This window comes from Neovison vison, chromosome X (genome assembly GCF_020171115.1).
Source record: "Neovison vison isolate M4711 chromosome X, ASM_NN_V1, whole genome shotgun sequence".
NCBI lineage: Eukaryota > Metazoa > Chordata > Mammalia > Carnivora > Mustelidae > Neogale > Neogale vison.
Genome location: NC_058105.1, coordinates 63,568,566 through 63,640,654, shown reverse-complemented (window position 1 = coordinate 63,640,654; position 72,089 = coordinate 63,568,566). Strand labels below are relative to the sequence as shown.

Below are 72,089 nucleotides of genomic sequence, written 5' to 3'. Positions count from 1 at the left end.
GTGCTCCATGAAATACGTGCCCTCCTTAATACGCACCACCACCAGGCTCAAAAACTGTTCATATCATGGTTCTATTAAGAATTTGGTAAAAGAGGGTGCTTGGGTGGCTCAGATGTTTTGGTGTCTGTCTTTGGCTCAGGTCATGATCCCTGGGTCCTGGGATCGAGTCCCACATCAGGCTCCCTGCTCAGTGGGGAGCCTGCTTTCCCACCTGCCTCTCTCTTTCTCTCTTTGTCTCTCATGAATAAATTTTTAAAAACCTTAAAAAAAAGAATTTGGTGAAAGAAATGTTGTGGTTCTACTTCCCAAGGAATTATAAAAAAAAATCTGAGAACAAATGATAAAGTGTTACTAATTCTTGCTTTTCTTTTGTCAAAGACTCTATTTTTTTTCAGTCTCATGGCATTTTTGTTTTTGTGACAACTATTTCCTTTCTAAATTAATTCATCTAATCTTCCTTATTGTCTTCATAATTCAGCTGCTTTTATTTGTCTGCCAAACCTGCTTTCACCACTATCTTCTCTGTTTTTTTCTCCTAATATTATTAGAAGAAGGTAAATCATAAGTCAAGAAATCAATAAATCCAATTTAGAAAACCAAAGTTCAGAAAAAAGACATCTTTTTCAATATACATAATTTTGTTTAGTTTCTTAAATTCCACATATGTGTGAAATAATATGGTATTTGTCTTTCTCTGGTTGACTTATTTTATTTAGCATAATATCCTCTAGTTTCATGCATATGGTTGCAAAGGATTATGGACAGTTTTTCTTTTGTTGATGTTGTTATTGTGTTCAGTTAGCCAACATATAGTGCAATCATAGTTTTTGATAGAAACTAAACAGATGAATATAAGGGAAAGGAATGAAAAATAAAATAAAATGAAAACAGAGAGAAAAACCATAAGTGACTCCTAACTATAGGAAACAAACTGAGCGTTGCTGGAAGGGAAGTAGGTAGGGGGATGGGGTAACAGGGTGACAAGTGTTAAGGATGGCAAGTGATATAATGAGCACTGGGTTTCAAATGCAACTCATGAATTGCTAAATTCTACCACCAAAACTAGTAAGACACTTTATGTTAATTAAATTGCATTTAAAAAAAAATCAGAATCACCCATAATCCTATTACATGGAGAAACCATCATCAATAGTTTAGCATGTTACTTTCCTTTTAAATATATGTATAATTTTTGAGCAGAGACAAGATGGTGGGGAAGTAGGAAGAGGCACCATTTCAACCTGTACCCTAAAGTGAGCTGATTAACTACCAAAGAACTCTGATCACCGATGAAATCAGCCTGAGATCAGAATTATACATGTCTGGATCTCTACAGGGGCAGAAGATGCCAGTGGGCAGGTAAAGCAGAGTGGGAACATCGGACTGATATCAGAAGATAAACAAAAGGGGGAGGGAGCCACCAGAGGCGACCGATTGGAAAGTAATACCTCTAACACGAAAGTGCCCTGCATCTGGGGACCAGCATTAACTTGGAGACTGGTTGAAAGCACTCAAAAAGAGCAAAGGATTGTAGGGGTAAATTGTGGGAATCGGGGGCTGCTAGGGACAGGGGCTTAAGTTCCCGGAACCAGGACAGCCTTCCCTGGCGCTGAGCCAGAGAGAGTGCGGCAGAGAAATCAGGTCTTGGTCCATGAGGGGCCAGCGCCCCCAAGAACACATGGGGTCCGGCTCCTGTGAGGGGCTGGGAGCCTCGCCAGATGCCAGAATGCCGAGCCATGCTAACAGAGCCTGAGACACATGTGCCACTCACCCTCCCCGAGGGAGGTGTGCGAAGGCCTAGCCCAGTGCTCTTAGACCCGCACCATTCTATCAGAACCTGAGATGCGCGCTCGCCCCAATCCCTCCCCTGAGAGAGGTGCACGAAGGCCCAGCCTGGTGCTCTCGGACCCATGCCCTGCTATCAGAGGCTGAGACGCATGCGACCCACAGCCTCCCCTGAGAGAGGTGCATGCAAGCCTGGCACTCTTAGACCCAGAAAGACCAGGCACACCCAGCCCCAGCCAGCGTGAAAATCTCAGTGTGCAATCGCTGCTTGGAACCTCTCTGGCAGTCTGGAGCTGCCCAGACAGCCACCGCTGCCATGGTTTAGGGTACAAGCAGAAGATCCTTCATCCCCAGGGACCGCAACTTGGAACCTGCTCTGCCAGCAGCCAATTATATGTGCTCTGCAGCACCCACAGAGGACCAGACTGAGGCCTCTCTCTGAGAGGGAGGTCAGGGTGCAGTTTGCTTTCCTCTAAACCTACAAAAACCATCAAAAGCAGTCAAGGTGAGAGAAAAAAAAGTGAACAAACATAAAAACCTCCAGAGAACAAAAGCCTGAAAAAACCAGTTTCCTCAGAGCCCACCCCCTTGAGGCGGGTGGGAGACTTAACTCAGGGAACTTCATTGACTGAAAACCCAGGTGACAGGCCCCTGCCCCAGAAATCCAACCAGGAAAAAAAAAAAAAAAGACTACAAGAGAACAACCACCACTACTTCATTGGACAACATTTATTTTTATTTCATTCCCACTATTCTGGTTCATTTTTTTAATATAGATAATTTTTTAACCTATAGATAAGTTTAATATAGATAATTTTTTAACTGTGATGGTAATCACAGTGAGATGTCCAGTACATCAAATTCCATAATAACCTTCTAACATGAACTTTTTTTTTAAAAGATTTATTTGACATAGAGAGAGAGAGATCACAGGTAGGCAGAGAGGCAGGCACAGAGAGAGGGGGAAGCAGGCTCCCCGCTGAGCAGAGAGCCCGACATGGGGCTTGATCCCAGGACCCTGAGATCATGACCTGAGCCGAAGGCAGAGGCTTAACCCACTTAGCCACCCAGGTGCCCCTAACATGAACTTTTTGATATATGAAAAACACATCTGTATTTTTCTTTTGCATTTCTAATTTTTAAATTTCTTTTTTTTTAAATTTTAGTTTAGTCTAGTTTATTCCTTTTTTAAAATTTTCTAATATTCATATAGAGTTAAACTTCAAGGTAATCCCCTTTCCCCAATCAATGCTACCCCTATAGGTAAGCCAATTTTTAATACCCCTTTATCTTAGGAAAGGTGAGTCCTTTAACAAAGATATAAAGATACATACAGGAAAAATCAAAACAACTTTCCTCGCCTACACTGAGAATTTATAACCACTCTCCCATCTTTTTCTTCTGCCAGTGTTTCTGTGTTTTTGTGTTTGCCCTGATAGTATATAAAGTTACACATGGGGTTCTTCTTGATGAGGTTCTTCCTTTATTTGCTTATATATATATACTTTTTTTTCTCTTCTCATATAATTTTATCAGTCTTTTTGTTTGTCTGTTTTTGTTTGTATACTTTGTAAATCTTACCTTGGGGCCCATTTGGGCTGAACTTTCTCTTTTATCTTCCCTTTCTATCCTGTCTCTCTCTCTCTCACTCTCTCTCTCTTTTCTTTTTTCTCTCCTTAGGGTGGGGAATCCTGATTACTCAGAAGCATTCCAGTGTGCACCTTGACTGCACCATGGTAAATACATCCAGCTACATCCGTTCAGTCACCTCTCACCAAAATGACTAGGAGGAGGAATGCACAACAGAAGAAAAATACAGAGGATGTGCCTTCTACAACAGAGCTAATGGCTACCGATGTGGACAATATGTCAGAAAGGGAATTCAGGCTAAAAATTATGCAGGCAATAGCTAGGTTGGAGAAAGCCATGAATGACCAAATGGAATTGATTAGGGGAGAAATGAAAGCCACCATGGATGATGTTCACAATGTTAGGGCAGAACTAAAAGCCACCAGGGATGATATTCAAAATGCTTTCAATGAGTTCCAATCTAACCTAAATTCTCTCAAAGCTAGGGTAACTGAGACAGAAGATAGAATTAATGATCTGGAGGACAAACATAGAGAGAAAGGATCAGGAGGAAGCCTGGAACAAATAGCTTAGAAGCCACGAAAGCAGAATCAGGGAAATAAATGATGCCATAAAATGATCCAATATCGGAATTATTGGAAAGCCTGGAGGGGAGGAGAAGAAAGAAGTCTATAAGATTTAGTGGGATAAGTTCTTCATGAAAATTTTCCCAATCTCGTGAATGGAACCAGCGTTCATGTACTAGAGGCCAAACGGTCTCCACCAAAGATTATAGATTCCAAAAAAACACGAAGGCACCTGATACTCAACATGAGGAATCATAATTGTAGATACAATCTCTTGAAAGCCTCTAGGACAAAGAGGCTCCTTACTTACAGAGGAAAGCTCATCAGAATAATGTCAGACCTGTCCATAGAGACCTGGCAAGCCAGAAAGGGCTGGCAAGATATATTCAGGACACTAAATGAGAAGAACATGCAGCCAAGAATACTTTATCCAGCAAGACTGACATTCAAAATGGATGGAGAGATAAAGTGATTCCAAGACCGGCAAGGCTTAAAAGACTATGCAACCACCAAGCCGACACTGCAGGAAATATTAAGGGGGGTTCTATAAAAGAGGAAAAATCCTAAGAATAGCATTGAACAGAAATATAGAGACAATCTACAGAGAGAAAGACTTCAAAGGTAACTCGATGTCAATAAAAACGTATCTATCAATAATCTCTCTCAATGTGAATGGCCTAAATGTGCCCATAAAATGACACAGGGTTGCAGATTGGATAAAATGACAGGACCGATCCATATGTTGTCTACAAAAGACCCATTTTGAACCCAAGATACACCCAGACTGAAAGTGAAGGGATGGAGAAGCATCTTCTATGCCAATGGGCCTCAAAAGAAGGCTGGGGTAGCGATTCTCACATCAGATAAATTAGATTTTAAACTAAAGACTGTAGTCAGAGATACAGAAGGACACTACAACATTCTTAAAGGGACTATCCATCAAGATGATCTAACAATTGTAAATATCTATGCCCCCAATATGGGAGCAGCCAGTTACATAAGAAAACTGTTAATCAAGGTAAAGAGTCATACTGATATGAATACATTAGTAATAGCAGATCTGAACATGCCTCTCTCAGAAATAGACAGATCATCGAAGCAGAGAATTAATAAAGAAACAAGAGCATTGAATGACACATTAGACCAGATGGACCTCATAGATATATACAGAACATTCCACCCTAAAATAACAGAATACTCATTCTTCTCAAGTGCACATAGAACCTTCTCCAGATTAGACCAAATACTGGGTCACAAATCAGGACTCAACCTATAATAGAAGACTGAGATTATTCCCTGCATATTCTCAGATCACAGTGCTTTGAAACTGAAGCTCAATCACAAGGAAAATTTCGGAAGGAACTCACACACCTGGAAGCTAAAGACCACCTTGCTTAAGAATGCTTGGATCAACCAGGAGATCAAAGAAGAACTGAAACAATTCATGGGAACCAATGAGAATGAAGACACTTATGTCCAATACCTATGGGATACAGCAAAGGCAGTCCTAAGGGGGAAATACATAGCCATCCAAGCCTCCCTCAAAAAAAAATTGAACCAATAGCATGGAGGACAAGGGGCGTTAGAGAGTAGTAGGGAATTTGGGTAAATTGGAAGGGGAGGTGAACCATGAGAGACTATGGACTCTGAAAAACAGTCTGAGGGGTTTGAAGTGGCGGGGGGGTGGGAGGTTGGGGTACCAGGTGGTGGGTATTATAGAGGGCACAGCTTGCATGGAGCACTGGGTGTGGTGAAAAAAATAATGAATACTGTTTTTCTGAAAATAAATAAATTGGGAAAAAAAATTGAAAAATCCAGAATACACCAGTTGTTGCTACACCTTAAAGAACTGGAAAATGAACAAGAAATCAAACCAACTCTACACATAAGAAGGAGAATAATCAAGATTAGAGCAGAGATCAATGAGGTAGAAACCAGAGATACAGTAGAAAGTATCAATGAAACTAGAAGCTGGTTTTTTGAAAGAATCAATGAGATCGATAAACCATTGGCCACACTAATCCAAAAGAAAAGAGAAAAAGCCCAAATTCATAAAATTATGAATGAAAAGGGAGAGATCACAACGAACACCAAGGAAGTAGAAACAATCATCAGAAGTTATTATCAACAGTTATATGCCAATAAGCTAAGTAGCCTAGATGAAATGGATGCATTCCTGGAAAACGATAAACTCCCAAAATTGAACCAGGAAGAAATTGACAACCTGAATAGACCAATATCTAGTAATGAGATTGAAGCAGTGATCAAAAACCTACCAAAAACAGGAGCCCAGGACATGATGGATTCCCTAGGGAATTCTACCAAACTTTCAAAGAAGTAACAGCTATTCTCCTGAAGCTATTTCAAAAAATTAAAGCAGAAGGAAAACTTCCAGACTCTTTTCATGAAGCCAGCATTACTCTAATCACAAACCAGGCAAAGACCCTACCAAAAAGGAGAATTTCAGATCAATATCACTGAAGAAAATGGATGCTAAGATTTTCAACAAGATCCTAGCAAACCGGATCCAACAGCACATTAAAAAGATTATCCACCATGACCAGGTGGGATTCATCCCTGGGTTATAAGGATGGTTCAACATTCACAAATCAATCAATGTGATATAAGAAATCAATAAGAGAAGACAGAAGAACCACATGGTGCTCTCAATCATTGCAGAAAAAGCATTTGACAAAATCCAGCATCCGTTCCTGATTAAAACGCTTCAAAGTATAGGGATAGAGGGAACATTCCTGAACTTCATCAAATCTAACTATGAAAGACCCACAGCAAATATCATCCTCAATTGGAAAAAGCTTGCAGCCTTCCCGTTGAGATCAGGAACACGACAAGGATGCCCACTCTCACCACTCTTGTTCAACATAATATTAGAAGTCCTAGCAACAGCAATCAGACAACAAAGAGAAATAAAACGTATCCACATTGGCAAGGAAGAAGTCAAACTCTCTCTCTTCACAGTTGACATTATTCTTCATATGGAAAACCCAAAAGACTTCACCCCCAAACTGCTAGAACTCATACAGCAATTTAGAAACATGGCAGGATACAAAGTGAATTTATAGAAATCAGTGGCTTTCTTATACACTAACAATGAAAATACAGAAAGGGAAATTAGAGAATCGATTCCATTTACTATAGCACCGAGAACCATAAGATAACCTGGGAATAAACCTAATCAGAGAGGTAAAGGAACTATACTCAAGGAACTACAGAACACTCATGAAAGAATTCCTGCAAAAAGATGGAAGACAATTCCATGCTCTTGTATCAGAAGAATAAACATTGTTGAAATGTTTATACTGCTTAGAGCAATCTATACTTTTAATGCCATTCTGATAAAAATTCCTCTGGTATTTTTCAAAGAGCTGGAGCAAATAATCAAAAAATTTGTATGGAATCACAAGAGACCCCAAATCACTAAGGAAATGATGAAAAACAAAAATAAATCTGGCGGCATCACGTTACTTGATTTCAAGCTTTACTTCAAAGCTGTGATCACCAAGACAGCATGGTACTGGCATAAAAACAGACACATAGACCAGTGGAACAGAGTAGAGAGCCCAGATATGGACCCTCAACTCTATGGGCAAATACTCTTCATCTAAACAGGAAAAAATATACAGTGGACAAAAGGCAGTCCCTTCAATAAATGGTGCTGGGAAAACTGGACAGCTATATGTAGAAGAATGAAACTCAACCATTCTCTTACACCGTACACAAAGATAAACTCAAAATGGATAAAAGACCTTAATGTGAGATAGGAATGAATCAGAATCCTAGAGGAGAACATAGGCAGTAACCTCTTCAATATCAGTCACAGCAACTTCTTTCAAGAAATGTCTCCAAAGGCAAAGGAAATAAAAGCGAAAATGAACTTTTGGGACTTCATCAAAATCCAAAGCTTCTGCACAGCAAAGGAAACAGTCAACAAAGCAAAGAGGCAACCCATGGAATGGGAGAAAATATTTGCAAATGACAGTACAGACAAAAGGTTGATATGCAGGATCTATAAGGAACTCCTCAAACTCAACACACACAAAACAGAGAATTATATCAAAAAATGGGCAGAAGATATGAACAGACGCTTCTCGAATGAAGACATACAAATGGCTATCAGACACATGAAAAAATGTTCATCATCACTAGCCATTAGGGAGATTCAAATTAAAACCACATTGAGATACCACCTTACACCAGTTAGAATGGCCAAAATTAGCAAGACAGGGAACAACATGTGTTGGAGAGGATGTGGAGAAAGGAGAACCCTCTTACACTGTTGGTGGGAGTGCAAGTTGGTGCAGCCAATTTGGAGAACAGTGTGGAGATTCCTTAAGAAATTAAAAACAGGGCTTCCCTATGACCCTGCAATTGCACTGCTGAGTATTTACCCCATAGATATAGATGTAGTAAAGAGAAGAGCCATCTGGACCCCAATGTTCATAGCAGCAATGGGCCTGGTCGCCAAACGGTGGAAAGAAACAAGATGCCCTTCAAAAGATTAATCAATAAAGGAGATGTAGTCCATATACACTATGGAGTATTATGCCTCCATCAGAAAGGATGAATACCCAACTTTGTAGCAACTTGCACAGTACTGGAAGAGATTATGCTGAGTGAAATAAGTCAAGCAGAGAGAGTCAATTATTATAGGGTTTCACTTATTTGTGGAAAATAATAAATAGCATGGAGGAAAAGGGGAGATCAAGAGGAGAAGGGAGTTGAGGGAAATTGGAAGGGGAGGTGAACCATGAGAGACTATGAACTCTGAAAAACAATCTGAAGGTTTTGAAGGGGCTGGGCGGTGGCAGGTTGGGGGTACCAGGTGGTAGGTATTAGAAAGGACATGAATTGCATGGAGCACACGGTGTTGTGCAGAAACAATGAATACTGTTACACTGAAAATAAATATAAATAAATAAATAAATGTAGAATTTTTAAATATACATAATTTTGTATTTAAAAAATTCCTTTCTTATACCAGCCTTGTTATCATAGCCTCTTTCATTACATTATAATAGCTTTTTAAATGTCATGAATGAAGTACTTGGTAGCTCAGTCAGTGGAACATTAGTTTCTTTGTTTCAGCTCGGGTCATGGTCTCAGGATTGCGAGAAGGGGCTCTTCTTTAGGTTTTGTGCACTTGGAAGGTCTGCTTTAGATTATTTCCCTCTCCCTCTGCCCCTCCCCCTATCTCTCTCTCAAATAAATAAATAAACCTAAAAAAAACGAATGAAAGAATTGTTAGTGAATAGAGGAAAAAATGATCTGATTTTAAAATGGAGAAAACAGTTCAATCTGTGATACATTACGTTCATTGTTACATGAGATATATATTTTATAGTAAATTAGACAGAATGGAAAACAGAAAAGAGGTGATATAACCTTCAACTTCTTTATCAGAAAACAAATATAAAATTTGGATATCCTGATTCAGACAATTTTTCATATCTCTTACAGATGGTAGAATGTGTTCAAATTTTCTTGTCAAGTTGAAAGGTAAGTTAGCAATTAGATTTGGTATACTTAGCTTCCAAATAATGTATTCATGGGAAATATTTCTCCTTCATATAATGTACTCTTTTATCCTTTCCTCTATTTGGTCTTGAAAGGCCAACATCCTCTGTGAAACCTTCCCAGATTTTTCTACTCCTCAGTGGACTTTCCTTCCTCTAAACTCCAGTATTGCCTTTAGTCTGCACTATTAACTTGGTCTTTAGCATATCCTGCTGTATATTGTCAGGTGAATTTTCTGACTTAAATATCCTGACCTCTCACATTGATTACAAGTGTCTAGTAGCTAAGGATTGTGTTTTTTTAAAATATTTCCTTTAGTCTCTGCCCCACTTCACACAGGAAAACAAAAACAAAAACAAAAAATTGTTGTGTTTTGTAAATCTACTGTACATTTAAGTTAATATTATCACATTATTTTTAGAAAAGTTGACACAGGATTTTGAGAGAATTTTAAGTGATATCCCTAAGACTGTAAGTATGCAACTACCAGACTAGTGTTCTTTTCACAATAATATGGTGCCTCTAAAACATTTAGCAATGCTCTATACTTTGATACTTCCAAAACACAAGTATATGCATTCTACTATCAAAATCCTAGGGATATTTCAACACCAGACAATTCCAGGTTCTATACCACAGATGCTGCTCTAATTCTGTCTTGCAGTCTTCTATATGCCAGAAACTATAGTGGGTTCTGGAGATATAAAAACAAATATGTCAAAAACCTGTTCTCAAAAAAATATCAAAGTACAATGGGGGAAACAGAATTATAAACAAAATGAATTAGAATACAGTTATATATAACAAAATAAGAGTATATAGAAGAACTTTGAGACCCCACAAAAAATGTTCTTCTCTGATGGCACAGAATGATGTGCTATTCAAAAAGAGTACAAAATAAGAATTAGTCAGATAGGTAATAAGAATTACCTTATATGAAAGGACATAGAGGTTTATAAATCATCACATATTCAGTGCACTTCCAAGTAATTCAATATGTTTAAGACATAGGATGTGTAATGGGCATACTGGAAAGTAAGAACAATGATGTAAACAAAGATGAGATATTGAAGAATCTTGCACGTTTTACCAAGAAGTGCATTATGTATTCTGTAGGTGACAGAGAATCATAACAAGGAAGAAAGATGATCACACAAGAACGCTCTGACAACAGTGTGGAGAAAAAATTGGAATATGATACTGGAGAACTGTATATTAATCAAGAGGTGATTGTAATAATTGGGAGCTTTAATTTGAGCAGTAGCAAGTAGTGGAAATGAACATAAAATTAATTAAATACATATGTAAGGTGTTGAAGTGACAGAACCTAATAAATAACAAGATATTGAAAAATCTTGAACTTCTTTTGAATATTTATAGAAAGAAGAAATTAGGCTCAATATAATGATATTATTAAGTAATTTTAATTGTAAGTTGATTTTTTAAAATTTATTTATTTTCAGAAAAACAGTATTCATTATTTTTCACCACACCCAGTGCTCCATGCAATCCGTGCTCTCTATAATACCCACCACCTGGTACCCCAACCTCCCACCCCCCCCGCCACTTCAAACCCCTCATATTGTTTTTCAGAGTCCATAGTCTGTCATGGTTCACCTCCCCTTCCAATTTTTCTTTAGATTTATAAACAGTATTTACTATAGATCTTAGAATAGGGTAAGAAACAGAAGACTACTGAGTTTATAGTCATAAAACATTGTTTAGAGTCCTGACATTTCTTGCTAACTATATAAAAATAGACAGATCATGAAATAGCTTATATCTTAAAATTCCTCCTATATAAAATTGTATCATCTTATTTTGCTACTTCAATGAGTGGCTTTGGTAAATAAAATTTATATATTATTATTATAATCTTTTTATTGCTAAGAGTTTAATATATAAAAATAACAAGGGCCACTGCTTTAGGGAAAAATTAGAGCATTTAATGTTGTTATGAAATTCCAGAATTGTGAGCTGTCCCCAAGGGATGATCTATAATACAATATGGCTCTCCTCATTGCATTATTATATGATCCCTCACTCCGAGAATCCAGTTAACTTCCAAATCTTTATCCACTTATAAATCTTGAGAATGTTTCAATATATAAAAAGTTTACCATGCTGAATGAGTTAATTCCTTATGGTTTTATATGACTTTTTTCTGTCCAACTATTTCAGTATTTCATAGACATATAAGACCTTATATGGTACAATATTGAAAGTTCATTTACTCTCTTCTTATTTCTAAATTTAAGACACAGTTTGGGTCAACATTTCCTCATCAGACAATGCTGTCCTTACTTCAGCATACTTCCAGAGTTCAGTCAAATATAGAATCAAAAGTCTAAGACAGCATTTTTTTTAAACAATCCCCAGGTGATCTCTTCGAAGTTTTATATGAGCTAAGTATCTCCATCTATCCTTTCCAGTGCCTTTTAATCATCAATGACCAATATCTGTTCTTAGTTTAAATATAAGCATTCAGTAGCTTAAACTTTGCTAACCTACAAAAATACTTACTTTTTAAAATCACAATATGCTATAGAAATGCAAACTAAAACATGTTCTTCTGAGATAATATTACAGATCCCTCAGGCCTTAAATATGCTTAAGCATTAAAAAAAGTGTCAATAATCAGTTTGTGACTCTTCAGAGTCCAATACTTAGGCTGAGTCATAAGTAAATTATTCTGAGATTAAAAACAATCACCTTGTTTTCATTACATAGCTATTGTGTTAAGTGAATGTAAGAACAACAACAAACTCCTTAAATTCCTAGAAGAAAACAGAAAAAAATCTCCTTGATGTTGATCTTGGCAAGAATTTGTTTTGGATACGACATCAAAAGCAGAAACAAACAAACAAACAAAAAGCAAAAAACTAAGTGGCACTACATTAATTGAAAAAGCTTTTCACAGCCACAATCAGCCAAATGAAACAGCAACCTACAAAATAGGAGAAAATATTTGCAAAACATATTATCTGCTAAGGGGTTAATATACAAAATATATAAGGAAATCATACAACCAAACAGCAAAAATTGCAATTAAAAAATAAATCCAAGGCATACAAATGGCCAACAGGTAAATGAAAAGATGCCCAACATCACTAACCATCTAGGAAATTCAAATCAAACCACAATGCGATACCACCTTACACCTATTAGAATAGCTACTATAAACATATGATCCTTTCAGTTGATGCAAAGAAAACATTTGGCAAAATACAGCATCCTTTCCTGATTAAAACTCTTCAAAGTACAGAGATAGAAGGAATATTCTTCAGTATCATAAAAGCCAACTACAAAAGCTTACAGTGAATATCATTATCATTGGGGAGAAACCGAGAACTTCTCCCTTAAGGTGAGAAGCATAGCAAGGATGCCTACTTTCACCATTATTGGTCAACATAATGGTAGAGGTCCTAGCCTCAGCAATCAGACAACAAAAATAAATAAAAGGCATTGGAATTGGCAAAGAAAAAGTCAAACTCACTTTCTTTGCAGATGACATGATACTTTATGTAGAAAACCCAAATGACTCCACCCCTAGCTATTAGAACTCATACAGCAATTCAGTAATGAGGCAGGATACGAAATTAATGCACAGAAATCAGTTGCATTCCTAAACACTAACAATGGAACTGAAGAAAGAGAAATTAATGAGTCAACTCCATTTAAAACAGCTCCAAAAACTATAAGATACCTAAGAATAAACATAACCAAAGAGGCAAATGATCTACACTCCAGAAAATACAGAATGCTTATGAAAGACATGGATGAAGACACAAAGAGATGCTCATGCTCAAGACACAATCTATGCTCATGGTTAGGAAGAATAAGTATCATCAAAATGTCTGTCTTGCCCAGAGCAATTTAACCATTCAATTAAAACTCTATCAAAATACCTTTGACATTTTTCACAGAGCTTAAACAAAAAATCCTAAAATTTTTATTGAACCAGAAATGACCCCAAATTGCAAGGGGAATGTTGAAAAAACCAAAGATGGGAACATCACAATGCCTTACTTCAAGGTATATTACAAAACCATAATCATCAAGGCAGTATGGCACAAAAACAGACACATAGATCAGTAGAGAATAGAGACCCCAGAAATCAACCCTTAACTCTATGGTCAACTAGTCTTTGACAAAGCAGGAAATAACAACTAATGGAAAAAAGACAGTCTTTTCGATAAATGGAGCTGGGGAAACTGGACAACCAAACAACCAAAAGAATTAAACGGGGCCATTCTCTTATACCATACACAAAGATAAACTGATTGTATTTTATGGTGACAAAAATAAGACAATAAAAAAAGATAAACTCAAAATGGATGAAAGAACTTAATGTGAGACAGGAATCCACCAAAATCCTAGAGGAGAATATAGGCAGTGACCTCTTTGACATTGGCCACAGCAATTTCATTCAAGATACATCTGTAAAGGCAAGGGAAACAAAAGCAAAAATGAACATTTGGAACTTCAACAAGATAAAAATCTTTTGCACAGCAAAGGAAACAGTCAACAAACCTAAGAGGCAACCCACGGATGGAAGAAGATATTTGTAAATGACATTTCTGCTAAAGGGCTTATATCCAAGATGTATAAAGAACTTATAAAACTCAACACCACACCACACACACACCCCAGAAAAAAAAAAAAAAAAAAACAATCCAGTCAAGAATTAGGCAGAAGACATGAACAGACACTTCTCCAGAGAAGACAAAAAAATGGGTCACAGACTAATGAAAAAAATGTTCAGCATCACTAGCCATCAGCATAATACAAATCAAAACCACAATGAAATACCACCCTACACCAGCTAGAATGGCCAAAATTAAGAAGACTATAAACAAGTGTTGGTTAGGTTGTGGAGAAGGAGGAACCCTCTTGCAGTGTTGGTGAGAATGCAAGCTGATATAGCACTCTGGAAAACATTATAGAAGTTCCTCAAAAAGTTAAAATTAGAGCTACCCTATGACCAAGAAATTTTACTACTAGGTATTTACCCCAAAGACACATATGTAGTAAAAAGAAGGAACAGTTTCACCCCGATATTCAAAACAGCAATGTCCATAATAGCCAAATTGTGGAAGGAATCCATATGCCCTTCAAGAAATGAATGGATAAAGAAGATATATATATATATATATATATATATATATATATATATATATACAATGTAGTATTACTCAGCCATTTGAAAGGATGAATACCCACCATTTGCATGAACATGGATAGAACTGAAGGGGATTATGCTAAATGAAATAAATCAAGCGGAGAAAGACAATTACCTTATGGTTTCATTAATATGTGGAACATAAGGAATAAAGCAGAAAACCACAGGGGAAGGGAGGGAAAACTGAGCGGGAAGAAATCAGAGAGGTAAACAAACCATGAAAGACTCTGGACTCCAGGAAAACAAAACAAAACAAAACAAAACAAGTGAGGGTCACAGAAAGAAGGGGGTGATAGGGTGACCTGCTGATGGATATTAAGGGGAGCACATGTTGGGGTGTATACTTGGTGTTGTATGCAACTAATGAATCATTGAACACTATAACAAAAACTTATGATATACTATATGTTGACTAATGGAACATAATGAAAAAAAAAAGAATAGCTATTACTAAAAAGATAAAAAGAATAGGTGAGGATGTGAAGAAAAGGAAATTCTATGCACTGTTGACAGGAATGTAAACTGGTGCAGTCACTACAGAAAACAGTATGGAGATTCCTCAAAACATTAATAAAAGAAGAAGAAGAAGAAGAACTACCATATAATACAGCAGTTCTACTTCTGGGGGTATATACAAAGAAAATAAAACCAGGATCTAGAAGAGGATCTACATGTACCCATGGTCATTGCAGCAATATTTACAATAGCCAAAATAAGGAAACAACCTAAGTGTCCATCTATGGATAAATAGATAATCAAGATATCTTCACTGAAGAGGAGAAAAAGAAATCCTGAATTTGTAACAACATGATTAGAGATGTTGGGGGAGTTGTGCTAAATAAAATAGATCAGAAGGAGAAAGACAAATACTGTATGATGTCACTTATGTGTAAGTCTAAAAAAGCTGAACTCATAGATACAGACTGTAGCATGGTGGCTGCAAGGAGCTGGGCAGGAGAGGAAATAGGGAGAGTTTGATCAAAGGGTACAAACTTCTAGTTATAAATTAATAAGTTCTGGAGATCTAATATAGACCACAGTGATTATGGTTAACAATACTACATTACATACCCTCATTTTATTTTATGTACCATCTGCAACAGCTTATGTAGATTTCTGGCTACTCTGTTTTCAAGACTCATGATTCCCACCTCCAATTTTCAGCTGAAAATTCCATATTTCCTAAAATAATATGCTCAAATTTCCCTGCCTTTGGTGAACTTTCTGCATATTCCCACCAACTGAACTATCTCTCTCTTGAATTCTAACATTATTAAAGCATTTTATGTTATTGGTTCATTTCTACTTTACATTATATTTTGTCCTTACATTTTCTGCATTTTCAGGGCAGTGTCTGTCTCTTATAAACGTCTATGTTGTACCTTTTGCAGCATTTACTCAATATTTAATAGCAGAACAAATGATACAAGATAACATATGACTAAGTACCAAAGAAAGTATGAACAGAAATCAATCCTGTAGTAGTTAAGAGGACTAAAAGACTACTCGAGAAAAATAGTTCACATAGATGTTACTTGGATTGGATTTCCATAGGGAAGGTAGATGATAGATGAAAAATAGAGTTCACATAGTTAAAACAAGTTTCTTAATTATGAACCACTCTTTAAATAGACTTACCAATTTAGGGGCAGGTATTATTCACAAAACACAGACATTCCTTGTGGGAGCAGTCTTAAAAACCTAGGGCATGGAGTTGCAGAGCAGAAAACATGTTTTCTGCCAACAGGTCAACTTCTTTATTTCTTTTCTTTATTATTAAGGTAGAATTTAGTGATTCATCAATAGCATATAACACACTGTGCCCATTACATCAAGTGCCCCCTTATTGTCCTTCACCCAATTATCCCTTCCTCCCACTCATCTCTCCTCCAGCAACCCCCAGTTTATTTTCTAGAGTTCAGAATCTCTTATGGTTTGCCTCCCTCTCAATTTTCTTATTTTTTCCTTTTCCCCCCTATGTTCATATGTTTTTTTCTTAAACTCCACATATGAGTGAAATCATATGGTAAATGTCCTCTGACTGACTCATTTCACTTTGCATAATGCTCTCTACCTCCTCCATCCACATTGAGACAAATGGCACGATTTCATTCTTTTTTACATCTGAGTCATATTCCATTGTGTATATATGCCACATATTCTTTATCCATTTATTAGTTAATGAACACTTAGGTAGTTTCTATAATTTGGCTATAGTACATAATGCTACTAGAACATCTGGGTGCATGTATCCCTATCCCTCTGAATTAGTAGTTTTGTATGCTTTAGGTAAATACCTAGTAGGGTGATTACTGGACTCTAGGGCACTTCCATTTTTAACTTTTTGAGGATCATCCATACTGTTTTCCAGAATGGCTGCACCAATTTCCATTCCCACCAACAGTTCAGGACGCCCCCCCCACCACCATTTTTCTACATCCTTGCCAACACTTGTTTCTTGTGTTGTTGACTTTAGCCATTCTGGGATGAGGTGTGATGTGATATCTCATTGTATTTTTGACTTGTATTTCCCTGATGATGAGTGATGTGAACATCTGTCCATGTGTCTGTTGGCCATCTGTGTGTCTCCCTTGGAAAATATGTCTATTCATATTTTCTGCCACCTTTTCAACTGGATTATTTGATTTTTGGTTGTTGAGTTTTATAAGTTCCTTTTATATTTTGGATATTAACCATTTGTTAGATATGTTATTTGCAAATATATTCTCCAGTTCCTAAGGCTGACTTTTCATTTTGTTAATTGCTTCCTTAACTGTGCAGAAGTTTTTTATTTTGAAGAAGTCCCAGTCATTCATTTTTGCCTTTCTTTCCCTCACCTCAGGAGACATATCTAGAAAGAAGTTTCTGTGGCTAATTCAAAGAGGTTGCTGTCCAGTTTTCCTAACACCATATGTGGAAGAGTCTGAGTTTTTCAACTGGCTGTTCTTTTCTGCATTGTGGAAGGTTAACTAAACTTGTAACTGTGGGTTAATTTCTGGGTTTTCTATTCTATTCCATTGATCCATGTTTCTATTTTTGGGCCAATACTGTGCTATCTTGATCACTCCAGCTTTGCAATACAATCTCAAGTCCAGAATTGTGATACCTCCAGCTTTGCTTTTCATTTTCAAGATTACATTGGCTATTAGGGGTCTTTTGTGATTGTATACAAACTATAGGATTGTTTGTTCTGGCTCTGTGAAAAAAAATGCTATTGGTATTTTAATAGGGGTTATATTACATGTATGGATTATTTAGGTTATATAGATATTTTAACAATATTTGTTCTTCCAATCCATGAGCATGGATTGTCTTTCCATTTCCTGTTTTTTGGTCTTGAAATTTTTTATTGGTTATTTTATTGTTTTCAGAGTACAGAACATTCACCTCTTTGGCTAGGTTTACTCCTATGTATCTTATTGTTTTGGGTACAGTTATAAATAGGGTTGATTCCTTAATTTCTCTTTCTGCTGCTTTATTATTATTGTATAGAAATGGAATGTATTTCTGTAATTGATTTTGTTTCCTGTGCCATAAAGGGATTATTATATGAGTTCTAGAATTTTTGTGTGAAATCTTCCAGGTTTTCTTTTAATTAATTAATTAATCTACTTGTTTAGTTACTTTAAATATTTTATTTGTATATTTGAAAGAGGGAGAGAGATCATGAAGGGGGGGGTGGCAGAGAGAGAGAGAGAGAGAGAGAGACAGGCAGAAGCAAGACTCCTTGATGAGCACATAGCCGAACATGGGGCTTGATTGCAGGATCCTGAAATCAGGATCTGAGCCAAAATCAGAAGCTTAACTGTCTGAGCCACCAAGGCTTCCCTCTTTTGGGTTTTCTATGTAGAGTATCATATCATCTGTAAATACTGAAAGTTTTAATTCTTCCTTTATGATTTGGGTGCCTTTAATTTTTCTTGTCTGATTGCTGAGACTAGGATTTCCAGTACTATAATAAATAATAGTAGATAAAATGGACATTCTTCTCTTGTTTCTGAAAACAGAGGAGAAGTTTGCATTTTTTTTCTCCATTGAGGATGACATAAAGTGCAAATTTTTCATATATGGCCTTTATGATGTTGAGGCATGTTCCCTCTATTCCGACTTTATTGAAGGTACTTTGTCAATTTTTTTTTTTGCATCTATTGAGAGGATTATGTGGTTCTTATCCTTTCCCTTGTTAATGTGGTGTAGCATGTTGATTGATTTGCATATACTGCAATACTATTTCAATTTAATAATAAATGTTATTTGACTGTGGTTGTTCTAGATTTTTATTTGAAAGTGTTTCATTTATTTTCAATTAAATCTGTATCCTAATGAGCTTGATTTTAGCTCTGATTGTTCATCTTCATATCCCTTTGGCTTTTCCTACAAGACTTTACATGTAGTGCTTTTATTTGGGTACTTTTATATGTTTAATGATGTCCACATTAACTTACAGTTTTTTATTTAAATATGAGCATGTGTTTTTAATTTCTAGATAAATTTATTTTAGGAGATTATTTTTTGTTTATTATTTTATTACATTGAAGTTGGTGAATATATTCTGTTTAGGTTTAGTTATTTTGATTTCATTATATTTCCATTATGGCTTAGTAAATAATTGTATTTTTAAAATCACACAATATTGAATAAAATATGTATTCTCCATTGGGTTCAAACACTTCTGTGTTGATCAAAGTTTTCTTAAACTTAGTAATTCAAAAATCTACTTAAAACTTTTGTTTTTAAGGGGCACTGGGGTGGCTCAGTGGGTTAAGCCTCTGCCTTCGGCTCAGGTCATGATCTCAGGGTCCTGGGATCAAGCCCTGCATCAGGCTGTCTGCTCAGTGGGGAGCCTGCTTCTCCAACTCTCTCTGCCTGCCTCTCTACCTACTTGTGATCTCTCTCTCTTTGCGTCAATAAAATCTTTAAAAAAAAAAACTTTTGTTTTGAAAATGTCTTAAACTTTCTATGATAATTGTAGATTTTTAAATTTCTTCTAATTATAATTATTCTTCTAATTATCTTTAACTGCTATTTTATATCCCTTTGTATATTTTATCCTTTTGAATTTTTAAGTTATATTACTAGGTGCATAAAATTCACATATAATATGTTTTTGTAATGATTTGTTTTTTTTTCATCAAAATAAAGCAATTACTTTTTCTTTGTAATTTTCATTCTAAATTTTACATAGTTATACCTATACTTTGTAACTGCTCTCTTTTTTTTAAAGACTTTTCAGGTATAATTTTCTTATTCCTTCATTTATTAGATTTCTGGATCATTCTTTTAAAGTTTTTATTTAAATTTTAGTTAGATAACATAGTATAGTATTAATTTCAGGTGTACAGTATAGGCGTTTAACACTTCCATACAACACCCAGTGCTCATCACAAGAGCACTATTCTTAAAGCTTTTGTTTAAATTCCAGTAAGTTTGGATACAGTGTAATATTAGTTTCAGGTGTATAATTTATTGATTCCACATTCCATACAATACCCTGCACTCATCACAATTTCACTCCTTAATCTTCATCATCTATTTAACCCATTCCCCCATGTACCTTCCCCCTGGTAACCATCGTATTTTTTCTCTTTAGTTAATAGTCTGTTTCTTGGTTTGTTTTTCTCTCTCTTTTTTTCCCACCTGCTCATTTGTTTTGTTTCTTCAATTCTGCATATGAGTGAAATCATACAGTATTTGTCTTTCTTTGATAGACTTTGCTTATCATAATACTTTCTAGCTCCATCCATGTCACAGCACTTATATATGCATATATTCCATATATGTGTCACATTTTATTTATCGAGTCATCAGTGGATGGACACTTGGGGGTTTCCATAATTTAGCTATTGTAGGTAATGCTGCTATTAACATTCAGGTACACATGTCCTTTTGAATTAGTAGTTTTGTATTCTTTGGGGAAATACCTAGCAGTGTGATTGCTGGATGCTAGGGTACTTCCATTTTCAACTTTTTGAGGAATGTCCACATCGTTTTCCAGAGCAGCTGCACCAGTTTTCATTTCCACAGGCAGTGAAGGAGTGTTCCCTTTTCTCCACATCCTTACCAACACCTGTTGTTTCTTGAGTTGTTCATTTTATCTATTCTGAAGTGAGGTATGAGTAAGGTATATTCAACTATATTTTTCTGATGATGAGTGCTGTTTAGTATCTTTTCATGTATTAGTTAACCATTTGTATCTCTTCTTTGGAACAATGTCTGTTCATGTTTTCTTCTCACTTTTAATTGGATTATTCATTTAAAAAAAGTTAAAAATGGTCTTGAATGAGAGTATCTGAGTGGTTTAGTAAGTTAAGCATCTGACACTTGATTTTGGCTCAGGTCACAATTTCAGGTTTGTGAGATTGAGCCCAGTGTCAGTCTTCATGCTCAGGAAGGAGTCTGCTTGAAATTCTCTGTCTCCCTCTCCCACTACTCTCTCTCTCTCTCTCTAAAATAAATAAATAAATCTAAAAAAATGGTCTTGAACCCTAAGTTTCCTTCTTTAAAATAAACTTCTTACAAACCTGATTTTAAAAAGGAATAAATAAGTTATTTATGATATTAGAAATTGTAAATAATTAACCTAAAAGGATGAACCTAAAGGTATCAGATTTTTAATAGAAACTTCCAAATTTAGAAGCCAATGGAGTGTCTCCTTAAAATTACTGAGGAAAGATTATTTTATTTCTAGAACTTTTATTATACCAAATTTAAAACTTCTTTAAAAGTATGTTGAAAGTTTTATCTTCTATTTAAGAATTTAAAAATAATTAAATTCTTACAAAGTTACTGGATAATATGTTCAAGGAATATTGAGGGAGCAAACCAAAACTCGTTGATACCCCATTTTGGTATGAATGACCACACTATCTGGAAAATTCATTGATACCCTATTTTGGTATGAATGACCACACTATCTGGAGATATTAGTAATTATTCTTATTGCCTGAGTAACCAAGGAAAATTAGTTCTCTGAATCTTTGTTTCCTTACTTGTAAATTGGAGATCATAACACATAGTTTACCTAATTTACAGGGCTATAATGAGGATTAAATTAGGTAACGCAGTAAAGTTCTTGTCTCAGATGCTGTATAGAATTTTTTTTCTAACCTCACCATTTTAGAATCCTTCAACATTAGTTTTAAGAGAATCTGACTTTCTATAAATACTGCAATGAAATATCTGCAGGAGATTCTATCTATAGAATAGATAGATAAATAGATATAATCTGTATCTGTATATCTATATATCTGTATCTATATAATTTATATCATATATGCATACATATACACACAAATATAAATATATATTCAGATATAAATATATCTACATCTATATCTATATAATATATCAGTATTTTTCTATAATTTGGCATATTATAATAGCACATAGTGCTTATAAACAAATGTTTATTGCAGTTTCTGTCCTCAAAGACTTTATAATCTAGTTTAAGTATGAGATTAATGCATATACAAATAAAACCTTGAATATACTGTGAACTTCAGCACTAATAATCATAACTAAATAAAATTAACTACACAGAGTAATCTCTCAGTAGAATATATGCATAATTTGCCTTCTACCTGTAAAATCTTATTTAATATAAATATAATATAAATATTTCTTAAACAGTTTAGGAATGTTTAGCAAATATTACATTTCTCAACACATTTTGGGAACAAGAGTAAGGATATTATAGGTAATTTTATCTATCTCCATGTTTTCATTGGCAGTATTTTATAATAAGATTTTTTTATTTTATGCTACAGAATGATTCTGTATCAAAGATATGTATGTCACACATTTTTTTCTCATTATTGTTAATATTTTTCCTATAGTTGTAAAATGTCAAGCCTGGAATTACTTCAGAGACTGGATTAACTAACTCTTAAATTATAGTAAGGAAATGGAGAATGAAGGGATGCCTGGGTGGCTCAGTCAGTTAAGCATCTGCCTTTGGCTCAGGTTATAATCCCAGGTTCCTGGGATAGAGTCCCACACTGGGGTCGTTGCGCAGCAGGGAACCTGTTTCTCCCTCTACCTGCCATTCTCTCTCTCTCTCTCTCTCTCTCTCTCTCACACACACACACACACACACACACAAATAAATAAAACCTTTGAAAAAATAACTATTAAAAAAGGAAATGGAGAATAAAAAAGATTATATTCCCCTAGAAGGTGTTTTCAAATTGTACATGTTATCCACTGCAAAAGATGTGACACCACCCTTCTCCCCATCACACGCAAACATCCTGGTGTTAACGACTGGTAAAAGGTGTGTGTTGAAAGGAAAATGGTGGAGAAAATATTGAAAATTACTAGTTTCCCATTACAAAGGGTCAGGTTGTATAATTCCCAAATTAATGTTTATTTCCCTAACCCACTAGCCTGGTTATTAGCTCTAATATTTTATCTGCATTATAAAAGCACATATATGGAGTCTTCCCTAGTTCCAAAGGCATATATGTGACCTCCTGAAATTCAAAAGATTTTGATTTACTTCTTTCTTATGGATTTATCATATTCTATATTTATTATAATTATTTGTAAATTTTATTGACTCACTTATTGAGCTATATTATATCTCAGTCTCATTCTCCTAGCCTAGCATCATACACTGAGCCTTGAAAAAAAAATCAGTAAATATGTAACTTAAGAGGAAGAACTAAAATGGCCAATATGTAGGAGGACCCTAGGCTTGCCATGCAGGAGGACTTTAGAAGTCCTTGGCATGGCAAATGTGGAGCACAGCAGGTGCTGCAGTGCACCTGCGGAGAAGGAGGGCAGATAGCCCAGGGGGCAGACAGTGTGATCTGACTATCTCCTGTAATGCACTGGGAGACATGATTCCAACTCCTCAGAGCTCATCTGAGAGAAGTGTCATTGTCTCTCTGGGGACAAAGAAGCCAGTGGGCACCATGTATCACTCCCACCCTTTAGCATAAACTAACTTCAAAAAGCAGCACAGCTCCCACAGTGGTGACTCAAAACAAGACCCACCCCCCTGTGCTCTGCAGGTGCTGCTTTTCTCAGGCAATTATGTCTGAAAATCAGTACAAAGTCCCTTCTCCAGGATACCATCACAAATTCCCCAAATGCCCCATCTATGGACCATAGAGTTCTGCAAACCTTCAGCTCTAGTAGAAATAGGGTTAGGTCTTTTAACAAGCAGACCAGAATACACCTAGTTGAGACTTGCCACACTCCTGCCAAGGTCCAAACCCTCCCCACTGTAGGCAAGGAAAAACTGGGCAGAGGACTGACCTAAGGACAAGTGCAATCAAAACACAGTAGCAGAGTGTACATAGTACACAACAGAGACACTTCCTAAAGTGCCAGGCATTGGAGAGTATATGCCCTCTTTTTTATAAAGCCAGCATTCTCAGAAGCAGGAAACATAATAGGATTTCCTAACACAAAGAAGACAAAGACCCAGACAAAATGCCAAGACAGAGGATTTTTTCCCTCCCCCCCCAAAAATAGAAGAAAAAGTCAGAGCCAAGGATCTGATTAAAACAGATATAAGTAATATGCTTGATCCAAAGTTTAAACAATAATAAGGATACTACCTTGGCTTGAGGAAAATACTGAAGACATCAGGGTGTCCCTTACTGCAGAGATAAAAGACATAAGACCTAGTCAGGTGGAAATAAAAACTGTTATAACCAAGATGAAAAATTGACTGGATGCAATGACCACAGGGATAGAAGAAGCAGAGGAGCAAATCAGTGACATAGAAGATAAAATTATGGAGAAAAAAATGAAGCTGAAAAGATAGTGAAAGGAGAATATTGGATCATGAACATGGTCTTAGGGAACTCAGTGATTCTATAAAGCATAATAAAATTTATATCATAGGAGTCCTAGTTGAAGAGAGGGGAAAAAATCCAGAAGATTTATGTGAGCAAATTATAGTTGAAAACTTCCCTAATCTGGGGAAGGAAACAGACATCAAATCCAGAAGGTAGAGAGAACGCCCACCAAAATCAACAAAATCAGGCCAGCACTAAGACTTATAATTAAATTTGGAAAATATAGACATAAGGAAAAAAAAATCCTAAGAGCAAGAAGAGAAAAGAAATGCATAACTTACAAGGGAAGATAAATAAGATTAGCATCTGATCTTTCTTCTGGCAGTCCAGAAGAGAGTGTAATGATATATTCAACATGCTGAATGGGAAAAACATACAGCCACGTATATTCTATCAGATAAAGTTGTCACACAGAATAAGGAAGAGATATAGAGTTTCCCAGACCAAAACAGCAACAAATAAAGGAATTTGTGACCACTAAACCAGCCCTGCAAGAATTATTAAAGGGGACTCTTTGAGTGGGAGAGAAATACCAAAAGTGACAAATGCTAGAAAGGAACAGAGAAAATCTCCAGAAACAATGACTTAACAGGTATTACAAAGGCACTAAATTCATATCTATCAATAATCACTCTGAATGTTAATTAACTAAATGCTCTAATCAAAGGACACAGGGCATCAAGATGGATAAAAAATTATCTTTATGTTGCCCATGAGACACTAATTTTAGACCTAAGGACACTAGCAGATTGAAAGTGAAGGGATGGGGAACTATTGCTCATGCTAATGGATGTGAACAGAAAGCTGTAACAGCCACACTTACATCAAACTAGAGTTTAAACCAAAGACTGTAACAAGAGATGAAGAAGGGCACTCTATCATAATAGGGTGTCTATCAACAAGAAGATCTAACAATTCTAAATACTCATGCCTCTGATTTGGGAGCACCCAAATATATAAAACAATTAATAACAAACATAAAAAAACTCTAGATAATGCAATAATAGTAGGTGCCTTTAGCACCCAGTTTATTTTTTTCCAGTTTTATTGAGATATAATTGATAAATACTAAATTATGGTAAACATAGTATTGGTTTTTTATTATGTTGTGTTAGTAAACAATGAATCTTGGAACACTACATCAAAAACCAATGATGTACCATATGGTGACTAACATAGCACCCTACTTTAAAAAAATGGACAGATCATCTAAGCAGAAAATCAACAAGGATATAATGGCTTTGAATGATACACTAAACCAGATGGACTTAACAGTTATATTCAGAATATTTCATCCTAAAACAGCAGAATACACATTCTTTTTGAGTGTACATGGAACATTCTCCAGAATAGTTCACATACTGACTGGGTCACAAGTCAACCCTCAACTAGTACAAAAAGATTGAGATCATATGAAGCATATTTTCCAACTAGAGTGCTATGAAAGTTGAAGTCAACCACAAGAAAAAAATTAGAAAAGACATAAACACACTGAGGTTAGAGAACATCCCACTGAACAATGAATGGGTAAACCAGGAAATTTAAAAAGAAATTAAAAAGTACATAGAGGCAAATGATAATGAAAACTCAACAGTCCAAAACCTTTGGAATGGAGCAAAAGCAATTATAAGAGGGAAGTATTTAGCAATATAGCCCTACCTCAAGAAGCAACACAAACTTCAAGCAAACAAACAAACAACAACAAAAAAAAACCTAACAGTATACTTGAAGGAGCTAGAAAAAGAACAAAAAGTGAAGCCTAAAACCTGCATAAGAAAGGAAATAATAAAGATTAGACCAGATATAAATGATAAACAAATGAACAAAAAAATTGAATAGATAAATGAAACCAGGACCTGGTTTTTGAAATACTGATAAAATTAATAAGCCACAAGCCAGACTTACCAAAAAAGAAAATAGAAAGGATGCAAATAAAATCACAAATGAGAGAGGAAAGACCAACATCACAAAATGCAAACAATTATAAGAGAATATTACCAAAAAATCTGCCATCAAATTCAACAATACAGAATAAAGGGATAAATTCCTAGAAACACATAAACTATTAAAACTGAATCAGGAAAAAATAGAAAACTTGAATAGACTGATAACAAGTGAAGAAATAAAAATAGAAATAAAATTAGCAATAAACAGTCTCCCAACAAACAAAAGCTCAGGGGCAGATGTCTTTCTAGGGGAATTCTAACCACTAAAATAAATAAATAAATAAATAAAAGAACCATGTGTTCCGATAGATGCAGAAAAAGCATATGATGAAGTATAGCATCCATTTTTGATAAAATCCCTTAATAACATAAGGATAGAAGGATCATATCTCAACATCATAAAGATGATTTATGAAAGACCCATAGCTAATATAATCCTTAATGTGAAAAAAAAAACTGAGTTTTTCCTCCATGGTCAGGAACAAGACAGGGATATCCTCTTTCACCATCATTATTTAACATAGTACTGGAAGTCCTAGCCTCAGCAATGAGAAAACATAATGAAAAAAAAAAATCCAAATTGGCAAAGAAGTCAAACTTTCACTATTTGCAGATGACATGATACTCTATGTAGAAAACCTAAAAGACTCCACCAAAAAATTGTTAGAACTGATACACAAATTCAGTAAATTTGCAGGATACAAAATCAAGGTAAATAAATCTGTTGTATTTCTATACACTAGTAATGAAGTAGCAGAAAAAGAAACCAAGGAATGGATCCCAGTTATAATTACACCAAAACCCATAACCTGGAAGTAAACTTAACCAAAGAGGTAAAAAATCTGTGTTTTGAAAACTATAGAACACTTATAAATATATAATGTAAGCAAAATCATTTTTTTTCTTATAAACATGTTTTTTTTATTCTTTTGTCTTTTATTTGGTGTGAATTCTTTTTTTTTAATTTTTTTTCCCAATTTATTTATTTTCAGAAAAACAGTATTCATTATTTTTTCACCACACCCAGTGCTCCATGCAAGCTGTGCCCTCTATAATACCCACCACCTGGTACCCCAACCTCCCACTCCCCCGCCACTTCAAACCCCTCAGACTGTTTTTCAGAGTCCATAGTCTCTCATGGTTCACCTCCCCTTCCAATTTACCCAAATTCCCTACTCCTCTCTAACGCCCCTTGTCCTCCATGCTATTTGTTATGCTCCACAAATGAGTGTTTTTATGTTAAGTATAGTGTATTAGCATTCAGTTAGGAAAGTAAAAATGCACTAGATATTTCAAATAAGGAGTACTTCAATGCAGTTAGTTGATTACAAAATAATTTAAAAGTATAGACAAGCAAAATAAATGTGTTGGAGAAGTCAGAAACAGAAGATTATACCAAGAAATTAATAATCAATTACAATGCATCGGCTGAAACTCAAGAACCCAACTTGCCATTGATGTATTAGAAGTATTCACATGCCATTGCTTCTAATGGAATTGCACTGCTGATGAAATTACACTGTGCAGGTGATGCTACTTCTAGAAACCACCATTGCTACTTCTAAAAGCTCAGTGACCTTATATAATTATAAATTATATAATTTCTAGGGCTCTCAGTCAATAACTTCTAATGTTGCCATTGCTGGAGGTACTATCAAAAGAAGGTAAAATACACACTTTTTTTTGTTGTTTCTTGCCTGAAACTTCCCTGTCAATGCTGCCAACTGGCAAACTAACTAGAAATTAGTTGTGAGGAAGTATATGTTTAAAAGTTTTCAGGCTTCCATACTCTTGTGATACACAGAACATTAAAGTCTGAGAATAGAAATGGAAATTAACATAGTTATTCATTTTCCTTATGATACTACTGTCACCTGGCAGCTTTGTCTTAATGTAAGCCAAGACATGTGAATATAAAACAAGCAGAGGGATCTCTGGGAAATGAGATAGATTTATATGGGCTGCAGTTACTCACATAACTATGATTAAATCAGTAATTAACAAGATAGTAGTTACACAGTGCTATAAACATCTCCATTAATTGTCCTATGCAAGAGCTTATTAGATGTTCAAATCATGGTACATACTCAGAAAAGAAAGGAACAAACATTTGTTGTTTACTGTTATTCAAGGTGCTTTCCATGTGTTATCCCCCTTTATCCTTGGACCAACCTTGTGGAACCCTAATTTACAGAATATTAAAAGAGAAACAAGTTAAAATGTGCAAAGAACTATGAAAAAATGTCCATATATTTAGCCTAAAGAATCTCAGTCTTGGGAATTATCTTTGATTATTTAACCAATAGAAAAAAAATCTATTTCAATGTTACTTATAATTTAAAAATATGGATACTTGTAATAATTGTGAAACTTTGATAAGAACTGGGTGTTGTATGTAAGTAATGAATCGCTGAATTCCACACCTGAAACTAATATTACACTGAATTCACTAACTGGAATGATGAATTAACACCTGAATTAACTAACCTGAATTTAAATGAAACCTTAAGAAAAAAGAAAAACAAATATTATAGACATTTTTAAAAAAACACTTGTCATAATAACTGAAAAGTTTACATACCATAGTGTATATAAATTACCCAAATTGACAATACATGCAAATGTAAGTCAAAAATAGTGTGATATGAGAGTTACAAAAATAAAAGAAATCAAATTGTCCCTGTTTACGCAGCTAGTGAAAAAAATAATAAACTTATGTTTCAAAATAAATATCAGTTCTGATTCCCAAACTCCATGATATTTCCAATAAGTTATTTTTATGAAAATCCATGCTTTGCCTGATTGGGATCCCCTTAACCTGGGATGCTGCTTAGTTCTGAGCCTCTCATCCCACCCAGGTGAGGGAACTGAATCTTAGACACACCTACTGTTGAGTGAAGTTATCCCTGCTGAAACTACAATGCTTATCAGAACATATGGAAAGCTGAAAAGCCCAGTGAAACTCAAGCAGGGAGTTTAGCAGGAACAGTTGTGGAGCAGAGTGGCCTTGTTTGGCCAGGAAACTTGGAAGATGGGTTGGCTTGAAGTAAAACCACAAATAACCTTTTTGTCATAGCGACGTTATCTTACTGTGCCACGGTAAGGAAACTAATTCACAGCCCCATACATTAGCCCTCCTAACTAGGCAGCATAATGAGAGTACATGGGAAGTTGTGCAGCCCATCCAACAGCCTTGCTTACAATGACACTTTAACAGAGAGCACAGCCTATGGATTTGCCTATCTGTGGAACAAAACTCATGACCCCATCTTGTAGGTGATTTAATATACATTCTCACCAAATTGGGGTTCCAAACAATGATCTTTGGAGACCCTGAGGTCTGTCCTGTGCCCTGCCAGTACAGAGAAGTTAATTTATAACTCCATTTGCTACTGAATGTAGTATTCAGTTGCATCCATTTGTTAAGTCTTACCAGGGAGCCCAGGAAACATGTGGAGCCCATCCTACAGTCTCGCTTAGGCAGGGAACCAGGTCAATAGGTGTATCAAACTGTTTCCAGCCAGTAGCACCCTCCCCTACCTCAGAGCTCAGTCAGTGGTCTTGGCCCAAAATAAACTCTTAGAGCAAGCCGCACCTGCTGAAGGATGTTAGCAGAAGACATATCCAGAAGCCAAAATTGAGCTGACAGGTGAAAATCTATCTCTGCCAAGGTGAGCCCATAAAGTCTGAAAGAGGATACAGTTCACTCAGATGCAAAGATACCAACATAGGCAATCAAAAAATCAGGAAAAGGGGCACCTGGGTGGCTCAGTGGGTTAAGCCTCTGCCTTTAGCTCAGGTCATGATCTCAGGGTACTGGGATTGAGCCCTACATTGGGATCTCTGCTAAGCAGGGAGCCTGCTTCCCCCTCTCTCTCTGCCTGCCTCTCTGCCTACTTGTGATCACTCTCTCTCTCTGTCAAATAAATAAATAAAACCTTTAAAAAATAAGGAAAAGTCCAGTAAAAATGAAAGCACCAAATGAAACTAAAAAAGCTCCAATAACAGACCATAAATAAAGGAAAATTTGTCAACTATCAGACAAATAATTCTCTTTTTTTTAAAGATTTTATTTATTTGACAGAGAGAAATCACAAGTAGGCAGAGAGGCAGGCAGAGAGAGAGAGGGGAGAAAGCAGGTTCCCTGCAGAGCAGAGAGCCCGACGTGGGGCTCGATCCCAGAATCCTGGGATCATGACCTGAGCCGAAGGCAGAGGCTTTAACCCACTGAGCCACTCAAGCGCCCCAGAGAAATAATTCTCTTAAAGAAGTTTAGTGAACTATAAGAACACAAAGACAGGGACAACTAATTGAAATTAAGGAAACAATGCAGCAACAAAGTGAGAAGCTCAACAAAGACATAGAAACTATGCCCCCAAAATTCTAGAGCTGAAAATACATTGATTGAACTGAAAAATTCAATAGCTTCAAAAGCAGACTTGATAATGTAGAATAATGAATCAGTGATCTTGAAGATGAGGTATTTGAAATTATCCAGAGAGGGAATAAAAATGTCAGCACCCAAAACCCAAATAATCCAATTTAAAAATAGGCTGAACAAAAGTTGTATCATTTATATCATGTGAGTTGTATATCTATAATGTAAATTATATAGGTGTGTATGTATGTGTACATGTGCATGTAAACTAAACTGATGAGTTCTAAAATTTCAAACATAATTATAATAAAAATCAGTTTAACCTGAAAAAAAAATAGGCTGAAGACATGGATAGATATTTTTCCAATAAAGATATACAGATGGCCAACAGACACATGAAAATATACTACATCACTCATCATCAAGTAGGTACAAATCAAAACACTAATGAGAGAGATGCCTGGATGGCTCAGTCTGTTAAGAGGCTGACTCTTGATTTCAGCTTGGGTCATGATATCAGGGTCCTGGGATCAAGCTCTGCGTTAGGGTCTGTGCTTAGCAGGGAGTTTGCTTGAGGATTCTCTCTCTCTCTCCTTCTTCCTCTCTCTCTCTCCTTCTTCCCCTTCCCTCTCCCCTGCTGATTGCTCTCTCTCTTACTCTCTCTCTCTCTAAAATAAATAAGTAAATCTTTAAAAAGCTACAATGAAATATTATCTCACACCTGTTAGAATGGTTCAAATCAACAACACAAGAAAGAACAGGTCTTGGTGAGAACGAGGAAAAAGGGGAACCCTCCTGCACTGTTGGTGGGCATGCAAACTGGTACAGCACTCTGGAAAACAGGATGGAGTTTCTTCAAAACCTTAAAAATAGAACTATCCTATGATCCAGCAATTGCACTAATAAGTATTTACACAAAAAAAGAAATACAGACTCAAAAGGATACAGGAATCCAGATATTTATAGCAGCATTATCTATAATAGCCAAACTATGGAAAGAATCCAAGTGTTCATTGACTAATGAATGGATAAAGAAGTGGTATGTATATGAAAGGAATATTATCCAGCCATAAAAAGTGAAATCTTGTCATTTGCAATTATATGGGCAGAGCTAGAGTGTTATCCTAAGTGCATTAAGTCATCCAGAGAAAGACAAATACCATATGATTTCACTCATGTGGAATTTAAGAAACAAAACAAACAAGCAAATGGAAAAAAGAGAGAAGGACAAACAAAGAAACAGACTCTTAACTATAGGGAACAAAGTGTGGAATATCAGAAGGGAGGGGGTGGGGGATGAGTTAAATAGGTTATTGGCGATTAATGAGTGGCATTAGTGATGAACACAAGGTGCTACATGGAACTGTTGAATCACTAAATTGTACAGTTGCCACTAATATTATACTGTTTGTTAATGAACTGGAATTCAAATAGAAACTTAAAAAGAGAATGCAAAAGAGTGAAGAAAGACTATAGGAATTATGGAACATAATGAATAGAAGCCATATTCGGGGGTACCTGGGTGGCTCAGTCATTAAGCATCTGCCTTTGGCTCAGGTCATGATCCTAGAGTCCTGGGATTGAGCCCCAAATCAGGCTTCCTCATCAACAGGGAGCCTACTTCTCCTTCTCCCACTCCCCCTGCTTCTGTTCTGTCAGTGTATCTCTCTGTCACATACGCAAATAAAATCTTAAAAAAAAGAGAAATATTAAAATGCTATGAATGGAATGACATGCTGTCTAAACTGGATACTCTGACAGCCAAGGTAAATGACACAGAAAGAAAGAATTAGTGATCTAGAAGATAAGCTGATAGAAAGGAAGGAAGTTGAGGAGGATAGGGATAAGTAATTAGAAGTCCATGACATCAGTCTTAGAGAGATAAATGACTCCTAGAAATGTTCCAGTTTCATTATTATTAGGATACCTGAGGGGGTGAAGCAAGAGAGAAAGGACTAGAAGATATATTTGAGCAAGTCATAGCTGAGAACTTCCTTAATTTGGCGAAGAAGACAAGCATTCGTGTCCCAGAGGCAGAGAGGAACTCTCCCAAGATCAATAAAAATAGACCAAAACCCTTGCATATAATAATAAAACTTGTTAATCTTAGAGCCAAGGAAGCTATCCTGAGAGCACCTAGGGGAAGATATTTCTTACCCGATGGCTATACCCATTCTATACCCAGAATAACATCAGCCCTGTCCACAGAGACCTGGTAAAGCAGAAAGGGCTTGCAAGATATGTTCAGGGTACTAAATGAGAAGAACATTCATCCAAGAATATTTTTTCCCAGGAACACTGTCATTCAGAATGGGCAGAGAGACACAGAGCTTCCAGGATCAGCAGAAACTGAAAGAATATGTGATCACCAAGCCAGACCTCTATGAAATATTAAGGGGGATTCTATAAAAGAAGAAACACCTCAAGAGTAATATACACCAAGAATTTACAGAGAACAGGGACATTACAGGCAATATGATGGAACTAAATTAATATCTTTCAGTAGTTACTCTGAATGCAAAAGGCCTAAATGTTCCCATAAAATGGCATAGGGTTGCAGATAGGATAAAAGACAGGACCCATCCTTATGCTGTCTATCAGAGACTGATTTTGAACATAAAGATACACCCAGATTGAAAGCGAGGCAATGGAAAACCATTATCATGCCAGCAGACCTCAAAAGAAAGCTGGGGTAGCAATTCTTATATCAGAAAAATTAGATTTTATTTTATTTATTTTTAAATTATTATTATTTTTTATTGTGTTATTTTAGTCACCATATAATACATCATTAGTTTTTGATGTAGTGTTCCAAGATTCATTGTTTATGTATAACATGCAGTGCTCCATGCAATATGTGTCCTCCTTAATTCCCATCACCAGGCTCACCCATCCCCCACCCCCCCTCCTCTAAAACCCTCAGTTTGTTTCTTGGAGTCTACAGTCTCTCATGGGTCCTCTCCCCCTCCGACTTACCCCCCTTTACTTTCCCTTACCTTTTCCTAATGTCCTTCATGTTATTCCTTATGTTCCACAAGTAAGTGAAACCATACAATGATTAACTTTCTTTGCTTGACTTGTTTCACTCAGCATAATCCCCTCCAGTCCCATCCATGTTGACACAAACGTTGGGTATTCATCCTCTCTGATGGTTGAGTAATATTCCATTGTATATATGGACCACATCTTCTTTGTCCATTTGTCTTTTGAAGGGCATCTCAGCCCTATCCTTAGATTGGTTATTGTGGATATTGCTGCTATGAACATTGGGGTACATATGGCCCTTCTTTTCACTACATTTGTATCTTTGGGGTAAATACCCAATAGTGCAATTGCCAGGTCATAGGGTAGCTCTATTTTTAGTCTTTTGAGGAACATCCAAACTGTTTTCCAAAGTGGCTGCACCAACTTGCTTTCCCACTAACAGTGTAAGTGTTCCCCATTCTCCACATCCTCTCCAACATTTGTTGTTTCTTGCCTTGCTAATTTTTGCCATTCTAACTGGTGTAAGGTGGAATCTCAATGTGGTTTTGACTTGAATTTCCCTGATGGCTAATGATGATGAACGTAATTTTCATGTGTCTGCTAGCCATTTGTATGTCTTCATTGGAGAATTGTCTGTTCTGTTTGGTGTTGAGTTTGGTAAGTTCTTTATAGATCTTGGATATCTGTCCTCAGTCTGTAGTGTCATTTGCAAATATCTTCTCCTATTCCATTGTTTTGTTGATTGTTTCTTTTGCTGTGCAGAAGATTTTTATCTTGATGAATTCCCCACAGTTCACTTTCACTTTTGTTTCTCTTGCCTTTGGAGATGTGTTTTGAAAGAACTTTCTGTGGCCAAGGTCAAAGAGGTTATTGCCTATGTTCTCCTCTAGGATTTTAATGAATTCCTGTCTCACATTGAGGTCTTTCAGCCATTTTGAGTTTATTTTTGTAAGAAAATGTGTAAGACATTTTGTAAGAAATTTTGTAAAAAATTACACATTTTGTAAGAAAATGTATAAGAAATGTGTAATGTGTAAGAAAATAGTTGAGTTTCATTCTTCTATACATAACTGTCCAATTTTCCCAGCACCATTTATTGAAGAAACTGTCTTTTTTGCATTGGATATTTTTTCCTGCTTTGTTGAAGATTATTTGACCATATAGTACACGGTCCATATCTGGGCTCTTTACTCTGTTTCATTGGCCTATGTGTCTGGGTTTTTTGTTTGTTCGATTGTTTTGTTTTGTTTTTTCCAGTATCATGATGTCTTAATGATCACAGCTTTGTAATAAAGCTTGAAATCAGGTAATTTGATGTCCCCAGTTTTTTCTTTTTCAACATTTAAAGCACATTTCTTGGTGCTGGGAAAATTGGATAGCCACACGTTGAATGATATAACTCGACCATTCTCTTCCACTACACACAAAGATAAACTCAAAATAGATGAAAGACTTCAATGTGAGACAAGATTCCATCAAAATCCTAGAAAAGAACATTGAAAGTAACCTCTTCAACATCTGCCACAGTACCTTCTTTCAAGACACATCTCCAAAGGCAAGGGAAACAAAAGCAAAAATGAACATTTGGGACTTCATCAAGATAAAAATCTTCTGCACAGCAAAGGAAACAGTCAACAAAACAAAGAGGCAAGCCACAGAATAGGAAAATATATTTGCAAATGTCATTACAGATGAAGGTCTGGTATCCAAGATCTATAAAGAACTTCTCAAACAACACTCAAAAAGCAAATAATCCAGCTTAAAAATGGGCAGAAGACATGAACAGACACTTCTCCAAAGAAGACAAAGAAATGGCTAACAGACACATGAAAAACTATACAACATCACTAGCCATCAGGGAAATACAAATCTAAACCACAAAGAGATACCACCTTACACCAGTTCAGAATGGTTAAAATTAACAAAGCAAGAAACAACAAATCTTGTAGAGGCTGTGGAAAAAGGGGAAACCTCTTACACTCTTGGTGGAAATGCATGTTTGTACAGCCACTTTGGAAAACAGTGTGGCAGTTCCTTAAAAAGTTAAAAATAGAGCTACCCTAGGACCCAGCAATTGCACTGTTAGGTATTTACCCCGAGGATAAAAATGTAGTGAAAGAAGGAGTACATTCCCCCTAATGTACATAGCAACAATGTCCACAGTAGCCAAACTATGGAAGGAACCAAGATGCCCTTAAACACATGAATGAATAAAGAAGATGTGGTACATATATACAATAGAATATTAGTCAGCCATCAGAAAAAATTATACCCACCATTTGCATGGACATGGAAAGAAGTGGAGGGGATTGTTAAGTGAAATTAGTCAAGCAGAGAAAGCCAAATATTATATGGTTACATTCATATGTGGGACATAAGGAATAACACAAAGGATCATAGGGGAAGGGAAGGAAGAGTGAAGAGGAAGAAATCAGAGAAGCAGATAAACCATTAGAGACTCTGGACTCTGGGAAACAAACTGAGGGTTTCAGAGGGGAGGGAACAGTGGGATAGTGTAGTCAGGTGATGTGTATCAGGGAGGTCACCTGTTGGGTTGAGTGCTGGGTGTTATATGCAACTGATGAATCACTGAACACTACATCAAAAACTAATGATGTCCTATATGGTGTCTAACTAAACATAATAAAAAAATTAAAAAAAACTTAGAGAACTAAAAAGAGAAATAAACAGCAATACAATAATAGTTGGGACTTTAACCCTGTCCCACTCCCAGCAATGATGTGATTGTTCAGACAGAGTATTAAAACAGTGGATTTAACAGTATGATAGACAAAAAGGACCTAATAGATATATACAGAACATTCTTTCCAACATTAACAGAATATGCATTCTTCTTGAGTGCACATTTTCTAGGATAGGCAATATATTCAGTCAGAAAACAAGTCTTAGCAAATTCAAGAAGATGGAAGTCAAACCAAGTATCTTTTCTGATCACACTAGAAATCAATAATGAGAAAAACTAGAAAATTTACATATACATGGAAATTAAACAATATTCTCATGAACAACTAATGGAACAAAAATGAATTAAAGGTCAAAGTTAAAAGTATACTGAGACAAATTAAAATGGAAACACAGCATGCTAGTACTTATGGGATGCAGAAAAGGCAGATCAAAGAGCTAAGTTCTTAGCAATAATTACCTGTGTTAAGAAGAAAGAGCCCAAATGAACAACCTAATTTTATGAATTAAGGAACTGGGAATAAAGAAAAAACTGAGTCCAGAGTTAGTAGATAGAAAAAAGTAATAAAACTTAGATCAGACACAAGCAAGACTAAGGGAAAATAGTATGAATACAGCCAATTGTAGTAAGGGTATTGAATCAATAATCAAAAGTTTCCCAATGAAGAAAAGCCCAGCAAAATATATCTGCACTTGTGAGTTCATCTGATTCATTTTATTGTGATATTTACTTTATTGTGTTGGTCTGGAACTAAACCTGCCATATCCCTGCGGTATACCTATAGTGTTTTTTATATACTAACAGCAAATTATCTGAAAAATAAATGAAGGAAACAATCCTACTTAGAATAGCTTTAAAAATAATAAAATATTTAGGAATAAGTTTAGCATAGGAGTTGAAATATCTCTACTCTGAAAACAAGTCATTGATCAAATAAATCAAAGAAGACACAAATAAGTGGAGAGATATCCTGTGTTCATAAATTGGATAACCAATGCTGTTAAAATATCAGTACCACCCAAGGTCATCTGCACATTCAGTACAAACTTCTCAAGATCTCAATGTGAGTTTTTTTTTTTAAGATTTTATTTATTTATTTGACAGACAGAGATCACAAGTAGGCAGAGAGGCAGGCAGAGAGAGGGGGAAGCAGGTCCCCCGCTGAGCAGAGGGCCCAATGCAGGGCTTGATCCCAGGACACTGGGATTATGACCTGAGCTGAAGGCAGAGGCTTTAACCCACTGAGCCACCCAGGTGCCCCTCAGTGTGAGTTTTTAATGAAAAAAAAACCCTAAAATTTTTATGGGACCATATAAAACCCAAAGTGACCAAAGTAAAAGTGGGAAAGAAGAAAAAAATATTGTATCACAATTCTGGATTTTAAGCTATACTTTATAGCTATAGTAATCAAAACAGTATGGTACTGTGGTGCCTGGATGGCTTAGTGGGTTAAGCCTTTGGCTCAGGTCATGATTTCAGGGTCCTGGGATTGAGCCCCACATTGAGCTTTCTGCTCAGTGGGGAGCTTGTTTCCCCCTCTCTCTCTGCCTGCCTCTCTGCCTACTTGTGATCTCTCTCTGTCAAATAAGTAAATAAAATCTTAAAAAAAACAGTATTTTACTGACATAAAAACAGATACACAGATCAATAGAACAAAACTAGGACTTTGAAAAGAAAACCACATATATTTGTCGACTAATTCTAAATATTGTTAATTAATATTTGACAAACGAGCCAAAATACTAAATGGAGAAAACAGTCTCTTTAATAACAGTGCTGGGAAAAACGGGATATTCATGTGCAAAAGAATGAAACTAGATCCATTTCTTACACTACACACAAAAATTGACTTGAAATGGATTAAGGGCTTAAATGTAAACCATCAGTACAACCATAAATCTCCTAAAATAAAACATAAGAAAATTATTCTTGACATGGGTTTTAACACTGAATTTTTTTGATATGACACTTAAAGCACAATAAAAAAAATAGGTGGTACTACATTAAACTAAAATATTTCTGGATAGCAAAAGTAACAATAAAATGAAAAGACAACCTACAGAATTGAAAAAAAATTGCAAACCATATACTTAATAAGGAATTAATAACCAAAATACATAAAATAATTACTAACAAATGTAAATAATAATACCATAATAGTATCGGACTTTAACACCTCACTCATGTCCATTGATATATCATCTAAACAGAAAAGCAACAAAGAAAGCATGGCTCTGTATAATACACTGGGCCAGATGGATTTGGAAGATGTTTTCAGAACATTCCATCCTAAAAGAGCAGAATATACATGTTTCTCAAGTGCACATGGAACATTCCCTAGAATACATCACATTTTAGGTCGCAAAACAGCCTTCACCAAATATGAATAAATGAATAGTCATACCATGCATCTTTTCTGACCACAACATAATGAAACTAGCAGTCAACAACAAGAAAACATCTATAAAGACCAAAAATATATGGAGGTTAAATAACACAGTACTAAACAATGAATGGGTCAACCATGAAATAAAAGAATAAATAAAGAATTACATGGAAACAACTGAAAATAAAATAACAAAGAATAGAACAGACATACATTATATTGAAACTAAACATACAATAGAATAAATCAATGAAACTAGGAGTGATTCTTTGAAAAAATAAATAAAATTGATAAACCTCTAATTGGACTTATCAAAAAAAAAAGAGAGAAATGAGTCAAATAAAATCACAAATAAGAGAGAATAACAACTAACATGTTGGGGACCGCCTCCGGCTGGGAAAGTCCCCACCATTACAAGATGGCGCTTGGCTCACTGCCAGCAAAATATGCTGCAAGTAAACAACGAATGTTCTGGTGAATCCCGCCTAAAGGAGGACATAGTCATTGGCTGTTTCAAATCTAATCAGCATAGTAACAGGACTCTCATTGGCTCTCCCCATTGCTTGGCCCCTTATTGGTCACCCTGCCGCATATAAGCTAAGGAAGCTGACGAAATAAAGGGGGATGAAGCATTAACACCATACCAGGATGATTGTTGTTCTTGCAGGCCGAGGGCGACACTAACAGCAAATAAATACAATTATAATAGAATATTATGAGAGTTATCTGCCAACACACTGGACAACCTGGAAGAAACTGATAAAATCCTAAAAACATAGGAACTACCAAAATGGAAACAGGAAGAATTAGAAAATTTACGCAGACCAATTACCAGCAAAGAAATTGAATCAGTAAAAAACAAAAACAAAAATAGACAAAAAACAAAAAATGGGGCGCATGGGTGGCTCAGTGGGTTAAGCCACTGCCTTTGGCTCAGGTCATGATCTCAGGGTTCTGGGATCGAGTCCCACATCAGGCTCTCTGCTCAGCAGGGAGTCTGCTTCCCTTCCTCTCTCTCTGCCTGCCTCTCTGCCTACTTGTGATCTCTCTCTCTCTGTCAAATAAATAAATAAATAAAATCTTTTAAAAAGTGAAAAAATAAAACAAAACAAAAAACCTCCCAACAAACAAAAGACTAGGACTGGATGGCTTCACAGATTAATTCTACCAAATATTTAAGAAGAATCAATAACCATTCTTCTTGAACTATTCCAAAATACAGAAGAGGAAGGAAAAATTCAAAATTCATTCTATGAGGTCAGCATTATTCTCATACCAAAAACAGATAAAGACACGAAAGAAGAAATAAAGAAAGAAAGAGAAAAAGAAAGAAAGAAAGAAAAAAGAAAGAGACAATTACAGGCTTTTGGCTCCCTGAGCAGTACCACGGTAGTCCACAAAAACAAACACCTTATGAAAGGCAGCAAAATGGGAGGCAAGAATAAAGTGGTTGATCCATTTTCTGAGAAAAATTGGTTTGATGTGAAAGCACCACCTACATTCAGTATAAGATATATTGGGTGGAAAAAAAAAAAAACAGTCAAAAGAACTCAAGCAACCAAAATCACACCTGATGGCCTCAAGGGAATTCTTTTTGAAGTGAGCCTTACTGATCTGCAGAATGATGAAATTACATTTAGAAAATTCAAGCTAATTACTGAGGATGTCTAGGGAAAAAACTGGCTGACTAATTTTCATGCTATGGATCTTACCTGTGACAAAATGTACTTCATGCTAAAAAAAAAAAAAAAAAAGGGAGACCATGATTGAAGCTTATGTTGATGTCAAGACTATCAGTGGCTATTTATTTTGTCTAGTTTCTGTAGGTTTTACTGAAAAAGTATAACAATTAGATTTGGAAAACCTCTTATGCTCAGTACAAACAAGTCTGCCAAATTTGGAAAAAGATGATGGAAATCATGACCTGAAAGGTGCAGACAAATGACTTGAAAGAAGTAGTCAATAAATTGATTCCAAACAGAATCAGAAAAGACATAGAAAGTGTTGTCAGCCCATTTATCCACTCCGTGATGACTTTGTTAGAAAAATAAAATGTGGGGTGCCCAGGTGGCTCCATCAGTTAAGCCTCTGGTTCTTGATTTTGGCTCAGGTTACGATCTCAGGGTTATGAGATTGAGCCCCACATTGGGCTCAATGTCCACCTGGGAGCCCTTTCCCCTGCTCACACACTTTCTCTCTCTCTCAACAAACAAAGTGGAGTTTCTTGGTGAAATTTGTAGTCTGGAAAAGCTACTGGGGATAAGACAAGTGCTAAAGTTGAAGGAGCTGATAAAATGAACCAATAATCCAAGGATCTATCTAAAGTTCAGACACTTAATGGTAACAAATAAAAATAAATCTTATTTGTAATGTTTAAAAAGAGAGAGAAAGAGAATGACAGGCCAATGTCTGTGATGAACAGAAATGAAAAAAAAACCTGAACAAAGTACTAGCAAACCAAATCCAATGATATATCCAATTATACATTAAAAAATTCTTTCACTATAATCAAGTGGGATTTATTCCTTGGTTTGCAAGGGTGGTTCAAAATGTGCAAATCAATCAACATGATATATCATATCAATGAGAGAAAGGATAAGAACAAGATAATCATTTCAATAGATGCAGAAAAATATTTGACAAAGTACAACATCCATTCATGATAAAAATCTCAAACAAGGTAGGTTTAGAGGGAACACACCTAAACATAATAAGGGCCATATATGAAAACCCCACATTATCTTAATCGGGGAAAAATGAAGAGTTTTCCTTTAAGATCAGGAACAAAACAAGGATGTCTATTCTCACCACTTTTATTCAACATAGTACTGGAAATCCTAGACACAGATAGCAGACTATATATATATATATATATATATATGTAATCCAAATTGGTAAGGAAGAAATAAGACATTCACTATACAAAGATAACATGATACTATATACAGAAAACTTGAACAACTCCACTAAAAAAAGAAAAGAAACAAAAAGCAACAACAAAACAACCTTCCAAAACTGATAAACAAACTCAGTTGAATAACAGGATACAAAATCAATGTATAGAAATCTGTTGCATTTCTACACACTACCAATGAAATAGCTGAAAAAGAAATTAAGAAAACAGTCTCATTTATAATTTCACCCAAAAAAGTGAGATACCTAGGAATAAATCTAAAGAGGTGAAAGATCTGTACTCTGAAAACTATAAAACATTGATGAAAGAAATTAAAGATGACCCAAAAAATGAAAATAAATTTCATGTTCATGGGTCAGAAGAACAAATATTGTTAAAATGTCTATATTATCAAAACAATCTACAAATTTAATGCAATCCCTATCAAATTATCAACAACATTTTTTTCACAGACCTACAAATATAATTCTGAAATTTGTATGGAACCACAAATGACCCTAACAAGTAAAACAATCTTGGGGAAAGAAAAAAAAAAAAAAAGGAAAGCTGAAGGCTTCACAGTTACAGAACTGAAGTTATATTACAAAGCTATAGTGATCAAAATGGTATGGTACTGGGACAAAAAGAGACACATAAGTGAATGTGACAGAATACAAAACCCAGGAATGAACCAACAATTACATTATCAATTAATCTTCAACAATGCAGATAATACTATCCAATGGCAAAAGACAGTCTCTTCAACAAATGGTGTTAGAAGTGGACAGCAATATTCAAAACAATAAAACTGGACTATTTTTTTAATAAGATTTATTTATTTATTTATTTATTTATTTATTTATTTATTTCACAGACAGAGATCACAAGTAGGCAGAGAGGCAGGCAGAAAGAGAGGGAAGCAGGCTTCCCGCTGAGCAGAGAGCCTGATGCAGGGCTCGATACCAGGACCCTGAGACCATCACCTGAGCTGAAGGCAGAGGCTTAACCCACTGAACCACCCAGGCATCCCCAATCTGGACTATTTTCTTACAGCATACACAGAAATAAATTCAGAATGGATTATATTAAGGGGGGAACATATTGCATGGAACTCTGGGTGTTATACACAAACAATGAAGCATGGAACACTACATCAAAAACTAATGATATACTGCATGGTGACTAAAACAGCATAAAAAAAATTAAAAAGGGGCGCCTGGGTGGCTCAGTGGGTTAAGCCGCTGCCTTCGGCTCAGGTCATGATCTCAGGGTCCTGGGATCGAGTCCCGCATCGGGCTCTCTGCTCAGCAGGGAGCCTGCTTCCTCCTCTCTCTCTCTGCCTGCCTCTCTGCCTATTTGTGATCTCTGTCTGTCAAATAAATAAATAAAATCTTAAAAAAAAATTAAAAAGACCTAAATGTGAGATCTGAAACCTAGAACAATCCTAGAAGAGAACACAGGCAGTAACTTCTTTAATATGGGCCATAGCAACTTTTTTTCTAATAGGTCCCATAGGGCAAGGGAAACAAATGCAAACATAAACTATTGGGACTTCAAAATAAAAAGCTTCTGCACATGGAAGGAAAAAAAATGAATAAAACTAGCATGCAATATACAGAATGGGAGAACATATTTGAAAATGACATATTCAATAAGGGTTATTATTTAAAATATATAAAGAACTTATCAAACTCAACACCCCAAAAACAAATCATCCAATTAAAAATTGGGCAGAAGACATTTTCCCAAAGAAGACATATAGATGGCCAATGGGCTCATGAAAAGTTGTTCTTCACTTACCATCAGGGAAATTCAAATCAAACCTACAAGAATATATCACTTCACACCTGTCAGAATGGCTAAAATAAACACATGAAGTAACTAGAGTTTGCCAGGATGTGGGGAAAAAGGAACCTTCCTGCACTGTTTGTGGGATGCAAAGTGTGGAGAACAGTATGGATCTTTCTCCAAAAAATTTTAAAAAGAACCAGCCCATGATTCAGCTATTACACTACTGGGTATTTACCCAAAGAAATACAAAAGCACTAATTCAAAGGACACATGAACCCCTATGTTTATAGTAGCCTTTATAATAGCCAAATTATGGAACCAATGTCCAACAACTGATGAATAGATAAAGAAGATTTGGTATATATAAACAACAGAATTTTACTCAGCCAAAAAGAGAATGAAATCTTGCCATGTGCAAAGATGTTGATTGAGCTAGAGGGTATTATACTAAGTAAAATAAGTTGCAAAGATGTGGATTGAGCTAGAGCATATTACACTAAGTAAAATAAGAGAGTCAGAGAACAACAAATACCATATGATTTCATTCGTATGTGGAGTTTAAGAAACAAAACATATTAACATAGAGAGAGTAACAAGAATAGAGAACCAAATGATAGTTACCAGAGGGGAGGTAGATTGGGGGATGGGTTAAACAGAAGGTGGGTATTAAGGAGTGCACTTGCCCTGATTAGCACTAGGTCACGTATGGGATTGTTGCATCACTATATTGTATACCTGAAACTAATATAACACTGTATGTTAACTAATGGAAATTTAAATAAACACTTAAAAATTCCAGGGGCATTCAGGATATGATTGGACAAACTAGCTATCCAGATTGTACCATATAAATCTGAAAAAAAAAATTGGAACTGAGACAAGTATATTCATCCCATATCATTCATTATTTAGCATGCAACAAATATCAACTGGTGACTGAATTATCTCTATTAGATGAAGTATAAACTCCATTTACATATCAAAGCTTGAGGAGGTGGGTACCCAGGACCTTTTCTCCTGCTCTCTGAGTATCAAGCTGGATTTACAGGACTAAGGGCAAATTATGCAGTTCTGAGTAAAGGAGCCTGCTTCCTTCCTTTATGGCAAGGATTTTTTTTCTCTTTTTAAAATATTTTATTTATTTATTTATTTGAGAGAGAGAGAGAGAGAGCATGAGAAGGAGGGTCAGAGGGAGAAGCAGACTCCCTGCCGAGTCCCTGATGTGAGACTCAATCCCAGGACTCCAGGATCATGACCTGAGCTGAAGGCAGTTGCTTAACCAACTAAGCCACCTATGTGCCCCAATGGCAAGGATTTTCAACATATTTCCCTAGATGAGGGAGGAGTGTTAGATAAGAGGTATAATTGTGGGGCATTTGGATAAGTTAAAAGACTTTGAAGATACCTGAAACAATCCAGGCTCACAATGTTTCTCTGTGTGGCTGGGTTTTAAGACTGGGCTTGTGGTTCTTGACCCCTAGTCAAAGGGCTCAAAACATCATTGTAACATCAGGTACAACATTCTATAAGCCTGATGGTCTCTAAGTTTCTTTTCTTTTTTCTTTCTTCTTCAGTTTTTTAAAGTCTAATTAGTTAACAAACTGCATTACTGGTTTCAGGAGTAGTATTCAGTGATTCATCCCTTACATAAAACACCTGGTGCTCAATGCAAGTGGGCTGCTTAATATGCATCAACCATCTACTTCATCCCCCCCAACACACACCTCCCTCCATCAATGCTCAGTTTGTTCTGTATCTTTGAGTTTCATGGTTTGTTTCCTTCTCTTCTTTTTTTTTTCTTTTCCCCTTCCCATATGTTCATCTGTATTGTTTCTTAAATTCCACATACAAGTGAAATCATATAGTATTTATTTTTCTTTGACTGACTTATTTCACTTAAATCATACACTCTAGCTTCATCTACATCATTGCAAATGGCAAGATTTCATTTTTTCTGATAGATGAGTAATAGTCCATTATGTATCTACACCATAATTTCTTTATCCATTCATCAGTAAATGGACATTGGGCTCTTTGAATAATTTGATTATTGTTGATAATGAACTTTGGGGAGAAGGTACCCTTTTAAATTTGTATTTTTGTACCCCTTGGGTAAATACCTAGTAGGGCAATTGATAGATCATAAGGTATTTCTATGATTGATTCATTCTTCTGATTCACCCATCCTCATGTTATGGCATCCATTCAGGTTTGCATTTCAGTTATAGAATTTTTAATATTGGTTTGATTAGATTTTGGTTCTTTTATCTTTGCATTAAGGGGGTCTCTAGTGTTTTCTATGCTTTTATCAAGCCCAGCTAGTATCCTTATAATTGTTGTTTTAAATTCTCATTTAGACATCTTACATATAACTGTATTAAATCCTTAACTGTTAGTTCTACTTCCTGTTATTTTTGTAGTAAATTCCTCTCTCTTGTCATTTTATCCAGAAAAACAAAAACAAAAATAAAACAACAATGACAACAACAAAAAACACGAGATCCTGGGTGTGCTTTGGTCTGCTTGTGAAAAGAAACCGGATCCAAAAATATAAATAATAAAATAAAATAAAATAAAAGATATTTATAAAATTAAAAATTGAAAGAAGATAATAAAAAAGAATTAAAAATAAGAAAAATAAAGATTAATAAAAAATAAAAATAAATAAAAGAAAGCTCTATCCTATTTCTCCTAGAGCTGAAACTTTACAGCTCCTTCCGATCAGCGGATTTGGTGTATGGAAGGTGTTTGTGCTGGTTTTCTGGGGGAGGGTGTCTGTTGCACTGATTCTCTGGTGGACTTGCCCTAGTAGAGATGTGCCTGCAGGGCACAGAGAGGGCGAGGCTTGGTGTATGGGGCTCTCGCCTCCACTAGGTGGCACTGTTTTATTCCCTGAAGACTTTCAGCGCTGATGGTTGGGGTAAAAACAGCTGTACCCCACTCTTTAGCCCCAGAGTCCTGAGTTTGCACCTGCCACTCTTCAGGAAGCCCTCGGGAGAGTAAACAATCACCCTCTTGTGCCCTCTGTTTGTGTCGTATCCCTGTCTTCACCCTGCCTGTGTCTGAGCTGTTTTATCTCAGTCATGAGATTAGGTTTCAAATGCAGACCCATATTGATCCTCTGAGGGAGGGTCTCACCATGCTTTTGCCATTTGCTGGCCTGTTCCAGAAAAGCAGTTGCATGACCACACAGTGCTTCTGAGTTTATGGCAAGGTAGAGTAGAGAGCTAGCACCCAGGCTTGCTGCCCGCAGCCAGAATCCCCACTTCTATGTCTGGGAACAGAGCAGCACGTTGGTACCAGCCATTCTTCTTGTGACCTGGGAGATCCTAAGATCACACTGCCCACTCCTGGGTCTCCACCCCCTTCCCCACCTGAGCCACTCTAAGCCAAGTACCACCTGGGTGGTGGCAGACTTCTAAAACCTCAGGTTTTGCACTTTGCTGCTTATAATACCTTTCGGTAGTCTCCATAAATAAGGGTCCTTCCCCTTCACAGCACCTACAGTTCTTATACCCCAAAATGAACTCTCCACAACTCCTACCTTTCAGAATGTGGTCATTTTTCTACTTGTAGACTTGTGGGTTTGTTCTCTCGGTCCTCAGGGTGAAGTCTTGGATGTTCGGATGATTTGATAATTATTTAGCTGTGTTTGAGAGATGAGGCAAGTTTATGGTCCAACTATTCCTCTGCCATCTTAATTCTTCCAAGTTTGTTTGTTTCCTTGTTGAAGTATTTCTTCCAGCTCTTTTAACATCTGCATTTGATATTTCCAGTATTTTGATTTTGTTCCTTATTCCTTTTCTCAGTTTCTGCTTTGGTTCTCAGTTCTTTTTGTGGTTTTTCTGTTTTGTTTTTTATTTGACCTTCTCCTTCATCTTTTTTTTTTTAAAAGATTTTATTTATTTATTTGACAGAGAGAGATCACAAGCAGGCAGAGAGGCAGGCAGAGAGAGAGAGAGAGGAGGAGGAAGCAGGCTCCCTGCTGAGCAGAGAGCCCGATGCGGGACTCGATCCCAGGACCCTGAGATCACGACCTGAGCCGAAGGCAGCGGCTTAACCCACTGAGACACCCAGGCGCCCCTTCTCCTTCTTCTGATGTGAGATTTTTTTGATAGACTCTGTATATGTGCAGAACATTTTATTAGCATATTAACAATTACAATTTTATCCTGCTACTACTTTGTATCCTATGTTACATTTTTAATAAGAAAAAAAATCATACAGTTTTATCACACTTCTTAGTTTAAAGAAAGAAATTTCTCTGTACTACTTTTTTATACTATCTCAGAAACAAACAACCATGACATCTTTTTATTATATACTTTTCATTGTTTTCATAAACAAACCGAATCAAGGGTCTTGTTTTCCATACTGAAGTCAGATACTTGAAGATTTTTAAATATGAAAAAAAACCTAAATTATTATTTAAATATTTACTTAATGTAGGTCTTTGGAATATAGACTTATGCTTTTTTAACCTTATTGTCTCTGTTCTTTTATGGACATCCTCTTTTTTCCACTTTGCTTTAAAGATACTTCCTGTGGAAATGGAGTCTTATTGCTTTTTATAACATCTACTAAAAATTCTTTACTAACTCAAGACTTTTTTACAAAAAAATCAAGATCTCAATTATTGTTTTGAATGATTTCTTTCAACATTTTAAAACAAAATGTGTTTATGTGTTTGGCATATTCTAAAATTCCAGGACTTGCTTTATAGGTTACTTCTAAAAGAATGTTATTTTTCTTTATAAAAACCAATACATTGTGATACCTTTAAAATATACATAAGTGAATTAATTAGATCATAAAATTCTTAGCCTTTACTTTCTTGCTCATAACTTCAATTTTCACATGTTCAAAGTTAACACATATTATTAATACTCTAGGATTTCTGAAGAATAACAAAATCGTAGTCATCTAATTCTTAAATAGCCTGACTGAATTAGTCCTGTGCTGTTTTCAGCCAATACAGTATCCTCTTCACCAGTGAAATTGTACAGGGAGCCCACCTGAGTTGTTATTTACTGCCCTTTCTTGGCTCTAAGCTATGATAACCATAATAAGATAGTATCTGCTGACATTAATGCAGATATTAAAAGGTGGCAAAAGCACACAGAATCCAGAGTTGTTCTCCGCTCAAGTTGGAAGTAATGTTTAGTATTTTTTTTTTAAATTTCAAATTACCAAAGTAAACATGCATGTATTGGATGATTGAATAGTCATTTTGTGTGTTTTCTATACTTTGACAGTTAATTTATTTTTTATTTTATTTTTCTATATATGATTTCAAAGCCTGAGTATAGTTCATACACAAAGTTACATTAGATTCAGGTGTACAACATAGTGATTCAACTTCTCTAAATGTTATGCTATGTTCACCACAAGTGTAGCTATCATTTGTCACCATATATAGCTATTACAATATCATTGATTAGATTCCCTATGTTGTACCTTTTCCCCCCATGACTTATTTAGTCCATAACTGGAAACCTATATCTCCCACTCCCTTTCACTCATTTTGCCCAACCTCCAATCCTTCCCTCTAGCATCCGTCAGTTTGTCCTCTGTATTTATAGGTCTGAGTCTACTTTTTGTGTGTTCATTCATTTATTCCATTTTGTTTTGTTTTAGATTCCACACTTGAATGAAATCAAATGTTACTTGTCTTTCTCAGTGTGATTTATTTCATGTAACATAATAACCTGTAGGTGCATCCATGTTGTCACAAATCGCAAAATTTCATCCTTTTATATGGCTGGGTAATATTCAAAACCACAATAGGATATCACCCTACATGTGTCAGAATTACTAAAATCAAAAACAAATAAACAGCAGATGTTGGCAAAGATGTGAAAAAAATAGGAACCCTTGTAGACTGTTGTTGCAAATATAAATTTGTATAGCTACTGTGGAAAACCGTATTGAAATTTCTCAAAAAATAAAAATAAATACAAACACCATATCATCCAATAATTCCACTATTGGGTATTTACCCAAAGTAAATGAGAACTCCAATTTTAGTATATGTGCTGCCAAAGCGAGCACAGTAAATGAGAACTCTAATTGAGAGTTATGTACTGCTATGTATAGTGCAGCAACATTTACAATAGCCATGATATGGAAGCAACCTTTTAGTTTTGTTGACTGATCCCTTTGCTGTGCAAAAGCTTTTTTACCCTGATGAATTCCCAATGGCTCATTTTTTATTTTATCTAATTTTCCCAAAACCATTGGAAGAGACTTTTTTCCATCTGATATTCTTTCCTGCTTTGTCAAAGATTAGTTGACCATGAAATATGATCTCTTTACTATAGGTTGCCTTTTATTTTTTATTATTTCTTTTGCTGTAGAGTTGTTTATTTATTTGTTTGTTTAAGCTTCTGTTTCTATTATTTATTTTTGCTTACATGATTTTTCATGTCATATCCAAAAAGCTATGCTAAGGTCACTGTCAAGGAGGTTTTTTGCAATGTTTTATTCTAGGAGTTTTATGGTGTCAGGTCTTATATTTGAATGTTTAATTCACTCTGGGTTGAATTTTTTTTGTAATCCAGTATGAGATTATTTTTTAGTATTGTGCAAGTTAAGGGTTAAATTGTATTCCTTTGAATGTAGATACCCAGTTATGTTATTACGTAGTACAGGACATCCTAGTCATAGAAAAGACAAAAAACCAAAAGCCATACAAATTAGTAAGGAAGAAATAAAACTTTCACTCTTTGTAGATGACATGGTACTATATGGAAAACCTGAAAGACTCTACAAAAAGGCGCTAGAATTGATAAACAAATATAGTTAAGTTGCAGGATGCAAAATCCATGTACATAAAACTGTTCTATCTCTAAACATCAATAATAAAGCAGCTGAAGGAGAAATTAAGGAAACAATCACAATTACAGTTCCATGAAAAAATAGTAAGTTTCACAGGAATAAACTTAACCAAAGAGTGAAAGAATTGTGCTCTGAAAACTATTTTAAAAACTGAAAAAAATAAATTGAAGAGAACACCAAAAACTGGAAAGACATATTCCATGCTCATGGATAGGAAGAACAAATATTTTTGAAATGTATATACCATTAAAGTAATCTGCACATTTAATGCAATCCCTATCAGAATACCAACATTTTTCACCGAACTACAACAAACAATCCTAAAGTTTGTATTAAACCATGAAAGATCCCCAATAGACAAAGCAATTTTTTTTTAAGATTTTATTTATTTATTTGAGAGAGAGAGACAGTGAGAGAGAGCATGAGCGAGGAGAAGGTCAGAGAGCGAAGCAGACTCCCCATGGAGCTGGGAGCCTGATGTGGGACTCGATCCCGGGACTCCAGGATCACGCCCTGAGCCGAAGGCAGTCGTCCAACCAACTGAGCCACCCAGGCGTCCCGACAAAGCAATTTTTAAGAAGAGAAGAAAAACTGGAGGTATCCCAATCCCAGATTTGAAGTTACAGTACTAAGCTATAGTCATCAAGCCAGTGTAGTACTGGCAGGAAAACAGACACATAGATCAATGGAATAGACTAGAAAATCCAGAAATAAGCCCACAATTATAAGGTCAGTTAATGTTCAACAAAGCAGGAAATAATGCCCAATAAGAATACCCAATAAAGGGGAGCCTGGGTGGCTCAGTGGGTTGGGCCACTGCCTTCGGCTCAGGTCATGATCTCAGGGTCCTGGGATCGAGTCCCGCGTCGGGCTCTCTGCTTAGCAGGAAGCCTGCTTCCTCCTCTCTCTCTCTCTCTCTGCCTGCCTCTCTGCCTACTTGTGATCTCTCTCTGTCAAATAAATAAATAAAATCTTAAAAAAAAAGAATACCCAATTAAAAAAATAACGTGTCTTCAATAAATGGTGTTGGGAAAACTGGACAGCAATATGCAAAAGAATAAAACTGGACCACTTACTTACGCCATGCCTAAAAATAAATTCAAAATTGATTAAAGACCTAAATATTAGGCCTGAAACCCTAAAAATCTTAGAAAAGAAACATGTGGGAGAACTTTCTTGACATTGGCTGTAGCACTTTTTTTCCCCCCTGGATATGTCTCCTGAGGCAAGGGGGAAAAAAACAAAAATAGCTATTGGATCTACATAAAAATAAAAAGCTTTTGCACAGTGAAAGAAATGATAAACAAAACTAACAGGCAACCTACAGAATGGGAGAAGGTACTTACAAATGACATATGTGATAAAGTGTTAGTATCCAAAATATATCTAGAACATATATAATTCAACCCCCAAAAACAAATAATACAATTAAAAATTGGCAAATGATGATAAACATTTTTTCATGTGTCTGATAGCCATTTGTATGTCTTGATTGGAGAAGTGTCTGTTCATATCTTCTGCCCATTTTTTGATATGTTTGCCTGTTTCGTGTGTGTTGAGTTTAAGGAGTTCATTATAGATCCTGGATATCAACCTTTTGTCTGTGCTGTCATTTGCAAATATCTTCTCCCATTCCGTGGGTTGCCTCTTTATTTTGTTGACTGTTTCCTTTGCTGTGCAGAAGCTTTGGATTTTGATGAAGTCCCAAAAGTTTATTTTTGCTTTAGTTTCCTTTGCCTTTGGAGACATATCTTGAAAGAAGTTGCTGTGGCTGATATCGAAGAGATTACTGCCTATGTTCTCCTCTAGGAAACAATTCTGATGGATTCCTGTCTCACGTTGAGGTCTTTTATCCATTTGAGTTTATCTTTGTGTACGGTGTAAGAGAATGGTCGAGTTTCATTCTTCTACATATAGCTGTCCAGTTTTCCCAGGACCATTTATTGAAGAGACTGTCTTTTTTCCACTCTATATTTTTTCCTGTTTTGTTGAAGATTAATTGACCATAGAGTTGAGGGTCCATATCTGGGTTCTCTACTCTGTTCCACTGGTCTATGTGTCTGTTTTTATGCCAGTACCATGCTGTCTTGGTGATCACAGCTTTATAATAAAGCTTGAAATCAGGTAACGTGATGCCCCCAGCTTTATTTTTGTTTTTCAACATTTCCTTAGCGATGCGGGGTCTCTTCTGATTCCATACAAATTGCACTCCTGGGTATTTACCCCAAAGATATAGATGTCGTGAAAAGAAGGGCCACCTGTACCCCAATGTTTATAGCAATGGCCATGGTCGCCAAACTATGGAAAGAACCAAGATGCCCTTCAACGGACAAATGGATAAGGAAGATGTGGTCCATATACACTATGGAGTATTATGCCTCCATCAGAAAGGATGAATACCCAACATTTGTAGCAACATGGACGGGACTGGAAGAGATTATGCTGAGTGAAATAAGTCAAGCAGAGAGAGTCAATTATGATATGGTTTCACTTATTTGTGGAGCATAACAAATATCATGGAGGACAAGGGGTGTTAGAGAGGAGAAGGGAGTTGTGATAAATTGGAATTGGAGGTGAATCATGAGAGACTATGGACTCTGAAAAACAATCTGAGGGGATTGAAGTGGCAGGGGTGTGGGAGGTTGGGGTACCAGGTGATGGGTATTATAGAGGGCACGGATTGCATGGAGCACTGGGTGTGGTGAAAAAATAATGAATACTGTTTTTCTGAAAATAAATAAATTGAACTAATTAAAATAATAATAATAATTATAATAATAAAAAAAAGTTGAGGAAGTCCAATGTTAAAAAAATTGGCAAAAACATGAACAGACATTTCTGCAAAGAAGACATACTGATGGCAAATAGACACATGAAAAGATGTGCATTACCTACCATCAAGGAAATGCAGATCAAAACTACAATGACATATCATCTCACACCTGTCAGAATTGCTAAAATCAAAAACACAAGAAAGAGCAAGTTTTGGTGAGGATATAGAGGGAGAGGAGCCTCTTGAACTCTTGGTGGGAATGCAAACTGGTGGAGCTTCTGTGGCAAACAGTATGAAGGTTGCTCAAAAGAATTAAAATAGAAGTATCCTTTGATCTAGCAATCACGCTTCTAAGTATATACATCTACATGCATACATACATGGAGAGAGAGAGAAGGAGAGAACTGATATGTTACAGCTTTTCGTTAACTTTTATCACAGAGCATGGTAATACTAAGAGGGGCTGCCTTAAGAAAACTTCCACATTTCAGACTTACTCTTCTTTACCTATGTGGTGGTACAGTAGTCCAGTAGTCCAATTTCCCCCTTGATATTTAGGATCCAAGCCAGCATAGTATCTCTTCTTTTTTTCCCCTTGTTATATCAGAGGTATGAGGACCCCAAAGTGACCAGGTAAAAGTCTTAAACTGCAGTTCAGTAAAATCATTGTTTTGCCTGCTTATAGAAGAATTCTCCCCTCTGAAACTAAGACCAGTAGTAGGCCAGTAGAGCATAAAGTTACAGAAACAGGAGGAACAGTTTTACTAATGGGCTACTGGAGGTAATAATCAGTAATGCCACTTCTATTTCCACTGCTTGATTTCTGGATTCATGAATCCTGGCTATGGGAGAAACAGCTCCATATATTGGACACTAATTCAGAGCATATATAGCTTTCTAGTGAACCCCATCCCAGCCCTGCAAGGTTTTGCTACCTAACTGGTGCTATATCTGAATCTAGAAAGTTTTTCACTGTTCTTTCAAGCCAGTTGCTTCAGAATGGAAGACAATATGCCTAATGGATGAAAGAGTATACCTCTGGTAGGGTAATTTAGTATATTGTTTAGGCTCTAGAGTGTTTATTAAAATATAGTTACCAGTACAATACTATCAAATACATTAGACCCTTGAACAATATGGGGATTAGGGATGCTAAATCCTTCTGTAACTTTTGGTGAACCCCCAAATCCTTCTGTAACTTTTAAGTTCCCCAAACCATAAGTGCAAATAACCTACTGGTGAGCAGAAGTCTTAGCTATACCATGTATTTTTTATGTTATATATAATATGAACTTTATCTTACAATAAAATAAGGAAGAAATAAGAAAATGTTATTAGGAAAATCATAATGGAAATAAAATATATTTACAGTACTGTATAGTATTTACCAATATTGGAAGTGTACATTGTCCACAAGATAAATCATCTGTCAATACCTACATTGATATCAACTTAATAGAGAAAATGCAAATGTTTTATGTAGTACTAACAATAGACATAAAAAATGTAAAGATGGTGTGAAAAAGAAATTCATATTTTTCATCTTTATAATGACTTATACAATTAAAGGATTATGGTTGCTTTATGATAGCTTACTTGATATGATCACTACATGATAGTCTAGCCTAGACACCAGTGAATTAATCATTATAACATTTTTATAGCATATAGAATTACAAGCATATCCTTAATACACTATTGGAAATACTGCTACATTGAAAAAAACACCTGTAATAACAGGTTGATATGCAGTTTCTCCAATTATGAGAGAGGCATACTATACGGAAATGTATTGCCATATAGTAGTTTTTGTTTGTGGGTCTTTGTTTTTATGTTGGTTTTTGTTCTTTAAATTCCAGTTAATAAACAGGCAGTGTAATATTAGTTTCAGGTATAGGATTTAGTGATTCATCACTTACATACAACACCCAGTGCCCATCACAAGATGTTCCATACTTAATACCCATAACCACTCAACCCAGTAACCCCCCAACATCCCCTCCAGCAACCCTGTGCTCTCTATAGATAAGAATCTGGTTTATGGCTTGTCTCTCTTTTTTCCCTCATGTTCATCGGTTTTGTTTCTTAATTTCCACATATGAGTGAGGTCATATGGTATTTGTCTTTATCTGACTGACATTTTTTGCATTGAATAATACACTCTAGGTCCACCCACATCATTGCAATGGCAAGATGTCATTATTTTACAAGAAGAGTAACAGTCCATTATATATTTATATATACCACCTCTTCTTCACCCATTCATCAATTGGTGGATATTTGGACTCTTTCTATAGTTTAGCTATTGCTGATAATGCAGCTATGAACATCAAGGTATAAGTAATCCATTGAAGGAATATTTTTGTATCCTCTAGGTAAATACATAGTGCAATTTCTGGGTTGAAGGGTATTTCTATTTTTAACTTTTTGAGGAAACATCATGCTGCTTTCCAGAGTGGCTGCTCCCATTTGCATTTCCACCAACGGTGTAAGAGGGCTCCCATTTCTCTGCATCCTTCCCAACACCGTTGTTTCCTCTGTTGTTTATTTTAGACATTCTCAAAGGTGTGAGGTTTCATCATGGTTTTGATTTGTATTTCCCTGATGATGAGTGATGCTGAGCATCTTTTCATGTGTCTGTTAGCCATCTGACTATCTTCTTTGGAAAAATGCCTATTCATGTCTTCTGGTCATTTCTTTTTTTTTTTTTTTTTCCAATTTATTTATTTTCAGAAAAACTATTCATTGTTTTTTCACCACACCCAGTGCTCCATGCAAGCCGTGCCCTCTATAATACCCACCACCTGGTACCCCAACCTCCCACCCCCCCGCCACTTCAAACCCCTCAGATTGTTCTGGTCATTTCTTAACTGGATTTTTTGGGTTTTTTGTGTTGAGTTTGGTAAGTTCATTATAGATTTTGCATACTAATACTTTATCAGATACACGATTTTCAAATATCTTTTCCCATTCTGCAGGCTGCCTTTCAGTTTTCTTGATTGTTACCTTCACTATGCAGAAGATTTTATCCTGATGAATATTATCCTGATGAGGTCCTAATAGTTAATTTTTGCTTTTGTTTCACTTGCTTCTGGTGATGTCTCTAGTAAGAAGTTGCTACAGCTTATGTCAAAGAGGTTGCTGCCTGTGTTCTTCTCTTAGGATTTTGATGTATTCTTGTCTCATAATTAGGTCTTTCATCCATTTTTTTCATTTATTTATTTTCAGCATAACAGTATCATTATTTTTTCACCACACTTAGTGCTCCATGCAATCCATGCCCTTTATAATATCCACCACCTGGTACCCCAAACTCCCACCCCCTCACCACTTCAAACCCCTCAGTTTGTTTTTCAGAGTCCATAGTCTCTCATGATTCACCTCCCCCTCCAATTTACCCCAACCCCCTTCTCTCTAACTCCGCATGTCCTCCATGCTTTTTGTTATGCTCCACAAATAAGTGAAACCATATGATAATTGACTCTCTCTGCTTGACTTATTTCACTCAGCATAATCTCTTCCAGTCCCGTCCATGTTGCTACAAAAGTTGGGTATTCATCCTTTCTGATGGAGGCATAATACTCCATAGTGTATATGGACCACATCTTCCTTATCCATTCATCCATTGAAAGGCATCTTTCATCCATTTTTAATTTATTTTTGTGTATGGTGTTAGAAAGTGGTCTAGTTTCATCTTCTGCACATTGTTGTCCAGTTTCCCCAATACGATTTGTTGAACACACTGTCTTTTTTTCACTGAGTGTCCATTCTTTTTGTTGAAGATTAATTGACCATACAGTTGTGGGTCCATTTCTGGGTTTTCTATTCTGTTCCATTGATTCATGTGTGTTTTTTTTAAGATTTTATTTATCTATTTGACAGAGATCACAAGTAGACAGAGAGGCAGGCAGAGAGAGATAGACAGTGGAGGAAGCAGGCTCCAAGCCAAGCAGAGAGCCCAATGTGGGGCTTGATCCCAGGACCCCGGGATCATGACCTGAGCTGAAGGCAGAGGCTTTAACCCACTGAGCCACCCAGGTGCCCCTGATTTATGTGTGTTTTTGTTCCAGTACCATACTGTCCTGATGACTACAGCTTTGTCATATAGCTTGAAGTTTAGAATTGTAATGTCACCTGTTTGGCTTTTCTTTATCAAGATCACTTTGGTGATAGGTATTAAGGGGGGCACGTATTGCACAGAGCACTGAGTGTTGTACATAAACAATGAATCTTGGAACACTGCATCAAAAACTAATGTTGTATTTTATGGTGACTAACATAACACAATAGAAAAGGAAAAGAAGATCACTTTGGTTATTCAGGGTCTGTTGTGGTTCCATAAAAATTTTAAGATTGCTTGTTCCACCTCTGTGAAAAATGCTGGTGCTATTTCATAGGAGTTGTATTAAATGTGTAGAATGCTTCAGGTAGCATAGACATTTTAGCAATGTTTGTTTTTCCAATTCATGAGCATGGAATGTTGTTGTATTTTTATTTCCATTTCTTTTTGTCTTCTTCAGTTTATTTCATAAGTGTTTCATAGTTTCAGAATACAGATATTCTACCTCTTTTTTTAGGATCATTCCTAGTTGTCTTGTGGGTTTTTGGGAAATTCCAAATGGGATCAATCCCTTGGTTTGTTTTCTGCTCTTATATTATTGTTGAGGGAGAAATGCCACAGATTTACATATCTTGATTTTGTATCATGCAACTTTGCTGAACTCATGTATTAGTTCTAGTGACGTTTTTTTCTTTTTTCTTTTTGTTTTATGGAGGTTTTTGAGTTGTCTACATAGAGCATCCTGTTGTCTGCAAATAGTGAAAATTTGACTTCTTCCTTCCTGATTTGGATCCCTTTCATTTCTTCTCATTGCCTGATTGCTGAAGCTAGGAATTCCAGTACTATGTTAAATGGGAGTGGTGAGAGTGGACATCCCTCTCTTGTTCCTAACCATAGTGGAAAATTTCTCAGTTTTCCCCCATTGAAGATATTAGCTGTGGGTCTTTCATATATATGGCCTTTATGATGTTGAGGTATGTTCCATCTATATTTACTGTGTTAAAGGTTTTTATCAAGAATGGATGCTGTACTTTGCCAAATGCTTTTTCTGCATCAATTGAAGAAGAACCTATGGCTCTTAACTTTCTTTTATTAATTTGGTGCATCATGTTGAATGATTTGCAAACATTGAAGCAAGCTTGCAGCCCAGGAATAAATTCCAATTGATCGTGGGGAATAATTCTCTAAATGTACAGTTGGATTCAATTTGTTATCTTCTTGAGAATTTTTGAATCCATGTTCATCAGTAATATTGGCCTGTATTTTCCTTTTTAGTGGGATCTTTGATTTTGGAATCAAGATAATGGTGGCCTAATGGAATGTTTGTATGTTTTCCTTCCATTTCTTTCTTTCTTTCTTTCTTTTTTCTTTTTTAATAGTTTGAGGATAGGGATTATTTTTTCCTTAAATGTCTGGTAGAGGGACACCTGGGTGGCTCAGTCTGCCTTCATCTCAGGTCATGACCCAGCGTTCCATGATCAAGGCCCACAATGGACTCCCTGCCCATCAGGAGCCTGCTTCTGCCTCACCCTGCTGCTACCCTGTTTATGCTCATTCTTTCTCTCTCTGTCTCTGACAATCAATTAATTAATTTAATTAAAAAATAAATTAATGTCTGGTAGAATTTCTGCAGTAGGCCATCTGGTCCTGGACATTTGCTGGTTGAGAGATTTTTATTAAAAATTTAATTTCTTTTCAGTGTAACAGAATTCATTGTTTATGCACCACATCCAGTGATCCATGTAATATGTGTCCTCCATAATACCCACCACCAGGTTCCCCCACCCACCCACCCCCCGCCCCTTCAAAACACTCAGATTGCTTTTCAGAGTCCATAGTTTCTCATGGTTCATCTCCCCTTTCAATTTCCCTCAACTCCCTTCTCCTCTCCATCTCCCCATGTCCTCCATGTTATTTCTTATGCTCCACAAATAAGTGAAATATGAAAATTGACTTACTCTGCTTGACTTATTTCACGCAGCATAATCTCTTCCAGTCCCATCCATGTTGACACAAAAGTTGGGTATTCATCCTTTCTGATGGAGGCATAATACTCCATAGTGTATATGGACCACATCTTCCTTATCCATTCATCCATTGAAGAGCATCTTGGTTCTTTCCACAGTTTGGTGACCGTGGCCATTGCTGCTATAAACATTGGGGTACAGATGGCCCTTCTTTTCACGACATCTGTATCTTTAGGGTAAATACCCAGTAGTGCAATTACAGGGTCATAGGGAAGCTCTATTTTTAATTTCTTAAGGAATCTCCACACTGTTCTCCAACATGGTTGCACCAACTTGCCTTCCCACCAACAGTGTAAGAGGGTTCCCCGTTCTCCACATCCTCTCCAACACACGTTGTTTCTTGTCTTGCTAATTTTGGTCATTCTAACGGTGTAAGGTGGTATCTCAATGTGGCTTTAACCTGAATCTCCCTGATGGCTAGTGATGATGACCATTTTTTCATGTGTCTGATAGCCATTTGTATGTCTTCATTGGAGAAGTGTCTGTTCATGTCTTCTGCCCATTTTTGACACTACTATCTGTATTGTGTGTGTTGAGTTTGAGAAGTTCTTTATAGACCCTGGATATCAACCTTTCGTCTGCACTGGCATATACAAATATCTTCTCCCATTCCGTGGATTGCCTCTTCGTTTTGTGGACTGTTTCTTTTGCTGTGCAGAAGATTTTGATCTTGATGAAGTCCCTAAAGTTCATTTTCACTTTTGTTTCCTTTGCCTTTGGAGACATATCTTGAGAGAAGTTGCTGTGGCTGATATCGAAGGGGTTACTGCCTATGTTCTCCTCCAGGATTCTGATGGATTCTTGTCTTGCATTGAGGTCTTTTATCCATTTCAAGTTTAACTTTTTGTACGGTGTTAGAGAATGGTTGAATTTGATTCTTCTATGTATAGCTGTCCAATTTTCCCAGCACCATTTATTGAAGAGACTTTTTTCCACTGTATATTTTTCCTGCTTTGTCAAAGATTATTTGACCATAGAGTTGAGAGTCCATATCTGGGTTCTCTACTCTGTTTCACTAGTCTATGAGTCTGTTTTTATGCCAGTACCATGCTCTCTTGGTGATCACAGCTTTGTAGTAAGGCTTTAAATCAGGTAACAGGATGCCCTCAGTTTTGTTTTTCTTTTTCAATATTTCCTTAGCAATTTGGAGTCTCATCTGATTCCATACAAATTTTAGAATTATTTGCTCCAGCTCTTTGAAAAATACTGGTGGAATTTTGATCAGAATGGCATTAAAAGTATAGATTGCACTAGGCATTATAGACATTTTAACAATGTTTATTTTTCTGATCCAAGAGCATGGAATGGTCTTCCATCTTTTTGTGTCTTCTTCGAATTCTTTCATGAGTTTTCTGTAGTTCCTCAAGTACAGATCCTTTACCTCTTTGGTTAGGTTTATTCCCAGATATCTTATGGTTCTTGGGGCTATAGTAAATGGAACCGATTCTCTAATTTCTCTTTCTCTGTTTTCCTTGTTAGTGTATAAGAAAGCCACTGATTTCTGTACATTGACTTTGTATCCTGCCACATTACTGTATTGCTGTATGAGTTCTAGTAGTTTGGGGGTGGAGTCTTTTGGGTTTTCCATATAGAGTATCATGTCATCTGTGAAGAGAGAGAGTTTGAATTCTTCATTGCCAATTTGGATACGTTTTATTTCTCTTTGTTGTCTGATTGCTGTTGCTAGGACTTCTAATACTATGTTGCACAAGAGTGGTGAGAGTGGGCATCCTTGTCATGTTCCTGATCTCAGTGGGAAGGCTTCAAGCTTTTTCCCATTGAGGATGATATTTGCTGTGTGTTTATTATAAATAGATATTATGAAGTTCAGGAATGTTCCCTCTATCCCTATACTTTGAAGCATTTTAATCAGGAACGGATGCTGGATTTTGTCAAATGCTTTTTCTGCATCAATTGATATGACCACGTGGTTCTTCTCTCTTCTCTTATTAATTTGTTCTATCACATTGATTGATTTGCGAATGTTGAGCCATCCTTGTAATCCAGGGATGAATCCCACTTGGTCATGGTGGATAATCCTTTTAATCTACTGTTGGATCCTATTTGCTAGAATCTTGTTGAGAATCTTAGCATCTATATTTATCAGGGATATTGGTCTGAAATTCTCCTTTTTGGTAGGGTCTTTGCCTGGTTTGGGGATCAGGGTAATGCTGGCTTCATAGAAAGAGTCTGGAAGTTTTCCTTCTGCTTCAATGTTTTGAAACAGCTTCAGGAGAACAGGTGTTATTTCTTCTTTGATAGTTTTGTAGAATTCCCCAGGGAATCTACAAGGTCCCAGGCTCTTGTTTTTTGAGAGGTTTTTGATCACTGCTTCAATCTCGTTAGTAGATATTGGTCTATTCAGATTGTCAATTTCTTCCTGATTCAATTTTGGAAGTTATAGTTTTCCAGGAATGCAGCCATTTCATCTAGGTTGCTTTACTTTTTGGCATATAACTGTTGATAATAACTTCTGATGATTGTTCCTATTTCCTTGGTGTTGGTTTTGATCTCTCCCTTTTCATTCATAATTTTATGAATTTGGGCCTTCTCTCTTTCTTTTGGATTGGTGTGGCCAGTGGTTTATCGATCTTATTATTTCTTTCAAAAAACCAGCTTCTAGTTTCATTGATACGTTCTATTGTATCTCTAGTTTCTATCTCATTGATCTATGCTCTAATTTTGATTATTTCCCTTATGTGTGGAGTTGGCTTAATTTGTTGTTGTTTCTGCAGTTCTTTAAGGTGTAGAGACAACTGGTGTATTCTGGAATTTTCAATTTTTTGAGGGAGGCTTGGATGGCTATGTATTTCCCCCTTAGGACTGCCTTTGCTGTATCCCATAGGTTTTGGGCTGAAGTTTCTTTATTCTTATTGGTTTCCATGAGTTGTTTAAGTTCTTGTTTGATCTCCTGGTTGATCCAAGCATTCATAAGCAAGGTGGTCTTTATCTTCCAGGTGTTTGAGTTCCTTCCAAACTTTTCCTTGTGATTGAGCTCCAGTTTCAAAGCATTGTGATCTGAGAATATGCAGGGAATAATCTCAATCTTTGGTATTGGTTGAGCCCTGATTTGTGACCCAGGATTTGGTCTATTCTTGAGAAGGTTCCGTGTGCACTTGAGAAGAATGAGTATTCTGTTATTTTAGGGTGGAATGTTCTGTATATATCTATGAGGTCCATCTGGTCCAATGTGTCATTCAAAGCTTTTGATTCTTTATTGTTTTTCTGCTTGGATGATCTGTCTATTACTGAGAGTGATGTATTAAGATCTCCTACTATTAATGTATTCATATCAATATGATTCTTTATCTTGATTGATAGTTTTCTTATGTAATTGGCTGCTCCCATATTGGGGGCATAAATATTTACAATTGTTAAATCATCTTGATGGATAGTCCCTTTAAGAATGATGTAGTATCCTTCTGTATCTCTGAGTACAGTCTTTAGTTTAAAATCTAATTTACCTAATATGAGAATCGCTACCCTGGCCTTTTTTTGAGGCCCATTGGCTTAAAAGATGCTTCTCCATCCCTTCACTTTTAGTCTGGGTGTATCCTTAGGTTCGAAATGGGTCTTTTGTAGACAACATATGGATGGGTCCTGTCATTTTATTCAATCTGCAAGCCTGTATTATTTTATGGACACATTTAGGCCATTCACATTGAGAGTGATTATTGATAGTAACGTTTTTATTGACATCGTGTTACCTTTGAAGTCTTTCTTTCTGTAGATTGTCTCTATATTTCTGTTCAATGCTATTCTTAGGATTTTTCCTCTTTTATAGAACCCCCCTTAATATTTCCTGCAGTGTTGGCTTGGTGGTTGCATACTCTTTTAAGCCTTGCCAGTCTTGGAAACTCTTTATCTCTCCATCCATTTTGAATGTCAGTCTTGCTGGATAAAATATTCTTGGCTTCATGTTCTTCTCAATTGGTGTCCTGAATATGTCTTTCCAGCCCTTTCTTGCTTGCCAGGTTTCTGAAGACAGGTCTGATGTTATTTTGATGGGCTTTCCTCTGTAGGTAAGAAACTTCTTTGTCCTAGCTGCTTTCAAGAGGTCCTTTCTACAATTATGTTTCCTCATTCTTATTATCAGGTGTTTTGAGGTCTTTCTAGATTCTATAATCTTGGGGGGAGACCATTCTGCCTGTAGTACATAAATACTGATTCATGTCATGGTTCCATTTGAGAATTTGGGAATATTTTCATGGAGAATTTGTTCAACTGTATCTTCTAGTCTTCTTTCTTTCTCTTTCCACTCAAGGATTCCAATAATTCTAACTTTGGAATGTTTCATGGCATCATTTATTTCACTAATTCTGTTTTCATGGCTTCTAAGCTGTTTGTTCCAGACTTCCTCCTGATCTATTTTCTCTATCAGTTTGTTCTCTAGATCACTAACTCTATCTTCTGCCTCAGTTACCCTAGCTGCTAGAGAATTTAGATTAGACTGGAACTCATTGAGAACATTGTGACCATCATCCCTGGTGGCTTTCACTTCTGCCTAATCAATTACATTTTGTCATCCATGGCTTTCTCCAACACAGCTATTGCCTGGATAATTGTTCACCTGAATTCCTTTTCTGACATATTGTCTATGTCCATCCCATTAGCTCTGTTGCAGAGGGCCCAGCCTCTGAATTTTACTTCTGTTGGGCATTCCCCCTCCTAGTCATTTTGGTGAGAGATGGCTGAATGGATGTAGGTGAATATATTGACCGTGGGGCAGGCAAGGTGCATCCTGGAATGTTTCTGAGCAATCAAGTGTCCCCACTCAAAATAAAGAAAAAATAAAAGAGAGAGAGAGAGACTGGAAAAAAAAAAGAAAGATGAAATAAAAGAGAAGGCCCAGCCCAAATGGGCCCCAAGGTAAGATTTATGAAGTATGCAAACAAAAACAGACAAACAAAAAGACTGATAAAAGTAGATGACAAGAGAAAAATAAATAAATATATAAAAACAAAACAAAAATTAAAAAAAAGAACCTCATCTAAAAGAACCCCCGAGTATAAGACTTATGTACTACCAGGCCAAAAACAAATTCACAGAAACACTGGCAGCAGGAAAAGATGGGACAGCGGTTATAAATTCTCAGTGTGGGTGAGGAGGGTTATTTTGATTCTTCCTGGATGTATCTTGATCTCTTTGTTAAAGGACTCAGCTTTCCTAGGATAAAGGGGGATTAAAAACTGGTTTACCTATATGGGTAGCATTGATTGGGGAAAGGGGATTACCTTGAAGTTTAACTCTATATGAATATTAAAAAATAAAAAAGAATAAACTAAACTAAACTAAAATTTAAAAAATTAAAAAAATAGAAAAGCAAAAAAGAAACACAGGTATATATATCAAAAAGTTCAGGTTAAAAGGCTATTATGAAATTTGATGTACTGGACATCTCACTGTATGGTAAATAGGTTAAAGAATTACCTATAAAAAAATGAACCAGAATAGCAGGAACAGATTAAAAATAAAAGTTGTATCTATGAAGTAGTGGTGGTTGTTCTCTTGTCTTTTTTTTTTTTTTTTTTTGGTTGGCTTTCTGGGGAAGGGGCCTGCTGTGTGGGTTTTCAGGCAGTGTTTCCTGAGTTAAGTCCTTCTGCCCCTCTCAAGGGGGTGGGCTCTGAGGAAACTGGTTTTTCAGGCTTTTGTTCTCTGGAGGTTTTTTTGTTTGTATGTTCATTTGTTTTCTCTAGCCTTGACAGCTTTTGATGGTTCTTGGAGGTTTAGAGGAAAGCAAACTGTCCCCAGACCTCCCTCTCAGAGAGAATCCTCAGTCTGTTCCCCTCTGAGTGCTCCAGAGCACATAAATTCCCCCTTGGCAGATGGCAGAGCAGGTTCCCATTTATGGTCTCTGGGTCACAGGAACTCCTGCTTGAATCCAAAACCAAGATAGCCTTGGCTGTCTGGGCAACTCCAAACCATCAGAGAGGTCCCAAGCAATGATCAAGCACTGAGATTTTCCTGCTTTCCCGGGCTGGGAGTGCTCAGACTCTCCTTGTCAGAGAGAGCACCGGCTGGAGCCTGCAGCACCTCTATCATGGAGGGTGTGGGCTGAGATTCAGACTCTGGTAGCACACTGCCCTCAGAGAGTGCAAAAGGCTGTGGTTCTGCCTGCTGGTGCCTGCCCGCACGACTCAGTCTCTGGTAGCGCGGTTCCTTCAGAGAGTGCAAAAGGCTTTGATTCTGCTGGCTGGTAAGGCTCCCTGCCCATGGGAGCTGCCACCCAGGCACACTCAGGCGTGCTCTCCGCTCAGGGATGAAGATCTGGTATATTCGCTGCATTCTCTCTGACTCAGTGCCAGAAGTGGCTGTCTTCAGTCCGGAGACTTAAGTCCCTGTCCCTAACCGCCCCAATTCCCACAATTTCCCCCCACAATCCTTTGCTCTTTTTGAGTGCTTTCAACTAGACTCCAAGTTAATGCTGGTCCCTAGTCACAGGGCACTCTCATATTGGGGTATTACTTTCCAATGGGTCGCTTCTGGTGGCTCCCTCCCCCTTTTGTTTATCTTCCAATATCAGTCCGATGTTCCCACTCTGTTTTACCTGCCCACTGGCGTCTTCTGCCCCTGTAGAGATCCAGATGTGTATAATTCTAATCTCAGGCTGATTTCATGGTTGATCAGAATTCTTTGGTAGGTAATCAGCTCACTTTAGTGTACAGGTTGAAAGGGCACCTCCTCCTACTTTCCCACCAAAAAGGCTTTTTTTTTAACAGGTGAAAAGATAAACCAGGAAAAAAGATCTATTCAGCAATAAAAATAAATATTATTAATAAATACAATATTCATGACACTTAAATGCAAATTGATAAATGAAAAAATCTAGTCTAAAGCTACATGTCATATGTATACATTTAAAAAACATTTTGTAAACATCAAAACTAGAGAAGGAGGAAGATTAATGTTTACCAGAAATTTGGAGAAGGAGGCGAGTTTGACTAAGTGAAACTCAAGGAATATTTTAGGGCTGTGAAACTAATTTGTATGGTACTTAATTATGGATATGTTACACTGTACATTTATTAAATACATAGAAATTTATAATAAAATTATTGAACATAAGTGATTTATTTCTTTTTACAAATAGACTCAGAGGCTAGAAGTACCCAGGATAAAATACAGACTGTAACAAAACTGTACATTACAAATGTAAGGCATAACCTCTGAAAGGGGTAAGACAAAAGAAGTCCCGATGAAAATAACTTGCAAAATGACTAGATTTTGTAAGACTGAAAAGTAAATTAACTGCATATAAGTAGTTGATAAAGTTATTTCTCACAGAGATACAAATTAATAATTCTGAAACTATGGTTACATTTCACTGGAACTGAACAAATATGTAAAAGAATGGAAGGCAGTATGAAATAAATTTCTCATTTTTGGAATGGGAGGTTATAGCTACATAAGGAGCAAAAGCTAGAATGAACCATGTGGCACTGGATTAAAGTTGGAGATATCATTAGATAAATGAATATAGACTTACATTTAACTTAATATACATACAGATGAATGCATTCATACACATGTATATATACAGAGGTAGGGATTGCACAATATAATCCTGTAGTATATTGTAGAGCTAGAAAGTAAGAAAAAGCTAAGTAAATAATACCACAATTATAAAGGTATATTAAAGTAACAAAAGAATCAACTGGAAAAGCTCATAATAAAAAGTGCCAGCCAACGCTGGAAACATTTGAGCAAGAATATTAAAAATGAATGTAATAATACACAACTCCAAATAATTTAGGTATATACTTCTCTCAAGGAATTGGAGCAAAATTCTGAACCCCTTAAGTGTGAGCTACACTTACTGACTTATTACCAAAGATTAGAGTGTGAAAAAAAAGGGGAAGGAAAGAAGAAAAACAAGAAGGATAGATGGGTGGGAGGCAGCAAGAGAAGTAAATTCATGTTAAAGAAAACTTAGCCATGTGGTCAAGGTAACATCACCAATAATAAGTTACATTGATAATATGTACTTTGAAATTATGTAATTCAAATGGGTCTTTATCTCTGGTTTTCCTTCAAAAATAATCCTAACCTCAGTTTATCATGAGAAAAAGCTTCAGACATTTCCCAGCTGAGGAACAGCATGCAGTCAGAATTAAATGGACTAAAAGGACACATAGATCAGTGGAAACAGTGGAGAAGTGGAATTATTTGGGCTAGTTAGTTTCCAAACAAGCTGCTTCAGATACATCCTATGCAATTTCAATTGCTATAAGGTCTGGAATATTTTCGTAATTTCCATGTGTAAACATATTTCTGTGAATTCCATTATGTAGACATAATAGACAATTTCTGATTCAATGTCTTCTCTAAGATTATACTTCTAATGAGTATTCCTATACATCCTTTAAGTGATTATCATATGCCACCAAAGCTGGAAGAAATTAAATTTGCTAAATGGCAAGAACATTCACTTGTCTTAAGTGTACTCAACTATTAAAAAAAAAATGAATGCCAGTAAATGATACCTAAAAGCTATAGTTCTTTTTAGTCTTAGAAACATACTGAAAGAGGCATATAGGTATTAACACAACTATCTTCTTACATAAAGTCACTTCATATTTGTTCAAATAATATTTGAAAAAAATACATGTAGGATATGCAACTTATAAAATGATTTTACAAAACCAAACCAAACAAACAAACAAAGAAAAACTTCTTCCACTTAGCAATTGCTTCTATATGGCATAAATGTATTTTCTGTATGATGAAAAAAATAATTTTATGCCATTATTTGTTTTCTTAATTTTAGAACATTTGATCAGACAAATTTGTCTGGTTGGAGCTATAGATAAAACAGGTCCAGCGAAATGAATCTGGCAACAAAGCAAAACTCTTTTACATCAGAGAAGCTCAACCATAGACCTGCATTTTATGAGGCCATGGCCTTCATGCTAAATCCTGCCTTTGTTTTCCCTTACTTAATTTCACTTATACTTTGATTACTAGTGTACAGAATGATCCATGCACTTAAACTTTTAAATTTAATTGCCATGGAAATTTGATAATTTCATCCTAAAGAAGGGTTGAGGAAAACTCAGGAAGAGCTCCAATTACTGAAAACTGGAAAAAATTAATCTTGATTAAAGCACTTCTCCTATGAAAATAGGACCTCCTGAACTTTGTAAGGGCTGATTACAGGAATCTGTTCTTTGGGGAATGCATTACTGTACTTATTCCAGGATTTTCCAAGAATATTAAAGTGAAATAGTGGGAAAATCAAAAAAGATCTTTAAAGGTACAGTTTAGTGGAATGTTGGCAATAACTTACATCAGTTTCTCTCTATAATATGGTGCCAAAATATGCAAATTACTTTCCAAAACTATAATGGTTGTTAGGAATGCCTGTCAGCTGTCATTGGCAATAAGACTTTCCATGTGGAAAAAAAAAAGAAGGACCTGGAGGACTATGTTATTGTTCTCTTAAATATCATATATTTGTCATTAGGAATCTGGTAGGTTCTTTTCCTTTACATAATAATTTCAAACATAAGACCAGGGAGGAATCTGCAAAGATTGGATTACTTGCAATTTCTGTTTTTATTACTTATTACATTTACTATATAAATCAATATATGTAGCAACAAATATCTTATTATTTTAATCCTGTATTATAAACTTGCTTTTCACATGACAAAAAATGTTAATCTATTGCAGTTCTCAATGCTGGAATGATCTAAGTTAATTTAATTTGATTGGAAATGTCTTCACTTTGCAGAGCAATGTAAATGCAAGATGTAAGCATTTTCAATGTCTGAAGTTATTTTAAATAATTCTGGAGTGGTTCAAACCTGTATTAGCTTTAAGTCTTAATTCCAGCATCTGACATGAGTGACAGGAAATTTTTCTACTTCAATACCACTTGTATCATTTCCCACCATGTTCTTCCTGAAAACTGGGAGCTCTACATCACCCTCATTAAGTTTAATAAATATAAATATTAAGTATTTATATTGTAAGCATTTGGTATACAGAGAATGAAAACTGTAATCCTGTTTGAATATAACAGTTATTATTGATTCCATTTTTTGATAAGTGGGAAGTATTCTTGTATAAATCCATTTTTGGTGGGCAATGCAGGAGAAGAAATGGCAGTATGACTCGGGGTATTTTTACATTGCCAGTTGCCATGAAAGATACTTTTTGAAACATGCAACTAATTGTGTACACAATGCTAGTACAGTGAGTGAAGCAATTAAGTATTTGAACCAAAATCTATCCTATTGGAAAAGTAAATTTAAGAAGATTCAAGAGGTGTTTTTCTTCTACCATATGGTAACAGAAAGCCTGTGCCTCTCCAGGATAAAACTAAACAAAACAAAACCTTAAATTTATAGATTAGATTTGGAAGTGACACTAGAAGTAGATTTCACCTTCTTATCTTTTTGCAAAGATTTTATTTATCTGAGAGAGAGTGTGTAAGAGAGAGGATGAGTTTAGGGGGCAGAGGGAGAAGGAGAAGCAAACTCCTTGCTGAGCAGGGAGCCTGGTTTGATACAAGTTTCAATCTCAGGACCCTAGGATCATGACCTGAGCTGAAGGCAGACTGTTAACTGTTAACCCACTGAGCCACCCAGACACCCCTCAACTTCTTAATTATACCTCTACTTAAAAATTACCTCAGTGAGTAGCTCATTCCTTAAAGCAATCCATTTAATTGGATGGCATCTTTATTCTGAGGTTCTTCTTGGACTGAGTTAAGTTTGTTTCCTGATAACTTCCACCCAGTTTATCCTAATGTTTGGACCCCAAATTACTCTCTTCCCTCTTTCATCTGATACTTTTTTTAATGTTTGCAATTATTTTGTTCCTAAAAATCCATTATTTTTCAGTCTATAGATCTCAGGTTACTTTAAACTTTCCTCAGACGACTTTAATTGTAGAGCACTTATGACACAATCACACCCGAAGAGGTACTGATTTTTTTTAACAAGAAATTTTTATTTGATTAACTTTGTGCCTTATGTTTTTTAATTTAATTTCTTTTCAGTGTAACATAATTCATTATTTATGCACCACACCCAGTGATCCATGCAATACATGCCCTCCATAATACGCACCACCAGGCTCCCCCACCCTCCCACCCCCCCGACCCTTCAAAACCCTCAGATTGTTTTCAGAGTCCATAGTCTCTCACGGTTCATCTCCCCCTCCAATTTCCTTCAACTCCTTTCTCTCCATCTCCCTATGTCCTCCATGTTATTTCTTATGCTCCACAAATAAGAGAAACCACATGATAAGTGAATTTCTCTGCTTGACTTATTTCACTCAGCATAATCTCTTCCGGTTCCATCCATGTTGATGGAGGCATAATACTCCATAGTGTATATGGACCACATCTTCCTTAGCCATTCGTCTGTTGAAAGGCATCTTGGTTCTTTCCACAGTTTGGTGACCGTGGCCATTGCTGCTATAAACATTGGGGTACAGATGGCCCTTCTTTTCACTACATCTGTATCTTTGGGGTAAATACCTAGTATTTGCAGGGTCATAGGGAAGCTCTATTTTTAATTTCTTAAGGAATCTCCACACTGTTCTCCAACGTGGCTGCACCAACTTGCATTCCCACCAACAGTGTAAGAGGGTTCCCCTTTCACCACATCCTCTCCAACACACGTTGTTTCCTGTCTTGCTAATTTTGGCCATTCTAACGGTGTAAGGTATCTCAATGTGGCTTTAAAATGCATCTCCCTGATGGCTAGTGATGATGACCATTTCTTCATGTCTGATAACCATTTGTATGTCTTCATTGGAGAAGTGTCTGTTCATGCCTTCTGCCCATTTTTTGACATGATTATCTGTTTTGTGTGTGTTGAGTTTGAGAAGTTCTTTATAGACCCTGGATATCAACCTTTTGTCTGTACTGTCATTTGCAAATATCTTTTCCCATTCTGTGGGTTGCCTCTTTGTTTGGTTGACTGTTTCCATTGCTGTGCAGAAGATTTTGATCTTGATGAAGTCCCTAAAGTTTATTTTCGCTTTTGTTTCCTTTGCCTTTGGAGACAGATCTTGAGAGAAGTTGCTGTGGCTGATATCGAAGAGGTTACTGCCTATGTTCTCTAGGATTCTGATGGATTCCTGTCTCATGTTGAGGTCTTTTATCCATTTTGAGTTTATCTTTGTGCATGGTGTAAGAGAATGGTCGAGTTTGATTCTTCTACATATAGCTGTCCAATTTTCCCAGCACCATTTATTGAAGAGACTGTCTTTTTTCCACTGTATATTTTTCCTGCTTTGTTGAAGATTATTTGACGATAAAGTTGAGAGTCCATATCTGGGTTCTCTACTCTGTTCCACTGGTCTATGTGTCTGTTTTTATGCCAGTACCATGCTGTCTTGGTGATCACAGCTTTGTACTGATTTCTTAATGCCCCTTTTAAAACATGGTTTATGAATTAAATATTTATCTCTGGGTATGAACACTACATTACATATTCATCAATCAATAGACTTCAATTTCCACTGGACTGTCAAGCTATCTTTCTATTATATTCCATATGGCCAGCTATTATGTGACATTGTTTCTGCTACTCACACATGATATGCAATGATGCTAATTTGTCAAGAAAAAAAACCACAACTGATTCAGTTCTGTCTTTATATATATTTTTTGAGAACACACAAGATTCCATTAGTTTCAGGTGTACAACATACGCATTCAACATCTCTATGTATTATGCTATGCTCATCATAATGTCCCTATCATTTGTCACCATACAACTCTATTACAATATCATTGACTGTATTTCCTATGCTCTATCTTTTATTTCTATGACTTATTAATTCAATAACTGGAAACCTTCATCTTCCGCTCCCTTTCACTTTTT

General features: G+C 36.2%; 1 pseudogene; it reads left to right on the top strand.

Annotated features, from left to right (window-relative positions):
• Positions 1 to 23,358: 23,358 nt before the first annotated feature.
• On the top strand, positions 23,359 to 41,189 carry LOC122896589 (annotated as a pseudogene).
• Positions 41,190 to 72,089: the final 30,900 nt, after the last annotated feature.